General features: G+C 37.9%; 1 protein-coding gene and 2 pseudogenes across 1 annotated transcript; 1 reads left to right on the top strand and 2 right to left on the bottom strand.

Moving 5' to 3' along the window:
• Positions 1 to 27530: 27530 nt before the first annotated feature.
• Positions 27531 to 28457, bottom strand: LOC121441572 (annotated as a pseudogene).
• Positions 28458 to 28647: 190 nt separating this feature from the next.
• Positions 28648 to 30845, bottom strand: LOC121441571 (annotated as a pseudogene).
• Positions 30846 to 31484: 639 nt separating this feature from the next.
• Positions 31485 to 39557, top strand: LOC121441570 (elongation factor 1-gamma-like). The gene is made up of 3 exons (XM_041642793.1): positions 31485 to 31588; positions 36109 to 36247; positions 39086 to 39557. Exons 1-3 carry the CDS (start codon positions 31485 to 31487, stop codon positions 39479 to 39481), a joined length of 639 nt encoding a protein of 212 aa, XP_041498727.1. The 3' UTR covers positions 39482 to 39557.
• Positions 39558 to 72089: the final 32532 nt, after the last annotated feature.

Raw genomic sequence — 72089 nt, 5'->3', positions numbered from 1 at the left:
TAGCCTACATAGACAAACTATAACACATAACAGGTGCCTCTAGGATTCAGTAGGGTGTAAAATCTCACACCCCAGCACAGCCCTCCATCTATTCATGTGCTATAGTTAACATTTAGTATTTCTACAATAGTTGTCCTATCTATGGCCACAGGACTAGATGTTCACTATACCATGGCACTCTATACACAAACTTCCCATCCACTCCCCAGAGTCTAGTTACTGAAACTCCAAACACAACCAAATATTTCTGTTTTCATGTCATGCAAAACATAAATCCCATGCTGCATGCAGTTTGGCACAGATGTCTGGACTCCTAGCCTTGCTGTAATGACCCCTAGAATTCAACAAGGTCCCCATTCCTTGGCCCTAGCCTATGCCAAGCATTTTGTCCTTGGCTGTAGCCTACATCTATGCTCCCATAGGGATGTACCCTAGCCCTGTCTACCCACATCTACTTTCAGAAAGCCTTGTGACACATAAAATACACCAATAAATACACAGACTTCCTGTGGTCTCCTCCTGGGTGAGCCTGGTGTTTACATCCCTATCTGACATTTTATTTTCTGGCGTAACTAGAATGGTCGAACATCCAGTGACCATGACTAGTGTTTCTATGAGTTCCTTGTACTTGATGGCTTTAGGCTTCTGCAGACTCTGGTTCCTCCAACTGACCTTGTCCTAGCCTATTCTTTTGTGCTATATCCAACTTCCATGCTCTCAACTTGAACCATTCTACCTTCATTCAATCACAAGTGACATTTAAATGATTAAGCCACCTATCTTTGTCCCTAGACATCCCACATGCTCGGCCTCCAGGGTTTAGCCTAGTGAGTAATAACCAACACAAACATGAATACTTGTTTTTCCACATGCAGCCTGACCTACTAGAAACACACTTGCCTTCCATTTGTGAGCTTTAGGCATCTACAGGATTGAATGTGTGCAGACAAGCTTAGGCCCTACAACTTCTACTATGCTTTAGTGAACAGCTAGGCTCCCTCTGCACGAAACGTTCTTGCACACATGCCCAGACTGTCCATATCCTCCTATAAATTCGATAGAGGTATGCACCCTTCTGCAAAGATAATTGTTTTCCCAAACTAGTGGAGTCCAGACCATCTAGTGGCATCCCTAGAATAGTGCTTGTTCTCCCTCGCAATGACTTACTTATATCTACCTATCTGTCTATCTATCTATCTATCTATCTATCTATTTTTAATCTGAGGGAAGGCTTCTCTATGTAACTTTGAAGTCTATGTGTGCACTAGCTCTGTAGAGCAGGTTGGCTTCACACTTAGAGAGATCCTCCTGCCTCTGCCTCCCAAGTGCTATGATTAAAGTCATGCACCACCACCACCCATCCTTGTAGTGACTTCTAACTTTTGTCAATGTCCGAAATCCTTTGCTTCAGACTAGTACTACCATGTTCTTCTTTGCTATAGGTAAGATCTTGGTTCCTGCATGAAGTTCCTGTTACAACACTTAGGCACAGAACACTGTGTGCTGCCTATACAACCCAACTCTGTACTCAGATTCCCCATGACCACTCCAGAGTCAGGCCTGTTAATTATCCCTAACATACTCATCATAAATGTTCTTGCACATCCTGCTGAATCTATACCAGTAACCCAGCCTAGACAAACAACTTATACTTCAGAGCAGAGGCCTTCAGGCTTCATCATGGTCCCAAATCTCATACACCCCCAATTTCAGTGCTATAAGGAACAATTAGAGTGCCACTAGTACTTGCCCTATCCACAGGCACAGGACTAGATGTTGACTATACTACCCCTCTCTATACACAAACTTTCTGTGTTCTCTTCCAGGGCCTAGTCTATTGGATATTCCACATACATCCCAATATTTCTGTTTTCATATCCTGTAGCGTGTAAATCATGAGCCTTAGGCAGTGCCACCATAGTAGCCTGAAATCTTTGCCTTGCAGTAATGATCTCTAACTTCAACAAAGTCCTAAATCCTAGTTCCCAGTTTAGTCCCAGTATTTCATCCTTTGCTCTAGCCTACATGGTGTGCTCCTGGGAGGATCATCAGTCATCGTACCAAACTAAGAATATTGCATACTATATTAATGAACAACCTAGAAAGATATGTCCATGAATGCAATAGTGGTACAAACTTTCTGGGAATAATCAGCTCCTTAAGAGTGAATTTAAGGTCTAATCTACAGAAAGCAACACATGCCTGCTGCTGTAAGCTTTGTCGAGAACACATGGTTATGGAGTTCCAAGGCCCCAGTATTGAACCTCATACTATTATTTTGTTAAATGAATGAAGTATCAAGCTTCACTCTACATTCATACCTCGATAACTACAGATTAGTGCAGTTCTCAGACCTCCTCAGAGACCTTGGTGCAGTAGATTATGTTTAAAAAAGTCATTCACAACTGGTCATCCTGGAAAAAAAATGAGAGTATGTGCAATGGGATATTTGTAGCCCTCTCTTCAAGACTCAGGTACCATTGCAGGGAGCATTTAAAAAGATTTTATGAGTCTGAGGCTGCAGATGCCAAGAGTGAAATTGTGATCTCAAGACATGACAGAGTCATTGCTCTCACAAATACAGAGCCATCGTGAGGGCATGCAAAGGCCTGTGTAAGATGAGGCCAGGTCATATTCCAGTATGCTTGGTGACTAAGCACTCAAATATATGCCAGTATGGTTTCCATCCACATTAACTCTCACACTTCTCTAGAAGACACCAACTGTCAGGAGTTTGCCATTTAGACTCTGGAGCCCTCCTACAGTGCACCTTTGACTATGGGGGATGGCTCAGAAGTCTGTACCTCTAACTGACAAACTACTGACAGTTGGTGGCTTCTAGAGAAATGTGACAGTTAATGAAAGGGAATGAAAAACAGGCTCTCATGTACTTGAATACTTACTTAGTTACCAAGAAGTGCAACTGTTTGGGAAATTAGGAGGTGTGACCATGCTGGAATGCATATAGCCTTTGTGGATAATATATGTCACTGAGGGTGGGTTTTGAGGTTTACATTCCCACATCAGGCCTCGTCTCTCTCTCTCTCTCTACCTACTACTGATGAATCAGTTGGTATGGACTCAACAACAGGCCCAGTGCCGTGTTTGGCTGAATCCTGACATGATGATCATGAATTAATTTCCTAAAATTATAGGCAAGCATCCAATTAACTAGTGATAAAGAGATCCAGAGACCCTTTCAAGTCTCTTGCATCTTGAAGTCCTGAACTGAGATTAGAGTTTAGCTAGAGGGACAGGGTATTGACATATAAGCAGTTGTGGTCAGGAGGTGGCATCTACCCTCCCTTATCTCACGCATCATTGTCTAATTGTTAGTCTTATCTGGCAAGGTGGTTTGATAGTAGGAATTGTGTGAAATCTCTTTAAGGAGACAAGATTTTCCTTTGGGTAGAGAACATTGCTTTACCTGGCATGAGATTTCTGTAGAAATACTCATTACGTTGAAGTCAATGATTGGACTGTTCTGATAGATCAAGCTACACAATTGTCTCATTAGTATATCCTCATTTCTGCTAGGCCTGTTATGTAAGCAGCCCATTCTAAAAGCCCTATTAAAACACAAATTTTTTATAAAGGATAACCATGGGTAAACCTGTCACTTCAAATTACCATTCCTTTCACTGAGATGTGATCAATAGATTTGAGTTTGCTGGGTGATTATTGCTCCTGGGGAGATTTCCTTACTTACATTGGATGGTGAGGTATAAAACCAACATTCAAAAAAAGTTGCCAAACAGGAAACATAACAGCTATTTGTGGGGATAACTGTCACTCACACACTTCACCTCAGATAGGTTGAGACATTCATACTGTGAAGTTTTGCCCGGATCTTGCAAAATACATGGATGGTGGAGCACAGTCTTCTTCATCCGTATCTATGAGATTAGATAAATGTAGCAATTTGGATTCAATGCTCCATAATTACCTCTATGAGTCTTACAGTGCATGTGTGGTATGACCCTCAAATCTGTGGGAACCAAAGTCCCTTCTTTGTCATATGCTAACCCAAATTTTCTTCTTTTTATATATCAAACCATATTCCTTTTCTGGCCTCTATCCCTATAGTATACAAAATGTCAGATTTTCCATCTTCAACACCAAAGAGTCTTCTGTGTCATATACCCACCTAAATCAATTTTCTAGGCCTCAACTTGAAATTTGAGTTCAAGGTGTGGTTCATACAATACACGCAATCAAATCCATCTTTATCGTAAATTCATGAAAATTGTTTATCTGCCATCAAACTTTGTAAAACCATAATCTCTCTCATATCATATACCAACCCAATCTCTCTCTCTCTCTCTCTCTCTCTCTCTCTCTCTCTCTCTCTCCCCACTGTTGCTGCCTTCATCCTTATGAGACCACATCCCTCCTTTGTCATCTGCCTATCCACACTACCTCTCTTGCCATATAGCCAATATTTCTTCCCTAAAACCTTATCAGACACAAATCTCTCCCTTTCATTCAACCAAGTGAACTCCCTCTCTCGCCATGTACCCACTATTTCTGGACCCATCCTTCCAAGACACTCATTCCTCCTTAGCCATACACCAAACCTAATACTCTCTCTTATAATGTTTCCACCATTTCTTCCCCCAAACGTTGTGATGGCCCAATCTGCCCCATGTCATGTACTCACCCAAACTCCCTCGCTAGCCATATATCCACCATGTCTGCCCCCATCCTGCTGTGACCCAAATCCTTCTCTTGCCATATGCCCACTGAAAATTCTTCTATTTTCATGTAACCACACAATTTCCTGTCTTGTGATGTAACCACCATTTCTTCCCCCAAACATGTCAGACCCAAATATATCCATGTTTATAAGCCCAACAAAACCCCCTCTCTTGACATATACCCACCCAAACTCTGTTTCATGAAATATACCAATTATTTCTGCCCCAAACCTTAAGAGACCCAAACACCCCCTGGTCATACAGCTACTCAAACTCCTCTCTGGGCATATACCCATCATTTTGCCACCGGCTTTGTGAGACCCTAATCTCTCCATTGTCGTATGCCCATCCAAAGTATTTCTCTTGCTACATACTCACCATTGCTGCCCCTAAAGTGTATAAGACCCAAATCCCTCCCTTGTCATTTACCCAGCATACTCCCTCTGTTCCTATATATCCACCATTTCTGACCCCATCTTTCTGAGACCCTAATCCCACCCTTCATATAATAACCCAAACTCCTCTCTTAACAGATACTCATGATTTCTGCCACCTGAGTATTAGAGAATCAAATCCTTCCCTTGTCATGTACCCACCCAAATGTCTCTTATCATTTACCCATCATTACACTCTCCAAAGTATATGAGATCCAACTCCCTTCCCTGGCATTACCCACCCATATTCCCACGCTTTCCAAGCTCTCACCATTACTGCCCCAAAATTTTGGAGACACAAATCCCTCCCTTGTCTTCTACGCACACAAAATCCCCCTCTTCAAGGCACCCACCATTGATGCCCAAACTTTTGGAGACACAAATCCCTCCCTTTTTTCCTACCCACCCAAACTCCCTCTCTTCCATGCACCCACAATTGATGCCCAAACCTTTGGAGACCCAAATCCCTCCCGTGTCTTCTACCCACCCAAACTCCCTCTCTTTCCATGCACTCACCATTACTGCTCCAAACATATGGAAACCCAAATCCCTCCCTTGTCTTCTTCCCACCCAAACTCCCCCTCTTCCATGCACCCACCATTGTTTCCCAAACCTTTGGAGACCCAAATCCCAACCTTGTCTTCTTCCCACCCGAACTCCCCCTCTTCCATGCACCCACCATTGTTTCCCAAACCTTTGGAGACCCAAATCCCACCCTTGTCTTCTTCCAACCCAAACATCCCCACTTTCATGCACCCACCATTGATGCCCAAACCTTTGGAGACCCAAATCCCTCCCTTGTCTTCTACCCACCCATGCTCCCTTTCTTTTCATGCACTCACCATTACTGCCCCAAAATCCCCCTCATCCAGGCACCCACCAATGATGCCCAAACGTTTGGAGACAAAAATCCCTCCCTTGTCTCCTACACACCCAAACTCCCTTTCTTCCATGCACCCACAAGTGATGCCCAAACCTTTGGAGACACAAATCCCTCCCTTGTCTTCTACCAACCCAAGTTCCCTTTCTTTTCATGCACTCACCATTACTGCCCAAATCCTTTGGAGACACAAATCCCTTCCTTGTCTTCTATCCACCCTAACTCCCCCTCTTCCATGCACCCACCATTGATGACCAATTCTTTGGAGACCCAAATCCCTCCCTTGTCATCTTCCCACCCAAACTCCCTTTCTTTTCATGCCCTCACCATTACTGCCCCAAAATTTTGGAGACCCAAATCCCTCCCTTGTCTTCTTCCCACCCAAACTCCCCGTCTTCCATGCACCCACCATTGATGCCCAAACCTTTGGAGACACAAATCCCTCCCTTGTCTCCTACCCACCAAAACTCCCTCTCTTTCCATGCTCTCACCGTTAAAGCCACAAAACTTTGGAGACCCTAATCCCTCCCTTGTCTTCTTCCCACACAAACTCGCCTCTTTTATGCACCCACAATTAATGCCCAAACCTTTGTAGACCCAAATCCCTCCCTTGTCTTCTACCAACCCAATTTGTGTTTTTAAAGGTTTGGGCATCAATGATGGGTGCATGGAAGAGGGGGAGTTTGGGTGGGAAGAAGACAAGGGAGGGATTTTTGTCTCCAAACGTTTGGGCATCATTGGTGGGTGCCTGGACGAGGGGGATTTTGGGGCAGTAATGGTGAGTGCATGAAAAGAAAGGGAGCATGTACATGCAGTAGGCTTAAAAACCCATTGCCATTGTTCTTGAGTTCTCAGTAGTCCTCATTGTCCACTATGTTCAGCGAGTCTGGTTTTATCCCAGGCTTTTCCAGACCCAGGCCAGCTGGCCTTGGTGAGTTGCCGATAGAACATCCCCATTGTTCCCACACGGTCCTGAGTTCCTGGCCCATGCTCTCTCTCCTTCTGCTCCTGATTTGGACCTAATATACAATATTTTTGTATAATATTATTGTATATAGTATTGACATATTATATTTGTCTTTTTGAGTCTGGATTAGCTCAATCAATATTGTTTTTTCTAGATCTATTGGCCTGGAAATTTCAAGATGTCATTATTTTTTACTGCTAGGTTTACTCCATGGTGTAAATGTACCAAATTTTCTTTGCCCATTCATTTAGATATATTGTTATCAAAATCTTGCTATAACAAATAATGTCATTATGAACATAGTTGAGCACATGCCTTTGTGTTATGATTGAACACCCTTTGGGTATATACACAACAGCGGTGTTGCTGGGTCTTAATGTAGAATGTTTCCTAATTTTCAGAGAAATCATCATACTGATTTCTAAAGCAACTGTACCAGTTTGTGCTCCCACCACCAATGGAGGAGATTTGTCCTTATCCCATATCTTTTCCAGCATAAGCTGTCATCAGTGTTTTTGATCTTGGCCATTCCTAGAGTTGTAAGATTGAATCTCAGAGTTGTTCTGATTTGCATTTCTCTGATGGCTAAGGATGTTGAGCATTTTCTTAAGTGTCTTTCGGCCATTTAGAGATTTGTCTGCTAAGAGTTCTCTGTCTAGGTCTTTACCGCATTTTTTATTATATTATTTGTTCTTTTGATATCAAGTTTCTTGAGTTATTTGTATATTTTGGAGACCAGTTCTCTGTCTGATATGGGGTTGGTGAAGATCTTTTGCCAATCTGTAGGCTGGCATTTTGTCTTGTTGACCACGTCCTTTGTTTTAAAGAAATAAACAAACTGAAAGAATAAAAAACGTGATCATTTCAACAGATTTTGAAAAAGGCTTCAACAAAATACAACACTCTTTCATGATAAAAGTCATGGAGAGAGCAGGGATACAATGAACATACCTAACATAATAAAAGCAATAATATATAATAACTGCAAGCCAACAGCTAACACCGACATCAAACTAAATGGAGGAAAACTCAAAGCAATTCCACTGAAATCAGGGGAAAAACAAGGTTGTCCACTCTCTCCATATCTATTCAATATTGTACTTAAGGTTCTAGCTATAGCAATAAGACAACAAAGGAGTTCAATGGGGATACAAATCAGAAAAGAAGTCTAACTCTCACTATTTGCTGATAATATGTTATCTACATAAGTGACCTGAAAAATTCTACCAGAGAACTCCTACAACTCATAAACACCTTCAATAATGTAGCGCAATACAAGATTAACTCAAGAAAATCAGTAGACCTCCTTTATACAGATGATAAACAGGCAAAGAAAGATATCAGAGAAATATCACCCTACCACTATCCACAAATAACAAAAAATAATTTGGAGTAACTCTAACCAAACAAATGAAAGACCTGTATGAAAATAACTTTCAAACTTTGAAGAAAGTAACTGAAGAAGACACAAGAAAATGCAAAGATCTCCCATGTTCTTTAGTAGGTAGAATTAAGATAGTAAAAAATGGCAATTTTATCAAAATCAATCTACAGATACAAAATCCAGCAAAATTCTTCACAGACCTTGAAAGAATGATACTCAACTTCATATGGCAAAAGAAGAAAACCAGGGTAGCCAAAACAATCCTGTACAGCAAAGGAACTTCTGGATGCATCACAGTACCTGACTTCAAACTTTACTATAGAACTACTGTAATGAAAACAACCTGGTATTGGCAGAAAAACAGACAGAAGGACCAATGGAATTTTATCAAAGACCCAGATAAAAATTCACACACCATGAGCACCTGATTTTTGACAAAGAAACTAAAAATATAAAATGGAAAACAGAAAGAATATTTAACGAATATTATTGGCATAACTGATTATCATAATTTAGAAGAATGAAAATAGATCCACATTAATCACCATATACAAAACTCAAGTTCAAATGGATAAAAGACCTTGATGTAAAACCAACCACATTGAATTTCATAGATGAGAAAGTGGGGTGTACACTTGAATGCATTGTCACAGGAGACCACTTACTAAATATAACCCCAGTTAGCACAGATACTGAGAGTCACAATTAATAAATGTGACCTCCTGAAACTGAGAAGCTTCTTTAAAGTAAAGGATGATTTTTAAATAAGGACCAACTCCCTAAAAAGTTTTTGTGTTATCTGTAATTTTCTACTTAATATAGAAAGTGGTCAAAAGCAGATACAATCCAATATCCTAACATTTGTATATAAGAAGTGTATGATTATCTCAACTAGTATGAAAAGTACAAATAATATAACTTATTTTTTAAAATAAATGCACTGAAAATAATCACAGCAGCAGTTTTGAAAGTACTCAGATTTCATGATTACCTGCTTACTATATGATCCTTTTAAACTATAATTATAGAGCTATACATGATAATTTAAAATGAATATTCCTTTAGCATAATGGTTACACTGTTCTTTAATAATCAAAGATAATTACATTCATGTACCTGGATTTATTTTTTCTTCTTTGATAAATGAATAGTGGACCAAATATTTCTTAAGGTGGTAAATCTCAGATTAGAGTAGTTTTGCTTTCTATCCCAGGCCCAGAACATATTTGATAATATTTGTAGACATTTTATGTTGTCAACACTGGAGGGGTACATGTGGTCCTTTTAGTAGTATAGGCAGGGATGCTACTAAAGATTCTATAGCACTCAGGATAATAATGAAAATGAAAACATTGTCTTAGCCATTGGTTCTTAACCTGTGAATTAAGACTGCTCATGAGTCACATATCTGATATACAGCATATTTTTTACATTTATATCATGTTTCATAGCAGTAGAAAAATTAGAAATTATAAGGTAGCTACAAAATAATCATATGATTAGAGGGATCATCACAATATGTGGAACTGTATTAAAAGTATTAAAGCATTAGGAAGGTTGAGAATCATAGGATAGACTCAAGTCAAAACATCAGATAGTGCTGATGTTAAATAATCTTTGTCCAAGTTCTTTTCTGGTCCTAAAAAGCCAGTGAGCTGTTAAGTGCACCTTACTCTACAGTTATTTCATTCCTTATATTGACATAGAATAAATAAATCATAGTCCTCAGAGAAATTATCTCAGATAATAGATTGTTATATGCCTGTTAAACCCCAATGTACTGATAAGCAGGTGATGGTCAGTTAAGACATATTATCTCTGCATGGACACACAATCATTGCAAATTAAATTGCTACAACCTGTCTTCTGATGCACAAAAATGAAACTGTGAGTAGATATTATGAAATGAACATGGTTTCAGTATTAATTGCTTCAACATAATGTGTCATGGTCAAATTATATACTTTGTGTCTTGTTGATGTGGGTGGGTCTTCTGTCTATGTGTTACTTTCATTGGTTAATAAATAAACTGCATTGGCCCTTTAATAGGACAGCAACTTAGATAGGTGGAGTAGACAGAACAGAATGCTGGAAGAAAGAAGCAGATTCATGCAGACACAATGGAGCCAGCTGCCAGGTCAGGCATGCTGAATCTTTTCCAGCAAGCCACAACCTCGTGGTGCTACACAATTATTAGAAATGGGTTAATCAAGATGTGAGAATTAGCCAAAAAGAGGCTGGAACTAATGGGTCATGCAGTGTTTAAATGAATACAGTTTGTGTGTTGTTAATCCGGGGCTAAACTAGCTGTGTGGGAGCCCGGCGGGATGAAAAGCAGGCCTGCCTGCAGCTCATCACTATATAGTGTGATGTTTTATAAGATGAAATAATCACCATCAATTTATTTCAAAAGTCAAATGGAAAATAAGCCCTCTGATTTTTCTTGTCAGTAACTGAAAATTGCTTTAATACTCGAATTTACTCTTCTTCATAGAGGAAGTTTCCAATGATAACTGTTATGTTACAGTTTCAGGGAAAGTTGAATTTATTAGAAGGAGCAGTGATTAGAAGCTATATTTACTTCTAATAACTCTGTTTTAATTTTAACTTGCCATATATCACAGTCATTCTGAATTGCATATGTTAAATGTACCATTGAAGATCCTAAGTTAAATGATTTAAAGCTATGCTTTCTTGTTGTAATATAGGGCGGCAGGGCCTCTTCCCCAGCACCCCAGCACCCAGCCGCCCGCTCGGCTAGCTTATGCCTGAAATAATTACACGGAAACTGTATTCATTTAATCACTGCTTGGCCCATTCTCTTCTAATTCTCACATATTAATTTAACCCATTTCTAATCATCAGTGTGTGGCACCCCAAGGTGCGCTTACCGGGGAGATTCTAGCCTAGTCCATCCTGGGTCGGAGCTTCATCCCGGGAGCGGAGCTGGGCATGGCGTCTCTCTCTGAGGCGTCTGCTCCCGAAAGGAGAGCTGTGAGTCTCTGAGCTCACTTCCTCTTCCTCCCAGCATTTTGTTCTGTTTACTCCTCCCACCTATCCTCTAACCAATAAAATGGGCCAGGACAGTGCCTTTATTAGCCAATGACCTTCCTCCATCATTTCCCCTTTTTCGGTTTAAACAAAAAAAAAAAAAGGCTTTAACATAGCAAAATTACATATAACAAAACAGTTATCAAGTAAAAGTTACAATAATCTTTATCATAACTAAGGAAAACTATAACTATAACTAACTATTCTTAACTCCATCAAAGACTCCAGAAAGATATAATATTACCTAAGTAAACAAGAACCAAGAAACTTCAAACTCTAGAAATGACAAAGACATCTCGCTGCCTAGACAGTCACCCAAAGTTCTTCTGTACCATTGGGGCATCCATCTTCAGCCTTCAGGCCCATGGTATCCAGCAGACATCTCCATAAAGCAGGAAAATTCAAAGTCAGTTCAGTCACTATCTGTTGTGTCCTGCAGAATGTCTCGCAGACTCTTTCAAAATGAATCAGGAACCCCGAAAGATCATCTCACCTTAGGCAAGTTCAGTAGTCCTCTCTCTGCGGGTTCTCTGTGTCCAGTTTATGCAATAGTCCAGGCAAGAGCAGTTTCTTGCCCAAATGGCTATCAAAACTCCATAACGAGCCTCTTCGATGCCCATCTTCCTCTTGAAGTAGATTGGTGCTGCCAGGAGCAGAGTGTCTCATTGTCATGAAAAGTCCTCAGTTATTAAAACATTAAATGTCCTATTCTGTAATCTTTGAAAGACATGAAGAATGTCTATCTAAAATATATCTCTATATATCTAGAAAATCTAACTAACATGACTACAGGCTTTACTATTATCGATGATTATCCATTAACAACCTATATTTCTTAATTATACAGTACATATTTAAATGAATTACACAATCACAATACCTCAATCAAAATCAGAAACACTTATACATATAACAAAATTGACCGTAAATCTCTATCAATAAAGCAAAATCCATACCAATGCAAATCATTCATACCTATATCATATCCCCCTTTAAATGTAAAAGAACGTTTATAAACCATATTTGGGAACATGGGCGCAGTTTTTTCTCTCTAAACTGCTTCCTGCTGAATGGGGGCATCGTTAATTAGGTCTTTCACGGTATAACCTGTGTGTTAGCTTCATCTCAGTTGGCAGTTGAGCGAAGCAATTTTTTGAAGGTGTTCACACCAACCCTTCAGGAGGGCGTGGTCCATCATACCAAATCGGAATAGAAAAAATGAACAGCGTCTCATCCTCTGTGAAAACAAAATAAGAAACTCCTTTCCAAAGCATCATGTCCTTAGGTCCAAATTTCAAATTCAAGGCAACAAAATATCTATGTTGGATTAGCTCAGCAGCATTTATAAATAAATATCTTTTAGTAGCTTTTGCTCTTTCCTCAGCATTCAAACAATTCAAAGAGAGCATAATAGCATACAGTATCAAAATTCTCTGTGTATTTTCCATCTTTGTGCAGCTTTGTTTTAACCTCTATTTAGTTTATTTTTACTTTTAACTTTTTGCTTTTTGAGATAGGTTCTCTGTATCTTTGACCTGAAGTAACTCTGTAGACCAGGCTGTCTTTGAACTCTCAGAGATCCGCCTGTCTCTGCCTCCCAGGCATTCAGGATTAAAGGTGTACACTACTACACCTTGAACTCACAGAGATCTGTTTGCCTCTGCCTTCTAGGCACTGGGATTAAAGGCGTGTGCTACCACACACAACAACTCTCTTCCTTTTTTTTATGTTTTTTACTTTAAGAACTTCAAATTTTAGTCTGCATATATTTTTAACACACTGTAAACCATTTAAAAATTTTCTTTGTCTTTGAATCTCTCTTTACTTATATCTCTCTTTTTCTGACCACACGAGTCTTTAATTTGCCAAGCAATATCAGTAGGATTAAAGGCGTGGCTTTGCCAGCTAGATCCAGTCCATTCCTTAGCTTTCCAGCCTCATGGCGGATGTACAGGCTGTAGCCATGTTTACTGCAACAACTGTATGGCATTTCAAGGTCCCTGCCAGCAAGTGAGCTACAACAGACAACACTCAATTCCTCTCTCTCGGTAGCCGGCCCTCCTGCCTCAAACAGTCAGAGTTTGCCCTGGCAGGATGGCCCAGAAAGCCGGCATTTTTAAACGGTGCAGCTTTTTTCCTGCTACGGCTGAAAACCGAAAAGCATGCGTTCAGCTTTTCGTCAACACCATTTAAATGTTTTGTGGCAGGACCTCTTAATGAGCTGCAGGCTTTGCAGCTAAAGCTGAGTCAGGAAGCCTCTCTTAGATGAGGCGCTTGCTTGCCTCTAGCAAGCAGAGTAGATCCGAGAAACTGTCAGTATCAAGAAAACATGCTTTACTCTTTCCCAAGCTTTTCAGGCTTTCAGTGGATACAGTTGTCCGCACGTCTGGGCGCCAATCTGTTGTAATATAGGGCGGCAGGGCCTCTTCCCCAGCACCCCAGCACCCAGCCGCCCGCTCGGCTAGCTTATGCCTGAAATAATTACACGGAAACTGTATTCATTTAATCACTGCTTGGCCCATTCTCTTCTAATTCTCACATATTAATTTAACCCATTTCTAATCATCAGTGTGTGGCACCCCAAGGTGCGCTTACCAGGGAGATTCTAGCCTAGTCCATCCTGGGTCGGAGCTTCATCCCGGGAGCGGAGCTGGGCATGGCGTCTCTCTCAGGCGTCTGCTCCCAAGAGGAGAGCTGTGAGTCTCTGAGCTCACTTCCTCTTCCTCCCAGCATTTTGTTCTGTTTACTCCTCCCACCTATCTTCTAACCAATAAAATGGGCCAGGACAGTGCCTTTATTAGCCAATGACCTTCCTCCATCACTTTCTAGTTCTATATTCCATTCATCTTGAAGCTTAAGTGTTTAATAATTCCGAATGTAGAGCTAAATACTAATGTAAATGAAGAAAGTATTATTATATGGTTGAATGTATTGTATACATGGTATAAAGCATCATTTTATTCAAAACTGTTATAATAAAATCAAGAAACACATGGTTGAATGAACTATTTGGGGTTAATCACAAAGCACATGAAAGTGAGCAAAGAAAATGAAATAAGTTGAATTTAGAGGAAGAAGCTTTGCTCTGCATGCTGTTTTTACTTTAAAAAACATTATCTATTTGTATTTTTAAACTATTTTACATAGCTTTAGGGTTTTTTCAGGTTTTCAAACAAAATTTATTTTTATTGATTCTCCTATCCCCTCATCTTGCTCCTGTTCCTGATCTTTTCTAGTCTGAAACTTGATATTTTATTATCATATTTCTTTGTAATCAGCAGGGCTTTGCAAATTTAACCATGTAGATGCTTAAAGAATGTCTCAACATAGTGAGCTTATGTTGATTTTTATACTATGTCTTTATACTATGTCTGTGGCTCATATGCTTTATAAAAGAAAAAATGCATTACTTGACTATACCACCTGCAAAAAAAAAAAAAACTGTTTATACACAGACTACATTACAGCTAAAAAGTGATCAACAGTTCCTTTCACCGAGTGAAAATCTTCAAGCAAACTTTGGTTCCCTACATCATAAACAGAGATTAATGACCCTCTAATTTTCAAACTGCTCCTTTCCTACAAGTACCAGGCCAAGTTATGATTACGTATTTCTCTTCATACTGTTAAGATCAAGACCCAATGCATAAGCATCGTTTCTCAAACATTCCATTGCTATGATGTCCCAATATTCCATCATAATTATAGTCTCATTGGCCTCAGTATTCTAAGTAAAACTAATATTGACTACATAAGTGTTTGTTTTAGATTTTGTTGGACACCCAGACTTGAATTCTTCTTTTTGATTACCAAAAATATTATTTATGTGACACAATGGAAATGCTTCTAGTCATAAAACAGTGTACTTTAAAATATTCTCAAAATTGAGAAAAACAATGTCAGAAGATGATCATCTGAATTTCTTGAAGACCACCTTGTTTATATTCCTTAATTTTCTTTTCCCTTTCCATATTCATATCAATTCATTATCTATTTAGTCTAAAAGTTTTCATAGCTAATATTAGAGAAATACACAAATTCTGACTTATTATATTTAGTTATTGCACAAACAACCCCCCAATGTAATAAATTTACATATATGTTTTTAGGTAAAATATTACTTCAAAATTTGGTGAACTCTAATGGCAATTTTTTTAATTTTTTTATTAAATTTTATTTATTTTTCCATTCAAAAATTTACACTTCCTCCCCTCCTCCCATTCCTCTCCCGCTCCCCCTCTCCCCCCTTAAAAAAGGGCAGGGAACCCTGCCCTGTGGGAAGTCCAAGGCCCTCCCCCCTATATCCAGGCCTAGGAAGCTTTGCATCCAAATAGACTAGGGTCCCCCAAAGCCAGTACATTCAGCAGAAACAAGTCCCAGTGCCTTTATCAATGGCTTCTCAGTTAGCCCTCATTTTCAGCTACATTCAGAGAGTCCAGTTTGATTTCATGCTCATGCAGTCCAGTCCAGCTGGATTTGGTGAGCTCTCATTAAAATAGGCACACTGTCTCAGTGGGTGGACCAACCCCTCATGGTCCAGACTTCCTTGCTCATATTCTCTCTCCTTCTGCTCTTCAACTAGACCTTGGGGGCTCAGTCCATTTCTCTGATGAGGGTCTCTGTCTCTATCTCCATCTGTCACCAGACGAAGATTCTATGGTGAGATTCGAGATAATCATCAGTGTGATGGTAGGGCAAGGCCAGTTCAGTCACCCTCTACTTTGCTGTCCAAGGACCTAGCTGGGGACATCCCTGTGGACACCTGGGATCCCCTCTAGAGCCAATCTCTTGCCAACCCTAAAATGGCTCCCTTAATGTGGATATCTTCTTCCATGCCCCTATATTCCCTTCTACCATCTCTACCCTACCACTCCCGCAAGCTCTCTCCAGTCTTTTCCTTCTCCCTTCTCTCTCCCCCTCTCCCCTTCCCCCAACCCTACCCTCATCCCTATTCCCACCCCTATGCTCCCAACTTTTGCCTGGCAGTCTTGTTTGCTTCCATTCCAGGTGGATCCATATATGTTTTTATTTGTGTTCCCCTTGTTATTTGGCTTCTCTAGGCTTGTGAACTATAGGCTCAATGTCCTTTGTTTATGGCTAGAGTCCAATAATGAGTGAGTACATACCATACTCATCTTTTTGGGTCTGGGTTATCTCACTCAGGACAGTGTTTTGTATTTCCATCCATTTGGATGCAAAAGTCAAATTGTCACTATTTCTTAGAGCTGAGTAGTACTCTAATGTGTATATATTCCACAATTTCTTTATCCATTCTTCCATTAAGGGGTATCTAGGTTGCTTTCAGGATCTGGCAATTACAAATAATGCTGCTATGAACATAGTTGAACAATTGCTTTTGTAGTATGATAGGGCATCTCTTGGGTATATTCCCAAGAGTGGTATTGCTGGATCGTGAGGTAGATTGATTCCCAATTTCCTGAGAAACCACCACACTGATTTCTAAAATGGTTGCACAAGTTTACATTCCCACCAGCAATGGATGAGTGTTCCCGTTAGTTCACATCCTCTCCAGCAAAGGCTATCATTGGTGTTTTTTTTATTTTAGCAATTCTGACAGGTATAAGATGGTATCTCAAAGTTGGATTACTTGTGCCCTTGTTAGAGAAAATGTATCACTGGGGTTGGGCTTTGAAGTTTCAGAACGTCAAACAAGCCTCAGTGTGCCATTTTCTTCCTGGTGCTTGTGGATCCAGATGCAGAACTATCACATACCTCTCCAGAAACATGTCTATCTGAGTCCTCTTTCACTTTTTATCATGATGATAATGGACTAAATCTCTGAATTGTCAGTCAGCCCCAATTAAATAGTTTCCATTACAAAAGTGGCCATGGTCATGTTGTGTCTTCAAAGCAGAAGAAACCTTAACTAAAATACTTTCTATGTAATTTCTTCCTAAATACTTTATTTTCTCGTCATTTTAGAGCAGACACGACAGGAATTTATGCTTTTCCATAAAACCACAGTATTTTTATGAAAACCTTTCAGTCATAATTATTAATTTCTCCACAACTTAGCATTACAAGGCATTTATTTGTAATGGCAAAAATCCAGAGAGCAAGGAAAGGACTAAGAAAAAGTTTTATTATGTACACTTACACATCTACTTTGCAAAAGATAAACTACAGCTAATTTGTCAGTATTTCCTTTGGCACTGAAATATATTCCAAACAAACAAGAAACAATGGAAACAGTACAGCTAATTTGATACTGTATTAAACAGACTTCCTTATGACTTCCACACATCTTAGAATGCATGTCAATTGAATTTTTGTACATCTTCTGTGATCATATCATTAAGCTGACAAAGTAGTTGAAATTTGCAAGATATAGAGTCAGACAAAAGTGATTTTGCATTTTTCTATTAGTATCACTGTGTGACATTGGACAAAACTTTTAAGCCTGTAACTATGTAGCTATAAAATATAGTAATTGTATAGTTCAGGTGTCCGGGTTGGAAAATAGGAAAACTTATGTAACTTACCTAATAAAGTCTAATACCTTGGGAAATTGGTTGTGGTGTACATTTGTTTTTTTTTTTTACTAATAAAAGACTAATAGGAGACTGAAAGAAATAAATATACCTCTATCCCTTCTTAGTTGCTCAGCTCTTGAATCCCACCATTTGCCCCCAATTAGTACATAAGTCAATTTACTTGAACTTAGTAGGTGCTGAAAACTGAACCTGTTTGGAGTAACATGTTTGGCATTTACAAAGGATAGCTTCCTCTGTGTGACATGTTCAGATAAGCAGGATTATATTGGTTACATTTCTGGTTACCCAACACAAAAAGTTTGTTTGCCATCTGATAGCCATACTTTTACAATGAGCTCCCATTTAAAACTCCCTAAATCACTATTTAAAACTGACTCAATAAAAAATGTCTAGGGCTGGGGTCCCATGGTATTCTTCACTTCCATTTTAGCTTGTCTATTGGTATTATACTTATTTAGGTATTAGTTAGGCAGTCATATAGTTGAAGTATTTTGAAAAATGTTTTCCTCTCATTTTTATGGGACACAATCTCACAGCAGACTTTCTGAACATCTGGTTCTAACAATTTCTCTGTCTCCTCTTCTGTCATATTCTCTGACCCTTAGATGAATAAACTGTGTTGTTTATATGTATCCAATAGCGCTGGGTACCATGATCAGTTGTTCTTTTCATTTTGACCAGTTGGGGTTTTCTATAATGGTCTCTAGCTTTTGCAAAGAGAAGCTTATTTGTTGAAGAGTAGGTGTTAATGTCAAGTGTGAGTATAAGGATACTTATTTAGAATGAAGTTACAAAGTATCCTGGCCTAGTAATGTGGGGGTAGTAGAGTCTCCTCTAAGATCAACCAATTTACTAGTCCTGTGTGGTTGTCTTGGTTTCTAGTACTAGCCATGAATTCCCTCTTGTCAAGCGGACCTTAAGTCTAGAGAGCTTTTTCTTATCATCAAGATCTAAGTATCACTTTTGTACCTTTAGGAATATATTGTTATTCTGGTCATTGCTGTGTTCCATTGTTAGGACCCTGGAGGAGGGGGCAAGAGTCGGGTATCAATAACTCAGACACCGGAGATCGGGTTAAAAAGCAAAAATCTCTGTTTATCTTGGAAAGGAGGAAAGCCTTATATACCCTCCACCCACCAAGGGAGGGGAACAAGTAGTGCTGTATCGAGGCCAGCATCATGGCAGCCTCTGATTGGTCTGAGTCATCTTCTCTTATTACTCAGCTGGATGTGTTGGAACTTCTGGGCAGACCTAGACTGGCACTTGGGGAGGTTAATCCTGTACATGCCCAATTATTCATGCCTGGGCATGTCCAGACTCCTTTGGTCTGATCATATTTGCCCGAAAGTTCCCTAACTGTCATAGCAGAGTATGATTGTCTTCTCATTTAGCAAATTGTAAAGCACTTTCTGGAACCATCAAAGCTAGTCTTTAGGGAGGAGGTTGAGTTTTCATTTATTTATTTTGATTTTTTAGTAATTACAGTTTTGTTTATCCTAAGTGTTTGATAGGATTGTCAGACTATACAAACTTAAAGACTTAACCCAAGTAACACACAAATGCCATCATGATGGCTAGAAAATTAGAAAGACTGACTTCACATGAAATTCCTCTTTTTGAAAATTATTTTTCAAAAAGAAATAAAGTTGATAGAAATCTAAGGACATGTTTCATTGGTGCTTCTTTCAAAGAATAAAGGCTAAGAGTCTTACTAAAAGCAAGCATGCAAGGGGAAACAAAAATTGCCTCAAACTTATTGTTGAATGAATTAAATACAAATGACCAGGATATATATGAGAGAGAGAGAAAGAGAAAGACAGACAGAGAGAGAGAGAGAGAGAGAGAGAGAGAGAGAGAGAGAGCACATAGGACAATTTATTATTGAGGAAATATACTGAATTTAACCTTGACTCTGGGGACTCTTGACATATAGTATAAAAAGCAAAGTGTGGCCTTGCAAACACACTCAGATGCAGGTCCTCAACCACATGAGCTACCTTCTCAGGTTAAGTGAAATGTAGGGATAAATATTCCTAATATGTACTCTTTTTTTTGGAGGTTATTTAATTTCTTTTTATTGTTTTTGGTTTTTTTTTTTTTGAATTTTTATTTTATTTTTTTTCCATTGAGAAAAGGAGAAAAAAAAAACAAGTTTCCACCTCCTCCCAGCCTCCCATTTCCCTCGCCCTCCTCCCCCCCTACGCCCCCTACTCCCAACCTTCCCCCCCTCCCCCCACTCCTTTCCCCCTCCCTCTCCAGTCCAAAGAGCAGTCAGGGTTTTCTGCCCTGTGGTAAGACCTAGGACCTCCCACCTCCGTCCATATCTAGGAAGGTGAACATCCAAACTGGCTGGGCTCCCACAAAGCCATCACATTATGTAGGATCAAACCCCCGTGCCATAAATAAGGGTCACGGAGTCTACAATAGGTGAATCTAAAGAAGCTAAGTAAGAAGGGGAACCCAAGGAAAAACATATAGTTATCCTCTTGGCTAAGGGAAGTAGACAAAATTGCCGGGGAGAAAATTGGGATCTTGGGGTGGGGTGGGTTGGGGGTAAGGGGAGATGGGGAGAGAAAAGTTAGAAGGGAAGGAGGTCGGGCCTTGGGAAAGCAGGAGGATTGGGATAAAGGAAGGTTGGACAGGGGAGCACGGAACCACAATTCTTAGTTAAGGGAACCACTTTAGGGTTGGCAAGAGAGCTAATATGTACTCTTACTACTTACACACAATGCTGTCTGGATGATGGGGAAGGAATGTAGCCTCAGCTGCTCAGCAGCAATTGACTCATCTCACAATAATTTCCAAAGGACTGGAAAGGTAACTAATGCAAATTGCTGCATTATTTTTAAGAAAGAAATTGTGTGGATTCATTTTGACCACAAATAACGCTTGGTTAAATTAAGCACAAGGGAAGGATAAAAATGGAAGGAAAACTACTCTGGATATTAAGAAGAGTACAAATGGTGTTGTCTTTTTTATTTATTCTTTGAGGAGTTCACAGATGTATACAACAAAAAGATTTTATCTTTTCTCCTATCTCTCCCACCAATTCCTCCTAGGACTTTTAGTCCAATATATCCCACTCCCAACTTCGTGTTCTGTTTGAAAACAAAACAAAACAAAAACCGTTGAATCCAATTACATTTATAGTATATACATCAGTATATCCATAAGATACTAATTTTTAAAAAAATCTCAATTAAAGTACTGGGTAGAGTGAAAAAGATTAAAACCTCAAAGAATGACAATGAAAGAATTTTATCAGGAAACTCAATGATCTTCATGGCTGTTCAGCACTGTATTTGAGTACATAATTCCCAATATAAGCAGTATTAGCATATTCAGAGTGTACCAGGATTGTATGCTATGAAATAAAATTGTAAAGAATAATTTCATTGCTTTCAAAAGTGATTTATAATTGTACTAATTGTAGACACAAAGGAGGTAGAAAGTGACCATGTGAGGTGTGTGGAGGAGGATCTCTAGAAAGGGAGATAATAAGACACAGGTTCTACAAGTAGAAAAGTTAAGAGGAATTTAAAATAGTAGCATAGAGGCAGGGTAAAGCAGACACATAGAGAAGATTGTAAGAGCCAGAACACAAGTAAATCTGTTATGAGATTATATATATATATATATATATATATATATATATATATGTGTGTGTGTGTGTGTGTGTGTGTGTGTGTGTGTGTGTGTGTGTGTATGTATGTATATAGGCGCCAAGGCTGCTCTCTGCTCCTTAAACCTGACTAATATGGATTTCTAAACAAGACATGTAGAATGACAGCTCCATTTGACATAACAATAAACACATGAGAAATTTTACTATGGCTAGTGACAGAGAATCAGCCTTCATTAAAGACAAGACCCTTAATATGTTATGCAATGCCACAGCCCTAAGAATATACATATGAGTAACACTAAATTGACTAAATAGGTTGTAATTATAAATTTACAAGTAGATATGTAAAACTAATAATATATAACAATAATAAAATTATAATTAATAATAATAGCTATAAAAGGTAATGAACTTGAAAGGGAATATGGGCACATAGAAGGAGTTTATAAGGGGAATAAATAAGAAAGGGATGGAAAGGAATGATTAAAATGAATAATTCATTTATGAAATTATGAAAAAAAATCTAAAATAAATTGAAATTCAGTAAAATGGAAGTGATAGCCTGACTCATCATCCATTCCCAATATTGTCTTATAAGCCTTAGTTTGTGTAATATGTAAAGACAAAGGGAAAAAAAATATATAGCTTGGTAAGGAATCTATAGTATCATGGTGTGAAATTTATTTTCTTTACAGAAATTGCAATAGTTTTAAAAATAAAACAACAGAACCCTTATAACAATGAGCAAATTTAATAAGCCCACAGAAATTATTAGTCAGCAACTTTCTTATATCACATCAAATCATTTTTCAATTTTAAATTAAGTAATTTTATACTTATGATACCTCTAAAACACTGATGTATCTAAACATATAGAATATGACATATATATATATATATATATATATATATATATATATATATATATCCAACATTTGCTGACAGTGAATTCTAGGCCAGCCTGAGATGCATGAAAGCCTTTTTAAAATAATAAAAATATCAAATAAAGAAATCTTCTAGATTGGTAATTTGAAAGTCTTCTTTTAACAAAACAAAACAAAACAAAACAAAACAACAAAAAAACGTTAAGTTTCCAAATCAAACCCTCAGGAGAATGGTGCCATTGCTGGCTTTATTAAAGTGTAGCAACTTTTACTATGCAAGAAAATCATTCAGATTTTAGGATAGTTTTCCTAACTATACCAGAAGCATATTGCCGCAAAGATAATCCAGCTAGGCACTCAAGCTACTCCCATATATCTGCTACTTTCACCAACATGCCATTAATTCATTAAGTTGCATTTGATTTTAAAACTAAAATATGAAAATTATAAGTAATGATATGGTCTAAATTATCAAAGTCGTCACAATTCTCTTTCTCATATAAATGAGGAAAATACATTCTGCCACAACATGAAATAACAAAACTCACTGTTTTGAAAAACTGGAATGTCTGCTGGTCTCTGCTTTACTTTCATTTGCACTTATTGCTGGGGACCAACTTGCTCGTGCCAGGAGAGCAGGGCATAACTAATAAACGGCCTTGAGCTGAGAAGACTAAAAGAATTTCAACATACATCTTTCCTAGTAACTGCGTCTGGAGAATAAGCAGGGTTTCTGTGAGGGAAAATCTGTGTGTCTTCTATTTAATGAACTAGGTATGGTAGTTGCATACCTTTGAGTAAAGTACCCTGAAAACTCTAATGTGTTACCCAGAGGATGTCTAACCTTTAAGATTATTCTCTTCAATGTATAGAATGTTACCTCCTTCAGTTTCCACCAAGCATATGTTGAGAAAGAGAGAGAGAGAGAGAGAGAGAGAGAGAGACAGACAGAGAGAGAGAGACAGAGAGAGAGAGAGAGAGAGACAGAGAGAGAGAGAGAGAGGGGGAGAGAGTTAAGAGGAAGACCCAGGAAATTTAGAAATGGTAACAGAACCCTAGAGGAAGCTGATTGAAGACTAAAGCATAATTATAGGCCGCAGCTACTGTTTCTCACTCAGTTTTGTGTTATAGTTTTGCTCTATTTGTGTTGCTCAAATAATGACATCCTTGTAGAAGTCAATTCAGTACTGCTCTGTGATATTGAAGAACTGCTGTATACAACATGCAAGGTGAAGAATGTCAATATTATTCCACAGTAAATGAAAAGAGCTCACTGAATTCAGAATAAAAGCTATTATAAATAAGTGTGCCACCTTCTGAAGTGCTGCCTAAGCATAAATTGAGAAACCTCTCAGGCATCTCAGGAATTCCAGGACAGTTTCTGTTTAGAATTGGAGAAAATCCAGCCATTCTCACTGTCTGTTTGCTATACCTGTTTTAGTCATATTCCTCTATATTACCTGCAGACTCAAATGCTACAAAAATTTTCTTTAGACTGCTTTGACTGTCAGGAAGACTAACAGGACTTTTACAAGTGTTTCTCTACTACCACCCAACCTGAGTTCTTTCATCTACTGTTCTCCCCTTCTTCTTCAAAAGAATAAGTCCAGGACAAAAAGAGACCCACGTTTACTGATCCTAGTCGAATACCTCTTTTTTCAGCCTTGTGGAGACACTGAAAGGGATTTACTAAGAACATAATACAATGGGAAGTGGCACCAAAATGGCCACAGTTCCTGCTTTGGGCTAAAGGCAGAGACTTCCTTTCAGCCCCAGGTACTAGATATCCCAGACCAAGCTGCGGCTGATGACCTCCAAAAGCCCTGCAGGGATCAGGTGCGTAGATGAGAGGTGCCATGTCACTGCCAAGCCCGTGCCCCTTCCTGTACTTGCCATCTGCCCTATAGCAGTGGAAGAAGAGTCGCTAGGGACAAGCTGGAACACTGCCCTACTGCATGAGTCTGCAGAGCTCACTGTACCTCCAGAACATTTTTTTTTAAAAAGAGGCAGTTTCAATGGGAAGATGCTTATAAATTGTGGTTTCAGAATATCGGAAGAAAAAATGGCAGGGTACACCCACATCCACACACCCCATGCACACACACACATGCACAGGGGAATGTGATGAAACTGGAGGCGCAGGTGGCAAAGGAGAGGAAGCCAACTGAACACCCAACATCTCTGCTACTGCTAGAGAGAGGTCTTGTTGATGTCCATAGTCCGTGCTGCTGGGAGTTTGAGGAGGTGGTATGCTAATGTCTGAGAAACCTCCAGTGGAGTATATAAATAATTCATTTTTAAGTAAATGAGAATTGGCCATTTTATTGTTAGACATGGGGAGATTACTTTTTCCTTTATCAGAAAACTTATCATAATAGATAAAATCCAATCAACTGATCAAGTACTCTTTCAGGGTATTTATTTATTTATTTATTTATTTATTTATTTATTTATGAAAGAATTCTGTCTCTTCCCCGCCACCGCCTCCCATTTCCCTCCCCCTCCCTCAGCCAAGTCCTCCTTCCTCATCAGCCCAAAGAGCAATCAGGGTTCCCTGCCCTGTGGGAAGTCCAAGGATCACCCACCTCCATCCAGGTCTAGTAAGGTGAGCATCCAAACTGCCTAGGCTCCCACAAAGCCAGTACTTGCAGTAGGCTTAAAAAACATTGCCATTGTTCTTGAGTTCTCAGTAGTCCTCACTGTCCACTATGTTCAGCAAGTCTGGTTTTATCCCAGGCTTTTTCAGACCCAAGCCAGCAGGCCTTGGTGAGTTCCCAGTAGAACATCCCCATTGTCTCAGTGTGTGGGTGCACCCCTCACGGTCCTGAGTTCCTGGCTCGTGCTCTCTCTCCTTCTGCTCCTGATTTGGACGTTGAGATTTCTGTCCGGTGCTCCAATGTGGGTATATACCCAAGAGATGCCCTATCATACAACAAAAGTATATGCTCAACTATGTTCATAGCAGCATTGTTTGTAATAGCCAGAACCTGGAAACAACCTAGATGCCCTTCAATGGAAGAATGGATGAAGAAAGTATGAAATATATACATATTAGTGTACTACTCAGCACTAAAAAAAAAAAACAAGGACTTCTTGAATTTTGCTTGCAAATGGATGGAGATAGAAATCACTAACCTGTGTGAGGTAAGCCAGATCCAAAAAGAGGAACATGGGATGTACTCACTCATATTTGGTTTCTAGCCATAAATAAAGGACATTGAGCCTATAATTAGTGATCCTAAAGAAGCTAAATAAGAAGGAGAACCCAAAGAAAAACATATAGGCATCCTCCTGAATATTAATCTTTCAGGGTTTTGAAACAGCATATTTCTAATACACTTTCCAATTTTAGTCTTCTGTAAATTCTTAGTACAAATGTTTTATTGTTGGTAGAAAATCATGAACACTCTGCTCCAGAGTGTGCAGTATTTCACCAAGTGTATTTAGAATATATAGCAGTGTTCTTTAATTTTCATCCCTTCCAAATCACAATTCAGCCTTCTCTACCATTATTTTGAATTTTAAAAAAGAAATATTTCCTGAGCTAATGGGGTCTACCAACTCTGGCCTGACAGTGAGGGAAGCAGCATAGGACCAAATTAGGCCCTGTGAATGTGGGGAAGACTGTTCTGGCATTTTGGAACCCATTCTCTCTGGATAGATACCTTTTTCTATCCAGAGAGAATGGGTTCCAAAATGGGAGGGACTTGGTGCTGCCTCAAAGCAATGTGCTAGATGTTTTGGCTCCCTATGGGAAGCCTTACCTCCTCTAAGGAGTGAATGAGGGGAAGGATGGGGGTAAAATGGAGGGAAGGTGGAAGGAGAAGAAGGAGGGGAGGTAGTGGGAACTGGATTCAACATAAAAAATGAGAAAAGATAGTTTTTTAAATAGCTCTTAAAATTATTTCTGTATCAGTGCTTTAATTTATTGCAAGAGAGATTTTCTTTTAGGATATAAATAAAAGGTATTTTTTTCTGAGAATTATTAAGCTCTTGAATTCTTCCCCAGACTTCCAAATAAATAAGCATAAAACTTCTCAGAAATGAATAAGAGTACAGGCATGCATTAATACTATACTATATGATTGTAACACCTTTCTAATATAAACAATGTCAAGAAAAGAAAGTTTTGATTATATAGTTGGTTATTCTCCTTTAGCTTTCAAAAGAGATAAAACCAACAATTTATGTTTGAGTCAGAAAAAGATACTGAGAAAAAGACAGACATCAAAATAAGAACAACAGGGAGATGAAGGAGAAATTAAGACAGGCTGTCTTGGCAAAGAGACATCTAGAAGGACTTTGTAATTAGACTTCCTTGTTCGGCCTGTAGATTAGCTACCAGTGATGGGAGGCAAATCCTCCAAGACAGATTTGTGCTGAAATGATGCAGAAAAAGTTTCTGAGGTGTTAGCACTACTTCTGTCTAGTCAACATCATACAGGTCTATTATAATATTGATCACAGTAGCCAGCTAACATCAAGCTACTACAACCTGATAATGATGACTATTTTATGAATTTGATGATTTTTACTTAAGCCTTTGTGCTGTTTGACATATTCTAGAATCTAGAAATATTTTATATATGAAATATGTGCATTTTAAATATTTTATTAATTCTTTGAGAATTCTACACAATGCGTTTTGATATTTATCCCTCCAGTAACTCCTCTCAGATCCACCATTACATTCTTTTTTTTTTGATGGGGGAAATCAATTTTAATTATGTATAGACTAATAGGAGTTCTATAGGGAAAAAACGTTAAGGATGCAAGCATTGTGGGCGATGTACCATCCTGAGCTACAGAAAGGAATAGCATCACGAGGCTTCCTGGAGTGAGAGACAAAGTAAAGGCGGCAGATACACGGAACAACACGGAGATTAAGTAGATTATTTTTATGTAGATAAAAGTCTCAGGAGTAGGGCTCAGTGAGAGACTGCTGACCTTGCCGAGGACATCTCTCACTGCAGAAACGGAAGCAAGAATGTACGGACCAATAGAGTCATGGTCAAGAGGAACTTGCTGAAGGTGCCTTCCTTGATCCCATCTCCTCCTCTGGTTTCTTGGGTCTGTGATGTCGCTGTAGGGGCTCAGCAGTCACTGTCCTCGCTGTCCCCATATGCACTCAGCTGGCTCAGGGAGGAGGCCCCGGGTGTCTGGGGTGCAAGGTTGGCTGTCTTCTTGCTCTCGGGGGCACCCACGGTAGGCATCTGGAGCTGCTCTGAGCCCCTGTTGGCTTCCGCCTTCACCTTCTTTGGCACCACCAATCCGGCCAGCTGTGCCCTGCTGCGCACTGCCTCTGCCTTCCTCTTGGCCTTGGGTGACTCGACCAGGATGGCTGTGGGGTTGGGTTTTGCTGCTGAGCTTGGTTGGGAAGGCGGAGCTTCATCTTCGGAGTCAGAATCCTCCAGAAGCCTGCGGTGGCGAGCCTCCTCCAGCAAGGCTGCAATCTCACGCTCATCTTCCTCCTCCTGCTGCTGTCGCTGCTGTTCCTGCGACAGGCGGTGCTGCAGCAACATGGCCTCAAATTCCACGTGTGCCTGCTGCTGGTTCAGGCCCTTCAGCTCCTGCAGATTTTCCAGCACCTCCATCTCCAGCTTCCAGTCTTTTGTGTGGTTCTCTAGGACCTTCATGGGGTTGTTCAGCTCCTTTTGCACACGCTTTTCCTCCTCCTCCAGGAGCTTCTTGGGCTGGAAGTTGCATGTGGCTCCATGCTCCACGGTGTAGTTCGTGTTCTCAGGGTCTGTCTTGAAGGTGATCTAGGCCAAGCAGCGCGTGCACTTGATATAGAAGCGGAAGATAGGCAGGTCCAGGTAGGCCTCGTTCTGGACAATTTCCTTGCGTGCATTGAACTTCTTCCCCTTGTAGATGTATTCTCCACATGTCTTACACCTCATGTTGAAGGGGACCATCAGTCGAACCACGTACTGCCGGTCCTTGGGTAGCTTGAGTTTCGGGATTTTTGATGGGTCGAAGTCAGGTGGGTAGTATTTGTTTAGAATTTTCCGTTCCGACATATTGGCTTCCTGTTCGTGGAGCAAGCAAAGGAGCAGTGTTCTTTTTTCTTTTTTATTTTTTCTTTTTGGACAGGAACAAAGCAGCACTGAAGTTTTTTAATTCATGTGAATGTTAAAAATGGACATCTATATCAGTGTCAAATGAGGGTGGGAGAGGAAGGCACAGTAGGCAAGGAGAAGGAATTCCCGTCTACAGGTAATAAAGCTCCAGGTTCATCCCATCATGGATTTCATAATCTCCCAGAGACACGTGGTCCTTAAAAATCATGTACCACTTTTTCAGGACGATCTTTGTTCAACGGGTGCCAGTTTGGGCCACTATCAGTTTCTTCAAGTCCCCGATGGTGTCATCGGTGTTGCACTTGAAGCGGACTTTCTTCCCTAGACAGTCGTTGCAAACGACCTCAATTGTTGTGGCTGGACCTCTAACCCGTCGAACTTATAGACGACACAATACCTAGCTCGAACGCAGAGCCCTGAGGAGCAGTGTTCCTCGGTCCCCTCGGAAATTATTCGGACCCACCATTACATTCTTTTTTTTTCTTGTAACCAACCAGTGATTTATGTTATTGGTTTAAATATATAAATCTCTTTTCTTTTTTTATAAATTTAATTATTTATTTTTATTTTTTTGTTTTGTTTCCTTTTTTTAATTTTTTTAAATTTATTTATTTATTTATTAAAGATTTCTGTCTCTTCCCCGCCACCGCCTCCCATTTCCCTCCCCCTCCACCAATCAAGTCCCACCCACTCAGCCCGAAAATCAATCAGGGTTCTCTGTCCTGTGGGAAGTCCAAGGAACCCCCACCTCCATCCAGGTCTAGTAAGTTGAGCATCCAAAATGCCTAGGCTCCCACAAAGCCAGTGCGTGCAGTAGGATCAAAAACCCATTGCCATTGTTCTTGAGTTCTCAGTAGTTCACATTGTCGGCTATGTTCAGAGAGTCCGGTTTTATCCCAGGCTTTTCCAGACCCAGGCCAGCTGGTCTTGGTGAGTTCCCAGAAGAACATCCCCATTGTCTCAGTGTGTGGGTGCACCCCTCGCGGTCCTGAGTTCCTTGCTCGTGCTCTCTCTCCTTCTGCTCCTGATTTGGACCTTGAGATTTCAGTCCTGTGCTCCAATGTGGGTCTCTGTCTCAATTAATTATTTAAGATTTCTGTCTCTTCCCCACCACCGCCTCCCATTTCCCTCCCCCTCCCCCAATCAAGTCCCCCTCCCTCGTCAGCCCAAAGAACAATCAGGGTTCCCTGCCCTTTGGGAAGTCCAAGGAAACCCCACCTCCATCCAGGTCCAGTAAGGTGAGCATCCAAACTGCCTAGGCTCCCACAAAGCCAGTACGTGCAGTAGGATCAGAAACCCATTGCCATTGTTGTTGAGTTCTCAGTAGTCCTCATTGTCCGCTATGTTCAGAGAGTCCGGTTTTATCCCAGGCTTTTTCAGACCCAGGCCAGCTGGCCTTGGTGAGTTCCCAATAGAACATCCCCACTGTCTCAGTGTGTGGGTGCACCCCTTGCGGTCCTGAGTTCCTTGCTTGTGCTCTCTCTCCATCTGCATTCTTTACTGTGGTGGTTTAAATAAAAATACCCTCAAGAGGCATTTTGTTCCCTAGTTGGTGAAACACCTTGGGAAGGATTCTGGGGTGTGGTCTTGTTGGATGAAATATGCTATTAGGGTCAGTCTTTGAGCTTTCAAAAGAGTCATGCAATTCTCAGTGCTCTTTTTCTATCTAATGGTGGTGGATTAAGGTGTGAGTTCTCACAGAAAGGTGAAGGACACCACAAAAAAAACCCCACAGAATTAACTAACCTGTGCTAACGGAGACTCTACTGATGATGAGAGAGCCTGCATGGGACTGACTTAGGCCCTCTGCATATATGTTACAACTGTGTACCATTATCTTCTTTGGGCTGCCTAACAGTGGTGGCAGGGACTGTCTCTGACTCTTCTCTTGACTTTAGGAACCCTATTCCTTACACTGTGTTGCTTTTTCTAGCCTTAATATAAGTGTAGATGCCTAGTCTTACTGAAACTTGAGATGACATGTTTGGTTACCATTCATAGGAGGTTTGACCTTTTCTGAATAGAAATGTAGGATTAGTAGATAGGGGAGGAAAAGGAAAATGTGGGGAGAAAGACTGGGAGGAGAGAATGAAAGGTGAGTTGCTGTCATGGTGGAAATAATAATGAGAATGATAATGAGACAACTACTACAATTAATAACTTTTAAAGAATTAATTGCTAATTTACAGGTTAGCCAATGTTGCTGATCACTGACCATAAAAAAAAAAGTGAGTTCTCAGCTATTCCTTTGCTTGGCTATCATGGACCCTTACAGTCTAAACAATAAGCTAAGCTAAACACATTTTCTTTGTAATTTGCCTTGGCCATGCTGTTTTTTCACAGGAAATAGAAAAGTAACTAATATAAAAGTCAGTTCCAGAAGTAAATTGTTGTTGCTGTGAAGTGCCTGACCATGGGAAAGGGAGAGAGCAGTGCATGCCTGCTATGTGGTGAAGGAAAGTTGCTCCACTTAGCCCCTTACCACGTGTAGCAAGTGGGCGACCTGACTCAACCCATCATTAGCTTCAACACCCAAAAGAAGAGGCCTTCAGCCTCTTTGGAGTCTCATACTAAAGTAGACCCTATGGACAGGGGTGTAGGTGAGCCATTTCTCAGTGCATGAGAGGGGAATAGCTGATACTGCCTCTTTCAGCCAAGGAGTGCTTGTAAGAATGAGGGGAAGATGTTCTCCTCCCTTGTCCCTCCTACCTCTTCTAAATAGTGAGGAAGCCAAGCACTTTGCCAGCTGTAGCACTCAGGGTAGCAGACCCTATGCCTCATCAGGGAAGAACAGTTTAGTTGACCCTGTTGACAGGGCATGAGTGAACCAGATTGTGAATGTGAATGTGAATGTGGGAGACCTAACCAGGCCCCTCATCTGCCATATGACAGCCTGCGTTGGGGAGAGATTACCTTCCCTAATCAATGACATAGGCAGGTGGAAGAGCTGACTCTAAGGTTATAAGTATGGAAGAACTGTCCTTGCCCACTACCAGCTGCAACACTTGGGAGAGCAGGCCCTATAACTCTCCTGGGCAGCAGAATAGAGCCAGACCAAGGCAGAAGTGTGGGTGAGCCAGCCTGGAAGATGTGAGTATGGAATAGTTACCTTTCTGGCATTTTGAGGAATGAGTGGGGGAAATATGCCTTCCCCCCATGCCCATCAGGACATGAGGCAGGTGGGAAAGCTGGTCCTGTGGTCATAAGAACTGGAGGACTGTCCCTGCCCCTCATAAGCTACAGTACTCAGGAGAGTGGCCACAACACCATTCCTGGGCAGCAGAGTAGAGCAGGCCCCTACGATGTAGACATGGGAGATCTGACCGTTAAACCATGAAAGCAGAACTGGTCCTGCTCCTCATTGAATTACTGTGTCACACTACAGTTTCCAAGATGAGACTGATTTTTTTTTACTTTTTTGTTCTCTTAAATTTTATTTCATTTTATTTGAGGTAGGAGGGTTGCAATAGCACAGGGTGTATATGAAAGTAAAGGGAAATGAATGAAATTGAAAAACATGATCTGGAATACACACAAAGAATAAATAAAAAGAAGGAAAATACTCAGAGAAATAAAGCTAGAACTGAACTGGGAACCCCATCCCTGAAGAGTGGTCTCATACAATTAGGAGATTCATGCAAGCTACTGAGGAAAACAAGTATTCAGCAGTTGAACTTATCTATAAAGCCTATAAAGCAAAATCATGACTTGACTGACAATACATTAAAAATGGTGCAATTGTGGCACATTTTTTCTTGGAGGTAATTAACAGTTACCTAATTGGATTTCTGGCTCACTCAGCAGGAGGTAATTTGTGACTGATACAATATACCTAAACAGCTACCCATGGCTGTAGAGATCATAGACCTAAAAAGAAATCAATATTTTTTTTTCCTGAACATCAGTCCTTATATTCACAAGAGGGTCTAGCTCTTATCCCTTCAAAGAAGCTTCTATTTTAAGGTTATGGAAATTATTAAAGATCCAAATGTAGATAATAAGTGACTATGATACATCTGTAATGCAACCTCCAAACCTAAGCTTCAGGAAAAATTTGCAGAAATTACAGAGGGGTCAAAAATATTCTAAGAAACAGAGGTCTGAGGCACCAATTGATAAATTATACCCTCGAGAAATGACAGAGAAATGTATCCATGAAATCACAGCATATGCTTACCTGAACAACTTGCATAATAACGTCATTTGACTTCAAAATGTACACAAGGAATTTCCACAATATCCCACCACTATGTAAAGTGCTAGACATAGTCAATAGTTGATAAGTGGGAAAATCAGATGTCTCAAGGAACCCCAAATTTTGCATACTCTCAAGTGGTCAACACTGAACATATATAAATGTGAGCAAAACTAAATGGGCTTTTTCTTGTGTGTGTATGTGTTTAATGTGTGTATTTATACTTATGTATATACCCTTTACAACAACAATTAAAGAAGAGATAGTTTGGAAGAGGACTATGGTGAGATTACAAGGGAACAGGTATGTGGAATGATGTAGATGCAGTTCCCTTGTATGAAATTCTCCAAAATAAAATTTACTTTTTAAAAAAAAATTATAACCAATATTTCCTAAGTGTTCAAACAGAAAAGATGCAGCACATCCAAACTTTTCCTCTGAAGCCAATATTACTCTAATATCATAACCAAGTAAAGACAAGAGTAAAATAATACTATAGGCCAATATCATTGATGAATGTAGATATAAAAATTATAAATAAAATAATTTCAAAACAAATATCAGCAGGTATCAAGATCATCTCTAGCCATAAATTTGACTTTACCTGGTGATTCAGAGTTGGTTCAATGTATGCAGGTCAATAAATGTGTACTACACATACACACACAGACACACATAAATGATTTTTAAGCAAAAGTAGCTTGCCGATACTTGCTGTGACAGGATTTATTTGCAATACTATTTGCCAATACCTTAAGCATATTTTTAGCTTGCTCTTATATCCTAAGATAACCCAACTCCATTAATCTGTGCATCACCCCAACGTTGGGGCCAACCACCAAAATTTCAACAAGCCTGTCTCCTGTGGCAGCTACTTGGTTTCTCCCTGAATCTGCCTTCTTTCTCTCAGCATTCAGTTTAGTTTTTCCCACCTAGATCTACTCTGCCCTAACAGGCAAAATCATCTTCCTTATTCATTATCCGGTAAAATCAACACATATACAAAAGGACTTCCAACATCATTTCCCCTTTTCTGTTTAAATAAAAAGGAAGGTTTTAAATTTAACATAGTAAAATTACATATAACAAAAAAGGTATCAAACAAGAATTCCAGTTATAATATTTATATCTACTTTATATTTTATCATAACTAAGGAAAAATATAATTATAACTATTTATTCATCAACTCTATCAAAGACTCCAGAAGGATATAATATTACCTAAGTAAACAGAAAGAACATTGTAAGCAACTTACAAAATTCTAAAATTGACAGAAACATCTTGATACCTGGGCAATCACTCAAAGTTCTTCTGTACCTTTGGGACATCCATCTTCAACCTACAGGTCCATAGCCCACAAAGCAGAAAATTTGAAGACTTGTTTTGCCTTTTAATGGCAAAGTCCATCAAGCAGTCCAGGCATAAACGGTTTCTTGCCCGAATGGCTAACAAACTCCATGAGGAGCCTCTTTGATGCCTATTATTTTCTTGAAATAGATTGGAGTTGACAGGAACAGATGTATCTCATCTTAAAACATTTTAAATGACATATTCTGAAGGTCTCTGAAATATTTGAAGAATACATATCTAGAAAACTTAACTAACATGAATAAAAGTTAGACTATTATAGATGATTATCTATTAACATATATTTCTTAATTATACATTACATTTTAAATGAGCTGCAAAAACACAACAAACACCTTAAGCAAGAACATAAAAATACATATAATAAAATTGACATTAAATTTGTATCAACAAAGCAAGATCCATACCAATGAAAATCCCTATAGTACCATATTACAAATACAGGATTACACAGGGGAAATTCTTGTCCTAACTCTGACAAACCTGGGCACAGGAAAATAAGTGCTCAGCTGAATTTAGAAAAATAAGGCTTTGTCTCTATCTAAACCGAAATGCTACCTACTGTGAAACTTCTGAAAGCAAAGCACTTATGTGCAGATGCTACAATGTGCTAAAGATCAAATCAACCTAAATCCAGGTATAGATCTGGTAGATTATCTTAAGGCATGGATATCTCCCTATGGTGTCTACTTATTGTTAAGCCATTGGCGGTAGATTGTTGTTGAGAGAAGGAAAAATCATTTCTCTTTGAAGAGATGATCACTGGTAAGATTCCCTGTTTCTAGTGTATGTACCCACACCCATACACTTATTGGCATCACTGAGTGGAATTAATGAGCTTTTAAAAAGGTGTAAATTTGGGAGGGAGATGTGCTGGGGTAATTGATATATAAGGAATTAAAGGAAGAAAATGGCATGAAGGCAAAAGTCTATGATTATATTACATTATATATGTGAATGAAATTCCAAAGAATAGAGGAAAAGTTAAAAAGATAAAACAAGGAAGTTTATGTCTTGTTTTCTTAATAAAATAAGCATTTTTATAAATTATAGTTATCTAACTTTATGTTGTAGTTTACTTCATTATTTTTAATTTGACAATGTTTGTGTAATATATACTCAATGATTACAAATTGACAGTATTTTTCTTGTAATTAATTCCATTGGATTTTGGATTCTTTCTTAAGCATTTTCTTCAGTATTTTGCCACATGGCTCAATATATAATGGATAACTATCAATAGGATTGATTTTGTTTTCAGTCCAAAAGATCTTAAATCTTGTAGTAAGCTACAGAGGATGGCTTAATTAGGATAATCATGGTCATAACTTTCCTGGCATTACCATGTTACTCTTTATTCAAACCTAATATCTTTAGTATCCTTGTATGATTGGTGACTCTAGGATTTAGTAATTTTAAACTAAACTTACTGTAATACAGGAATTCTACCCTATTCCACTTAAAGGAAATCCAGACCTTCTTCTCCATAGTGGAGAGTTATATAGATCTTTGTAGGTAGGAATTATATTCTTCATCTGCATGGAAAAATTAGGGAAGATATCATCCTCCAACTGCCCTCCCAAAGATTTATGGGAACCCCAGCTATCATAGGAGAGTTGTAACACTAGATTAAACTGGGAAGTGAGATCAAAGTTAGTATATACAATAAACTAGAATAAGAAAGGAAGATCTGAAACGCTGTTCCTTCAGCATAGGCCAAAAAGAATGAGAAAATTAATTTAAAAAATGATGCATACTATGCAAATGACCCAATAGCCCATGATCCCAAAATATGCACTTTCTAATTCTTTGGGTAGCACTTGTTATTGAACTACTAGCAATTTTGCAAGCTCTGGTCTTACCTATCTTTGTAAGAGTGCTTTCTATATTTTTATTAGGAAATTTTGTTCTTTCACACATTCATATATATATACATCTCCTCCTACACTAGCCTATTTTTCTGCGGACTCTTCCAGCCACACCTTCTCTCTACAAATGTTTTTTTTCCTTATATTGGTTTTTTTTAGTATCCCAGAGTTTAATCAGAGAATTCTGTGTGATCCTAAGTTTGCAACTATCCATCACAGCCTTGTGGGCTTACTAGCAGGTGCACAACTAGATATCACGCCTTTCTCTTCCCTAGAACTTTTTGTTAACACATTATTGGTATGTGGTGGGGCCCTATGGTTCCTTTCTGCCTCCATAGCTGAGCATTATTTATGGCCAACTTCTGTATGACTCAGTAGCAGTATGCAAAGATGTTACTAGTTTGTGCTTCCCAAGTCTATGTCATGCTTAGAAGATAGTATTTCATAGGCACTGTCCTTATCCTGTGATTCTTATATTCTTTCTAACTTCTCTTCCACGATGTCTCTTGAGCCTTAAACTGGAAGTATAAATGTCTTATCAATGGCTGAGTCCTCAATCATCTTTTATGCTCAGTTTCTGATGCAGCTGTAGGTCATTTCCTCTATCTCCATTCATTCCAAGGAGAGACTGCCCTGTTTAAAGCTGAGAAAAGCCTTTACCTGTAAATGTAGATATTACCCATATGGATATTCAATGTGTGATTTGGTGCTATATCAATTAAACCAAAAAGTCATTAAGTCCTTCAACCCTTAGGTATGAGAGCTCTTATTATGTGATTTAAGTCACATAGCAAATAGAATAGCAATTACTCTAAAAAAAATGACTCTCCCTAGTAACATTTGATGTTTTCATTTATATAAATATTATTCATGGTTTTAGCTTTAACAGCTTGAAATATCTATTCTTCATATTGTATACACACTGACAATTCTAAACAATTCATTTTAAGATTTAAAGAAATCAACGTGAATCATAAACTTCTTTTATCTTCAAATATACTCTAACTCCAGACTTGATATGTAGTTATTTAATAAGAATTTATTGAAACTGAAGTTGTACATACTAAAATGAAAGAGAGAAATCTCAGTGTCCCCTTTACTAGACCAAAAAACAAAAACAAAAATAAAACATATAGATACCTGATGTTTGCTGAGAGGGGAAGAAGCAGGATTTTCCATGAATGAGCCCACTAAAGTCTTATCCAACACCAAATGGTCATCTCTGAAATGGTATACATACAAGGACCACTAAATGTTCTCAGGAAGTTGCATTTATTGTTTTTTATATATGTTACAAAATAATAAAAAATTCCCCATGAACTACAGTGGGTGTAGGATAATGGATATGGAAGGGTTTGGAAGAAGGTAACATTGGAATGGATAGAGGATGAAAAGGGAAGGAGAATTTATATGATTTTATTCAATTAAAATTAAAGCAAATTAAAAAAATTGAAGTAATGTTATAACATATTCTGATTGACTATTGTGTACTTGACATTTTTATTCTCTAACTTATACAAGGTTGCAATGACTCTATTATTGTGTGTAAAGTAATGGAAATGAGAGCTTTATTTTTCTTAAAAAAAAATACCAAGAGAGATTCATAACCACTGGTAAGTAGCTAACAGTGTATGGAGTATAAGGTAGGGACGACCACATCATTTCTACTAAATTTTAAAGTAACTCTTTGTCTATTTGCTTTTAGATTAACTTCATATGTGTTATTCCACTTAAAAAAATAAGTAATTGTATCTCATTATTTTCATCCATCTTCTGTATGAACTCCACATCTTGAAATAAATATCAGAAAAGGAAAATAGTGGAGCATACTGACAATGAGGTGTTACAGGGTGAACTGAGGTTTTTCTGTCATTCTGAAATAGATTGGATTTAGAAATTGGAGTAAATCAATCTGTGCATGTTGCCCTTCATTAAGAATTAATACAGGAAAAGTTATAACATCAGTAGGGCAAGGAAAGAGGAAAATCTCTTAATATAAACCAAGATACTACTTAGTTAGAAACAAGGTCAAAGTCAAGGTACATGAATAAAAGAAAAGCATGGCACAGATACAAATGTTTGAAAGAAAACTGACTCCTTCAAGAGAAGATATTAATAATTTAAGACATATTTAGTCATAACAAAGCAGTAGAATCTATTAACTATTTGAAAACCCCTCACCACTACACTTCTTGACAAAACTAGTACTAATTGGGCAGAATAAAATCATTTACATCCATGGTAAATTATGTAATATAATTTCAAGAATTGAGGAGCCAAGCTGATTTCCTTAGGTAAAAGTGGTGACAAGATGCATTGATACAACAGAAAGCACAGAGGGGCTCATTGAATGATAGAAGATAAGGGCAAATTGACGGAGCAAATTAAGAGAATCTAGAAGCAGCCTTAGATACTTGAGGAGGTCAAGGCGCATCCCTCAGTGACATTATTCTTCTATTCACATTTCTTACCATGGCTCTCAAGGACCCATGAATAAGATATTTTCTTCTGTATGAGAAATCAGGATATTAGGGAGAGTGCTGCTATCACTTTCCTATACATGCCCATTCTTATTTGCTTTGGGGACAATCATATGATTGGGTCAACTTCTTTACTGTGGTCTAATGAGTATTCAAAATGTTAATTCTAGGAAGCAATCTTTCTGAAGCTGAGAATTTTATATTGTACCAATTTATTGATATAGTTTTAATTTATTTGCATTATATTCAAGTCACATAGTGGTGAGTTTCATATGGCTATTTTCATAAACGTATATCACTAACTTTGACAACATTTGCTCCTCACTTCCCCCCTGATCTCTACCAATATTTCATTTCACATTCAAAATCTCTTTTCTACTTTCATGTCTCATATATTTATGGGATACTAAATGGATTTAGCAGGTAGTATTTTATATATTTATGTTTTCTTATATATGTTATAATAATAATAATAATAAAAGAAAAACACCATTATTTGATATATTTATATACATATGTGTTTAAATGTGTACATATAAATGTGTGCACATATATATGTGAAATAATCTTGGTTGAACTTGACAATCAATTTTAAATTTAATATCTATTGATAGTTTTAAAAATGGCTGTGTTGGAAAATGTTTTTTGAATAAAAGTTGCCATATTTTGGGGAGCACTTTGATAAGGACGGCTGGTCCCTGTGGTATGCTGAATATCGCTTCCCTGAGGAGCTCACCCAGACCTTTATGAGTTGCAACCTCATCAATGGCATGTTCCAGCGATTGGACAAACTGAGGAAGAATGCCTTTGCTAGTGGCATCCTCTTTGGAACCAACAACAGCAGCTCCATTTCTGGCGTTTGGGTCTTCCGAGGCCAAGAACTTGCCTTTTCACTAAGTCCAGATTGGCAGGTGGACTACGTGTCATATACATGGCAGAAACTGGATCCTGGTAGCGAGGAGACCCAGACCCTGGTTCGAGAGTACTTTTCCTGGGAGGGGGCCTTCCAGCATGTGGGCAAAGCCGTCAATCAAGGCAAGATCTTCAAGTGAACATGTCTTGCTGTCGCCTAGCTGCCTGCACCTACCCTTCAGGGGAGATGGGGGTCATTAAAGGAAACTGAACATTGAAAAAAAAATGTCCTGTTTAGGGAGGCGGCCGGAACCCAGATGGCGGAGGCGGCTGGCTGGGACCGGCTGGGACCGGCTGGGACTGGCCACAGCAGCAGCAGAGGACACAGGCCGCAGGCCGCAGGAACCGTCGTGGCAGCAGACGCAGGCTACAGGGACCACGTGCAAAACCGAGAGCAGATCACCCCACTACAATTAAATCAAAGAGGTAGGCCTTTGGTTGGTGAGGTCCCTGGCAAAGGAGGAGCTGGGTCCTATTCCTGAAGACCCTTCTGAGGGGTGAGAGGGATCTTGGACCCCACCAGGAACCAGGAAACAGAGCGAGGGCATTTTGTAAGAGGAGCCCCTGGACAAAAGGGAAACCTGAACCAGTTTAAAAGACCCCTTAGATAGCATCAATATAAGGAGATGGGCAGGTGCCAATGCAAGAATTCACCCAACAATCTGAAAAACAGAATGAAAACACCAGAACTCAATGATCTTACAACAGAAGGTCTTCAACACACTAACACAGAAGAAGTTGAAAAAATTGACTTTATAAAAGCAATAGAGTCCCTTAAACAACATGTGAAAAATGCCCTTATAGAAATGGATGAGAAGTATAACCAAAAATTTGAAGAAATGAGTAAATACGTACATAATAACCTGGGAAAACAAGAAAGAACGATCAAACAGGTAATGGAAACAGTTCTAGAATTGAAAACTGAAATGGAAACAAGGAAGAAAACACAAAATGAGGACCAGCTGGATATGGAAAATGTAGGTCAACGAGCAGAGCCAACAGTGATGGAGGAAGGTCATTGGCTAATAAAGGAACTGCCTTGGCCCATTTTATTGGTTAGAGGATAGGTGGGAGGAGTAGACAGAACAGAACGCTGGGAGGAAGAGGAAGTGAGGTCAGACTCCACAGCTCTCCTCTCGGGAGCAGACGCCTGAGAGAGACGCCATGCCCTGCTCCCAGGATGAAGCTCCGACCCAGGATGGACATAGGCTAGAATCTTCCCTGTAAGCGCACCTTGGGGTGCTACACACGGATGATTGGAAATGGGCTAAATTAATATGTGAGAATTAGCCTGGAAGAGAATGGGCCAAGCAGTGTTTAAATGAATACAGTTTGTGTGTTGTTATTTTGGAGCATAAGCTAGCCGACAGGCGGCCGGGGTGCTGGGAATGCAGCCCCTCCGCTCATATTACTACAAATGGCGCCCACGTGGACAACTGCTTCCACATAAAGCCTGAGACAGCTTGGGAAGTACTTCTAGAACAAAATGAAAGCATTGTTCCTGGTTTCTTGGTAGCAGCAATTTCTTGGTTCTACTCTGCAAGCTAGAGGCAAGCAAGTGCCTCATCTAAGAGAGGCTTCCTGACTCAGCTTTAGCTGCAATGCCTGCAGCTCATTAAGAGGTCCTGCCACGAAACACATAAATGGTGTAGACAAAAAGCTGAATGCATGCTTTTCGGTTTTCAGCCATAGCAGGAAAAAAAACTGCGCCGTTTAAAAATGCCGGCTTTCTGGGCTGTGCTGCCAGGACAAACTCTGACTCTTTTACGCAGGCGGTGTGTGCGGTTTGCAAGCACAGGCTGCTGAAGCTTGCTTGCTGGCTACAGCCAGTACCTCAGCCATGAGGCTGGAAAGCTAAGGAAAGGGCTGGATCCAGCCGGCAAAGCCACGCCTTTAATCCTACTGATATTGCTTGGTAAATTAAAGACTCGTGTGGTCAGAAATAGAGAGATATACAGTAAAGAGAGATTCAAAGACAAAAAAAATTCTAAATGGTTTGAAGTGTGTTAAAAATATATGCAGACTAAAATTTAAAGTTCTTAAAGTAACAAAAAAAAAGGAAGAGAGTTGTTGTGTGTGGTACACACCTTTAATCCCAACACTTGGTAGGCAGAGGGAGATAGACCTCTGTGACTTCAAGTTGTGGGAGCACATGCCTTTAATCCCAATGCCTGGGAGGCAGAGACAGGCGGATCTCTGTGAGTTCAAAGAAAGCCTGGTCGACAGAGTTACTTCAGGTCAAAGATACAGAGAACCTGTCTCAAAAAGCAAAAAGTTAAAAGTAAAAATAAACGAAATAGAGGTTAAAACAAAGCTGTACAAAGATGGAAAATACACAGAGAATCTTGATACTGTATCCTATTATGCTCTCTTTGAATTATTTGAATGCTGAGGAAGGAGCAACAGCTGCTAAAAGATATTTATTTATAAATACTGCTGAGCTAATCCTACATAGATATTTTGAATTTGGATCTAAGGATATGATACTTTGGAAAGGAGTTTCTTATTTTGTTTTCACAGAGGATGACACGCTGTTCATTTCTTCTATTCCGATTTGGTATGATGGACCACGTCCTCTTGAATGGTTCCTGTGCCCGCCTTCAAAAAAATTGCTTTGCTCAACTGCCAACTGAGATGAAACTAGCACACAGGTTATACCATGAAAGACCTAATTAACGACGCCCCCATTCAGCAGGAAGCAGTTTGGAGAGAAAAAACTGTGCCTATATTCCCAAATATGGTTTATAAACATTCTTTTACATTTTAAGGGGGATATGATATAGATATGAATAATTTACATTAGTATAGATTTTGCTTTATTGATAGAGATTTACGGTCAATTTTGTTGTATGTATAAGTGTTTCTGATTTTGATTAAGGTATTGTGATTGTGTAGTTCATTTAAATATGTACTGAATAATTAAGAAATATAGGTTGTTAATGCATAATCATCGATAATAGTAAAGCTTGTAGTCATGATAATTAGATTTTCTAGATATATAGAGATATATTTTAGATAGACATCCTTCATGTCTTTCAAAGATTACAGAATAGGACATTTCATGACAATGAGACACTCTGCTCCTGGCAGCACAAATCTACTTCAAGAGGAAGATGGGCATCAAAGAGACTCGTTATGGAGTTTGATAGCCATTTGGGCAAGAAACTGCTCTTGCCTGGACTATTGCATAAACTGGACACAGAGAACCCACAGAGAGAGGACTACTGAACTTGCCTAAGTTGAGATGATCTTTCGGGGTTCCTGATTCATGAAAGATTCTGCGAGACATTCTGCAGGACACAACAGATAGTGAATGAACTGACTTTGAATTTTCCTGCTTTATGAAAATGTCTGCTGGAAACCATGGGCCTGAAAGCTGAATATGGATGCCCCAATGGTACAGAGGAACCTTGGGTGACTGTCCAGGCAGCAAGATGTCTCTGTCATTTCTAGAGTTTTAAAAGTTGCTTTTTTTCTTGTTTGCTTAGGTAGTATTGCATCTTTCTGTAGACTTTGGTGGAGTTAAGACTAGTTATTTATAGTTTTCCTTAGTTATGATAAAGATTATTGTAACTTTTACTTGATAACTGTTTTGTTACATGTTATTTTGCTATGTTAAAGTTAAAGCCTTTTCTTGTTGTTGTTGTTTAAACCAAAAAAGGGGAAATGATGGAGGACGGTCATTGGCTAATAAAGGAACTGCCTTGGCCCATTTCATTGGTTAGAGGATAGGTGGGAGGAGTAGACAGAACAGAATGCTGGGAGGAAGAGGAAGTGAGGTCAGACTCCACAGCTCTCCTCTCGGGAGCAGACGCCTGAGAGAGACGCCATGCCCCGCTCCCGGGATGAAGCTCTGACCCAGGATGGACATAGGCTAGAATCTTCCCTGTAAGCGCACCTTGGGGTGCTACACACGGATGATTGGAAATGGGCTAAATTAATATGTGAGAATTAGTCTGGAAGAGAATGGGCCAAGCAGTGTTTAAATAAATACAGTATGTGTGTTGTTATTTCGGAGCATAAGCTAGCCGAGCAGGCGGCCAGGGTGCTGGAAACGCAGCCCAGCCGCTCATATTACTACACTACAGAAACAAGCATAATCAATAGAATACAAGAAATAGAAGAAAGAATCTCAGATTCTGAGGACACCATAGAGAAAATTAACGCACTGATCAAAGAAAACTGCAAAGCCAACAAATTCTCATCACAAAACATTCAGGAATTATGGGACAAAATAAAAAGTCTAAACCTAAGAATAATAGGAATAGAAGAAGGAGAAGAGTCACAGCTCAAAAGCCCAGAAAATATTTTTAACAAAATTAAGGAAGAAAACTTTCCCAACATAAAGAAAGATATTGCTTTGAATATTAAAGAAGCATACAGAACACCAAACAGACTGGATCAAAGAAAAACATCCCCTCGCCATATAATAACCAAAACACAAAATATACAGGTTAAAGAAAGAATATTAAGAGCTGCAAAGGAAAAAGGCCAAGTAACTTATAAAGGTAACCCAATCAGACTTACACCTGACTTCTCTATGGAAACAATGAAAGCCAGAAGGTCCTGGATAGATGTACTGCGGAAGCTAAGAGACCATGGATGCAAGCCTAGACTACTATACCCAGCCAAGCTTTCGTTCACTATAAATGGAGAAAACAAGACATTCCAGGATAAGAACAAATTTAAAAAATACGTAGCCATGAATCCAGCCCTACAGAAAATAATAGAAGGAAAATCACAACCCAAGGAATCCAACATTGCCAACACTGCCTACAATAACTGAGGCATCTAGCGACCCTTCACTAGCACAACTCAAAGAAGGGAGACACAAAAATTCTACTTGCAAAAACAATAAGAATATCCGGAGTAAACAACCACTGGTCATTAATATCACTTAATATTAATGGTCTCATTTCACCTATTAAAATGCACAGGCTAAGAGATTGGATATGAAAACAGGATCCAACATTCTGCTGTTTGCAAGAACCACATCTCAACCACAAAGACAGACATCTACTCAGAGTAAAGTGTTGGGAAAAGGTCTTTCAAGCAAATGGTCCTAAGAAAAAAGCAGGTGTGGCCATATTAATTTCTAACAAAACTGACTTCAAACTAAAATCAATCAGAAGAGATCGAGATGGACACTTTATACTCATAACAGGAAGAATTCATCAGGATGACGTCTCAATCCTGAATATCTACGCCCCTAATATAAAAGCACCCACTTATGTAAAAAAATATTAATAAAACTCAAGGCAGACATCAAACCACACACACTAGTAGTAGGAGACTTCAATACAACTCTCTCAGCAATGTACAGGTCGATCAGACAGAAACCTAATAGAGAAGAAAGAGAAATACTGGAGGTAATGAAGCAAATGGACTTAACAGACATCTATAGAACATTCCACCCAAATAGGAAAGAATATACCTTCTTCTCTGCAGCTCATGGAACCTTCTCGAAAATTGACCACATGCTTGGAAACAAAGGTAACCTCCACAGATACAAAAACAATATCAGTGTCCACCTGCCTCTTATCAGATCACCACAGATTAAAGTCAGAATTAAACAACAATCCTACCTCCAGAAAGCCTACAAACTCATGGAAACAGTTAACTACTGAACCACACCTGGGTCAAGGAAGAAATATAGAAAGAAATTAAAGTCATCCTTGAATTTAATGAAAATAAAGGGACAACATACTCATACCAATGGGACACAATGAAAGCAGTGCTAAGAGGAAAGTTCATAGCACTAAGTGCCCACTTAAAGAAAACAGAGACGTAACAGCACACCTGAAAGCTTTAGAATAATAAGAAGCAGATGCGCCCAGGAGGACTGGAAATAATCAAACTGAGGGCAGAAATCAAGAAAATAGAAACACAGAAAACAGTCCAAAGAATCAATGAAACAAAAAGTTGGTTCTTGGAGAAAATCAACAAGATTGACAAACCCCTATCCAAACTAATTAAACGACAGAGGGAGAACACACAAATAAATAAGATCAGAAATGAAAAGGGGGACATAACCACAGACACAGAGGTAATTCAGAGACTAATTAGATCTTACTACAAAAGCCTGTATGCCACAAAACTAGAAAATGCAAAAGAAATGGACATTTTTTTTAGATAAGTATCATATACCAAAGCTAAACCAAGACCAGGTAAACGATCTAAATAGACCTGTTAGTCGTGAAGAACTAGAAACTGTTATCAAAAATCTCCCTTCCAAAAAATGCCAAGGACCAGATGGTTTCAATGCAGAATTCTACCAGAACTTCCAAGAAGAGCTAATACCTATACTCCTTAATGTATTTCACAATATAGAAACAGAAGAGTCATTGCCAAATTCCTTTAATGAAGCTACAGTTACCCTGATACCAAAACCACACAAAGACCCAACCAAGAAAGAGAATTACAGGCCTATCTCACTCATGAATATCGACACAAGCTACAGTATTGAAAACAGCTTGGTATTGGCATAAAAGCAGAGAAGTCAACCAATGGAATTGAATAGAAGACCCTGACATTAACCCACAAACATATGAACACCTGATTTTCGATAAAGAAGCTAAAAGTATACAATGGAAAAAAGAGAGCATCTTCAACAAATTGTGCTGGCAAAACTGGATGTCAACCTGTAGAAGAATGAAAATAGATCCATATCTATCACCATTCACAAAACTCAAATCCAAACAGATTAAAGAACTCAATATCAGTCTGAACACACTGAACCTGATAGAAGAGAAAGTGGGAAGTACTCTACAACACATGGGCACAGGAGACCACTTCCTACGTATAACCCCAGCAGCACAGACATTAAGGACCTCATTGAAGAAATGGGACCTCCTAAGACTGAAAAGCTTCTGTAAAGCAAAGGACAGTGTCGCTAAGACACAAAGGCAACCTACTGATTGGGAGAAGATCTTCACCAACCCCGCAACTGACAAAGGTCTGATCTCCAAAATATATAAAGATCTCAAGAAACTATACCGTAGAAGGCTAGTCAACCCCATTATAAAATGGGGCACTGAGCTGAACAAAGAATTCTCAACAGAAGAAGTTCAAATGGCCAAAAGACACTTAAGGTCATGCTCAACCTCCTTAGCGATCAGTGAAATGCAAATCAAGACAACTTTAAGATACCACCTTACACCTGTCAGAATGGCTAAAATAAAAAACACCAATGATAGCCTTTGCTGGAGATGTTGGAAAGGGGTACACTCATCCATTGTGGGAATGCAAACTTGTGCAACCACTCTGGAAAGCAGTGTGGCAGTTTCTCAGGAAATTCGGGATCAACTTACCCCTGGACCCAGCAATACCACTCTTGGGAATATACCCAAGAGAGGCCTTATCATACAACAAAAGTATACGCTCTACGATGTTCATAGCATCATTGTTTGTAATAGCCAGAACCTGGAAGCAACCTAGATGCCCTTCAATGGAAGAATGGATGAAGAAAGTATGGAATATATCCATATTAGAGTACTACTCAGCAATAAAAAACAAGGGCTTCTTGAATTTTGCATACAAATGGGTGGAAATAGAAAACACATTCCTGAGTGAAGTAAGCCAGACCCAAAAAGAGGAACATTGGATGTACTCACTCATATTTGGTTTTTAGCCATAAACAAAGGTCATTGAGCCTATAATTAGTGATCCTAGAGAAAAACTAAATAAGGAGAACCCAAAGAAAAACATATAGACATCCTCCTGAATATTAACCTTCATCAGGCGATGAAAGGAGACAGAGACAGAGACCCACATTGGAGCACCGGATATAATTCTCAAGGTCCAAATCAGGAGCAGAAGGAGAGAGAGCACGAGCAAGGAACTCAGGACCACAAGGGGTGCACCCACACTCTGAGACATGGGGATGTTCTATTGGTTACTCACCAAGACCAGCTGGCCTGGTTCTGAAAAAGCCTGGGATAAAACCGGACTTGCTGAACATAGTGGTTAATGAGGACTACTGAGAACTCAAGAACAATGGCAATGGGTTTCTTATCCTACTGCACGTACTGGCTTTGTAGGAGCCTTAGCAGTTTGGATGCTCAACTTATTAGACCTGGATGGAGGTTGGGGGTTCCTTTGACTTCCCACAGTGCAGGGAACCCTGATTGATCTTCAGGCTGACGAGGGAGGGGGACTTTATTGGGGGTGGGGGAGTGAAATGGGAGGCGGTGGCGTGGAAGAGACAGAAATCTTTAATAAATAATTAAATGATAATAAAAAAAATGTCCTGTTCACCACAAAAAAAAAAACCAAAAACAACAACAACAACAAAAAAAAAACAACAGCAACGTAAGTATGAAAGGAACAAAATACTTAAATTGAATAGCTTCCTCCTAAATTCTGGTCATATACCCAGCCTCCAGAAAATATATATGCACATATATGGAAACATTGAATCAAATACTCACTGCTAGAATCATCCACTGTAAGTGGATGTTAAACACATGATTAGAGTGTTTGGATAATTAAGCATATGTAAACCTTGTCCCATTTAGAGACTTGTAATAACATCTCTGACCTTAAAATGTAGTCCATCTTCTTTGAATAGCAATATGCTTTCCTATGGTTTTCCACACTTACAATCATATTTGTATGTGGGAAACCATTATTCAGCAATATACCTTCCATTGCTTTCCTATGGTTTTCCACACTTACAATCATATTTGTATGTGGGAAACCATTATTCAGCAATATACCTTCCATAGCCTTTCTTTTTAATTTAATTTTTTATTAATATTTATTGAGCTCTACATTTTTCTCTACTCCCCTCCCTACATCTCCCCTCCCCCTTCAACCCTCCTCCCACATCCCCATGCTTCCAATTTACTCAGGAGAGCTTGTCTTTTTTTTTTTTTACTTTCTACTTCCTATGTAGATTAGATCTATCTAAGTCTCTCTTGGTGTTTTCATTGTTGTCTAAATTCTCTGGGATTGTGGTTTGTTGGCTGGCTTTCTTTGCTTTATGTTTAAAAACCACCTGTGATTGAGTGCATGTGATAATTGTCTTCCTGTGTCTGGGTTACCTCACTCAAAATAATGTTTTATTGCTCCATCCATTTTCCTGCAAATTTCAAGATGTCATCGCCACACTGACATCCAAAGGGATTGTACCAGCTTGCATTTCTGCCAGCATTGCAGAAGTGTTCCCTTTTTCCCACAACCTCTCTAACATAAGATGTCATCAGTGTTTTTGATCTTGGCGATCCTTACAGGTATAAGATGGAATCTCGGCGTTGTTTTGATTTTCATTTCTCTGATGACTAAGTATATTGAGCATTTCCTTAAGTATCTTTCAGCCATTTGAGATTCCTCTGTTTAGAGTTCTCTGTTTATCCTTTCATCTAGGTGGTTTATGTTCTTATAATGGGCATCATCAGAAATTGAGTATTCTTTCAAGCTCTTTAAAAATAGACTCAGAATTTTAACAGAGGACTGTGTTGAATCTGTAGATTGTTTTATTGTATGACATTTTTACTGTTTTTCCCACTGATCCTTGACTATGGAAGATCTTTTCATATTCTTATACATCATTTACTTTCTTTCTTCAAAGATATGAAATTATTATTATACAGGTCTTTAACTTGTTTAGTTAGAGTTATCTCTAGATATTTGATATTATTTGTGGCTATTATAAAGGGTGTTTTTCCCCAATTTATTTCTCAGCTCATTTATCTCTGAATATATGAGAGCTACTGATTTTTTAAGTTAATCTTGTATCGAGCCTCTTTGATAAAGGTATTTATCTGCTATAAGAGTTTCCTCATAAATATTTTAGGTGTCTCATATTTACTATCATATAATTTGCAAATAGCAATACTTTGACTTTCCCCTTTTCAATTTGATGTGCTTTCGTGTTCTTCTAACTCTAGATAGAAATTAAAATACTATGTAGACTAGATGTGGATACTGTAGACAGCTTTTTCATGTTCCTGATTTTAGTGCAATTGGTTTGAGTTTCATTCCATATAATTTGATGTTAAAGATTCCTCTATAGTACCTTGATTATGTTTAGGCATGTCCCTTCTATACCTGATCTCCCCAAGACTATTTTTTTCCCCAAGACTTTTATTATGAGGGCGTGTTCAATTTTGCAAAAAATGTTTTTCAGGATCTAATTAAGATGGTCATCTGGCTTTATTTCTTCTAGTTTGTTTATATGGTGGGTTACACTGACAGATTTTCATATATTGAAGAATCGCTTCATTTTAGGGATGAAGCCTACTTCATTATGTTGGATTGTAGTTGGAAGTTGCTTGCTTTTTCCCAACAATCCAGTCCCTAAATAACCACACAGAAATTGTATTGATTAAAACACTGCTTGTCCGATCACTTAAGTTTATTGCTAGCTAGTTCTTATATCTTAAATTAACCCATTTCTATTCATCTGTATATCACCATATAGTTGTGGCCTACTTGTAAGTTTTCATCCAGCATCCTGCATCTGTCTCCTGTGGTGGCTGCATGGCTTCTTTATGACTCTGCCTACTCTCTCCTCCTCTATCTGCTTGGAATTCCTGCTTTGCCCCATTCTGCACTAAAATGGGCCTATAGTAGATTCTTTATTGCTCAATGATATTCACAGCAAACATAGGGGGAATCCCACATCATTTCTACTTTTATGTCAAAATAAAAAGGAAGGTTTTAATTTTAACATAGCAAGATTACATAAAACTAAATTGTTAACAAGCAAGAGTTACAGTTACACGATTTATCTCTTTTTTTTGTTTGTTTGTTTGTTTTTGTTTGTTTGTTTTTCGAGACAGGGTTTCTCTGTGGTTTTGGAGCCTGCCTGGAACTAGCTCTTGTAGACTAGGCTGGTATCCAACTCACAGAGATCTTCCTGCCTCTGCTTCCCAAGTGCTGGGATTAAAGGCGTGTGCCACCACCGCCCAGCTATATCTACTTTATCTTGTATCTTAACTAAGGATAACTATAATTATAATTATATATCCCTCAACTCCATCAAAGACCCCAGAAGGATATAATATTACCTATATAAATAGGAAGAACATTGTGAGCAACTTCCAAAATTCTAGAATTGACAGAGACATCTCGCTACCTGCACAGTCACCCAAAGTTCTTCTGTACCTTTGGAACATCCATCTTCAGCCTACAAGCTGAGGCAGGAAATTTGAAGATCCGTTTTGCCTTTTAATGGCAAAGTCCATCAAGCAGTCCAGGCAAAAACTATTTCTTGCCCAAATGGCTAACAAAATCCATGGGGAGCCACTTTGATGACCATCATTTTTCATAAGTAGATTGGAGCTGCCGGGAGCAGATGTATCTCATCTTAAAACATTTTAAATGACATATTCTGAGGGTCTCTGAAAGATATGAGGAATACATGTCTAACTGAAATATATCTCTATGTATCTAGAAAACCTAACTAACATGAATACAAGATAGACTATTATAGACAAATATCTATTAACCTTTATTTCTTAATTGTAGATTATAGTTTAAATGAGTTGCACAACACCTTAAATAAGAGTATAAATATACATATATAATAAAATTGACCTTAAACTTGTATTAATAAAGTAAGTATAATTATCCATTCTTCAATTCCATCAAAAACTCCAAAAGGATATAATATTACCTAAATTGACAGAAAGTACATTGTAAGCAACTTCCAAAATTCTAGAACTGACAGAGACATCTAACTTACTAACTCCTCCCCTAAGTGCTTGGAATATTTACTTGCCCTATTCTGTGCTGCAATAGGCCCAAAGAAGATTCTTTATTTACTGTAACATGAAGGAGTCCTATTTGTTTTCTTGGGGTTTCTGTCCCATGCGGTACCCCACAACTGTTTACCCCAAATAAAATCACACATAGGTCTCCATAAATTATAAGCTGATTGGCCCATTAGCTCTAGCCTCTCACTGGCTCTCACATATTGATTAACCCATTTTTCTGATCTGTGTTAGCCATGTGGCTCAGTACCTTTTTCAGTGAAGCAGATCACATCCTGCTGCTTTGGTGGTCTAGGCAGGAATGGGAGGAATCAACTTCCTCCTTCCCAGAATTCTCCTGGTCTTATTACATCATTTCTACTTCCTGTGGGGTTTTCTCGCCTATATTTCCTGCCTGGCAAATCAGCATTTATTTATAACATGATTTACAGAATACAGACAATTCTCCTGAACCAATTTACCAATGGTATTCATAGAATCCAGAAAGGAATTTCGCATGAATGGATGATCTTTTTGGTGAGTTATTAAATTTTATTTGCAAGTATTTTATTAAATACTTTTGCTTCAATGTTCAGGAAGGAAAGAGGTTGGTAATTCTCTTGATCAAATCTTTATGTGGTTTGCATATCAGGATGACTGTGTCCTCATAAAATGAATGTGAACATGTTTCTCCTGTTTGTATTTTGTAAAATAATTTGAGGAGTATTGGCATCAACTCATTTGAAAGTCTTGTTGAATTCTACACTAAAACCATCTGGCACCTGTACTTTTTGGTTGGGAGAATTTTAATGAATACTTCTACTTCCCTGAGGATTATAAGTCTATTTATATTTTTACCTAATCTTGATTTAAATTTGGTAAGTAGTATCCTTTAAGAAAATAACCATTTTTTTTAACATTTCCCAATTTTATGGAGTAAAGGCTTTAGAAGTATGACCTAATGGTTTCTTGGATTTCTTCAGTGTCTGCTGTTATGATCCCTCTTTTTGTTTCTTATTTTGTTAATTTGTTTATTCTCTCTCTGCCTTTTGGTTAGTTTGGATAAGGGCTTATCTATCTTGATGATTTTCTAAAAGAACCAACTCTTTGTTTCATTGATTCTTTTTATTCTTCTTTCTTGATGTTCTTTCTTAAATATACTATACCCACCCTGATTGTTACCTTAAGTAACATTTTCCATGTGTCTTAAACTTGTCTTCTGAAACTCATATTTCTTTAGGTATGCTACATGTCCACCACTACTTCTCAGATGCCATAGATTCATGAACAGATACCAGGGGAAAATACCTTTAAGATTGTAGGCCATACATTCAGACAGGTAAAACAGAAAGATAAAAATATCCCAGGACTGATAATTCTACAGAACTTTTATATGTTCTTGAAGTATAGAAACCAGAATTCTAATACATATATGGTGACCAAATATTCATATTTATTTATCCCAGATTAGCATCATTTAATTGATGACATTATCTAATAATGAACTTTTACTAGCCACTCCACATCTCTAGTTTACACCCATTAATCTCTATTGACTACCAAACTCCAAAAAGATGGCATAACTGTAAATATTGTCACTTGTAACTTTCCAGGACTTAACTGTCAGACTTTTCTCTTTAGTTTGACAAAATTTTACATGAAGAAAACCTTTGTGAAAAACAGAAGAAAATTTTGATAAATTCAAAAAAAAAAGCAGAAAACTCTCTACCTGGAGAGTTTGAAATTTACATAATGTTACAAGGGTAAACTAAAGTGACAATTACTTGTTTAACCCTGGCAGTCTCTTTCATAAGTGCCTGACTTCAGTAAATGTGAGCAAAATTTGTACCGATGTGTTCATATAAAGCTTAATATTTCAATTTTTTAAGCACATAATTTTAAACAGCTGGTCAGAACTGTGAGCTGAGAGACGTCTTTGCCTTGTACTCAGGTTATGCTAAAGTAAACCAAAGATAATGTTGAATTTTTTTGTTTTTTTAATTTCTTCTGAGAAATTTTATTTAGTTAGTGTAAAAAAAAGAAAAGTAATGTAATTCTTAATCTTAAGTTTTTGAATAATGTGATGTTGAATTTTTTACAAAGTTTCCAATCAATACAGTTTTACATATTTGTCAGGTTCTCTGCATCTGAAATTTAAAAAAAACAAAAATGTTAAAATATATGTATTAATGGTAGATTTTATTATAATGTGTAAACATAAGTATTAACATTGTTATTAATCTAAACACTGAATTCTATATGGAGTAAAATGTTTCCATTTCTATGTATTTAAAAAAAATAGTTAATTCTGTTAAAGTTCCTTTTTTAAATATTTTGCCACATTTTTTCTTATGAATCATAGAAGATAAAAATCACAGTTCTTTGTTTTGTGATTTGATGTATTGAAAGAGTAACAATAATAACTACATCTTCAGGGGATAATCCAGCATATTTTAGAATTAATGTTTATCACAAATTCTTCTATTTATTAAGAAATATTTCACAGGTTGAAAGTTAAGGTTCAAATGATAATTTAGTATAGTTTTCAAATTTTATAACTTCAAAATAGAAAAATATTGTCAGGGAGACAATGAATAATTAAAATTTAAAATATTTGAATTCCTTCAGAGGAGAGTTTAAATGATAGTCATGACTACTTTCATATTCTGATGTGAAATTTTCATCTGGAAAATCACCCTTTTTTTAAATTTCATTATTTTACTACCTTTGTTTAATTCAGAATATCATGGAAAAATTCTACTTATACCAATGATTACTACCCTTTTGTTACTGTCAGTGTTGTTTTTCTAAACCAGCTATACTGATTTTCTAAACTACATACAGTTCTTTGAGCGAAATACAAAAATGTGCTCATATTGGCCCAACTTGGGACAATTATGAAGTACTATATAAGCTTCTGAGCTTCCCACAGAATATTTTGGACCTTCTATTGAGTCTGTTCTTAAACTTAGATTTCCCATATATTCATTCCTTCTTTTCTCTGTTTATTTAGGCTTTGGTTGTTAGAGAAATCTTCTTTTTTTTGTTGTTGATAATTTTAAATTTTTAATGAAAATATGATTATATCACTTACTCCTTTTTATGTTTTTTTTTTCAATTTATTTATGAAAGATTTCTGCCTCCTCCCCGCCACAGTCTCCCATTTCCCTCCCCCTCCCCCAATCAAGTCCGCCCTCCCTTCGTCAGCCCAAAAAGCAATAAGGGTTCCCTGCACTTTGGAAAGTCCAAGGACCACCCACCTCCATCCAGGTCTAGTAAGGTGAGCATCCAAACTGCCTAGGCTCCCACAAAGCCAGTACATGCAGTAGGATCAAAAACCCACTGCCATTGTTCTTGAGTTCTCAGTAGTCCTCATTGTCTCCTATGTTCAGAGAGTCCGGTTTTATCCCAGGCTTTTTCAGACCAGGCCAGCAGGCCTTGGTGAGTTCCCAATAGAACATCCCCATTGTCTCAGTGTGTGGGTGCACCCCTCGAGGTCCTGAGTTCCTTGCTCGTGCTCTCTCTCCTTCTGCTCCTGATTTGGACCTTGTGATTTCTGTCTGGTGCTCCAATGTGGGCATATACCCAAGAGATGCCCTATCATACAACAAAAGTATATGCTCAACTATGTTCATAGCAGCATTGTTTGTAATAGCCAGAACCTGGAAACAACCTAGATGCCCTTCAATGGAAGAATGGATGAAGAAAGTATGGAATATATACATATTAGAGTACTACTCAGCAGTAAAGAACAAGGGCTTCTTGAATTTTGCATACAAATGGACGGAAATAGAAAACACTATCCTGAGTGAGGTAAGCCAGACCCAAAAAGAAGAACATGGGATGTACTCACGCATATTTGGTTTCTAGCCATAAATAAAAGACATTGAGCCTATAATTTGTGATCCTAGAGAAGCTAAATAAGAAGGTGAACCCAAAGAAAAACATATAGTCATCTTCCTGAATATTAACCTTCATCAGGCAATGAAAGGAGACAGAGACAGAGACGCACATTGGAACACCAGACTGAAATCTCAAGGTCCAAATCAGGAGAAATCTTCTTTAATCTTCACTGCTTTCCATATATGATTATAGATCTTGAAATTTGGAAAACCTAGCCTGTTGTCACTCTTCCAGAATGAGCATGAGTAACACACATAAATATAATTTAAGCTCCAGTTCATTAACTATGATGCCTTTTTGAAAATGTTTATTCCAGATGATGATCTAGTAGTGGTACAGGAGAATTGTCTGTATTCTGTCAATCATGTTTTAAATAAATGGTGATTGGCCAGGCAGGAAATATAGGCGAGAAAACCAGACAGGAAGTAGAAGTGATGTAATGAGAACAGGAGAATTCTGGGAAGAAGGAAGTTGATTAATCCCACTCCTGCCCAGACCACCAAAGCAGCAGGATGTGATCTGCCCCACTAAAAAAAGGTACTGAGCCACATGGCTAACATAGATCAGAAAAATGGGTTAATCAAAATGTGAGAGTCAGCCAATGAGAGGCTAGAGCTAATGGGCCAATCAGCTTATAATTTATGGAGGCCTATGTGTGATTTTCTTTGGGGCTAAACAATTGTGTACTTGTCAGGACAAAATACAACAAGCAGGCCTGGACCCGTTCATGTTACATAGTAGTACTTAAGCGAAAATTATTCAAGGCAACCTTGTGGTTCAGGAAATATAGGAGAGCTCTATTTCTAAGAAAATCTCAAACCAACGTTTATAGTTCATTCCTATTGATCAGTTTTGTTCCTTAAAAGATTGCCATGAAATCAGTTACAGCTTAGTCACTTTACAAACTGATTAAGCTTTTCTTGACCTTGAAAGATGTGATTTAAATCACTTCTGGAACACTAAAATTGATAGCTCTGTCATAATCAGAGTTTTCTTCAGAAGATTAACTCTCGTTTACAGACAGCAGGCCCTGTTATCCATTAATGAGCAGTCATTAACATCCATCGTTCTCTGCCTTCATACATCCTTTTGCCATTTCCCAACACTAATGGGTATTTTATTTTTGTAAACATTTAACAACGTTTGTTATGACTTTACTCATTCATTTTGTCAGTTTTCTTTTATATTCTCAACTATACTGTTACCTCTTCAGGGACATAGATTTTTGCCTGTGTTGTTTTTTTCTGTATCTCCAGAATCTAGAAGATGGTGATTACTAGTGAGCTATTCTTCAGAATGGAGTTTATTCAGCTGATATAACAAAGGAAATGGAGAATGATTAAAATTAACATGGTACTATTTACTCTTCCATTTTGCAGAAAAAGGCTGTTCTTATTACCAATAAAATTTATGTTTTAATTTACCCATATTCATGCTTTCATGCCAAGGAACGAGACTGATAATTAATTTAGTTTTTGATGTACAGGAAAAAAGTGTCTTACTCATTTCAACTGTACATTTTGTAACACATGATTCAGATTGAAAATCATAAAATAATAAAATTCAAAAATAAAATATTTTAAAGAGAACAAAATGGATATTTTGTAAGAAGGAACTCAACATCAACTTTTGACAAAAAGGACTATAAGAAAACCCAAAGATATGTTAAACTTTGGTTATTCTGTCTGAAGAAGAGAAACAAAATAAGTTAAGAAAATGAAAAGATACTCAAAGAGCTTTTGGATGTGATCAATGAAAATTAACATATTAACAATTGTAAAATGGATAAAGGATTCAAACAATACTCTGAACACAAAACATATATGTTCAATAATCACATGTAAATATATTCAATATCATTGACATTAGAAAACTACACATCAAAATGAGGTATTTCATAATCCTTGGAGTATCTATAGTCAAAAGGTTAAGTAACAAATTTGTAATGAGGTAGCAAAATTGCAGCCATTATTCATTTCTGATCTGCATGTAAAATAGTATAGTCACTTATAGAAATATTATTTCAGAGTATTAAACAGTTTTGACATATTATACAGCACCCGTAGTATATAATCAAGACATTTTAAATATATATTTGTACAAATATTTTCACATGAATGTTCATGTAGCATTTTTTATAATTGCCAAAATGGTAGTAAACTATTTTTTTAATAAATGAATATTTAAAATTCTATATTCATACAATGAATTATTTGGCAATTAAAATTTTATCCTAAAATGTGTTTGAGTCCTGAAGACAATTTAGTGAGGAGGTAAGCCAGATACACAATAAAATTGTATGTGATATCACTTATACAAACTAACCAGAATAAGTATACCCATATAAACAGGAAATAAATGGTACTGTTTATAAGGTAGATGTAGCAAATAGTGAATGGTTGTTTACTGATTATAGGGTATATTTTCAGAGTGATTAAATTAGTTAGAAACTAAAGAAAATACATTTATATAACACCATGAATATATTGCATACCATTGAATTACATATGACAAATTACATATTATTAACTTTTCCTTTGTTTTTGCAAAATACTTAACAGAACAATTTAAAGAGAAGATCGTTTAACCTGGATTATAATTTCAGACATTACTGCCGAATAATTAGCTATGCTGATTTCTGAACCTTTGGTGAGGCAGAAGAATATCATGATGACAGACACTGTTGACTTTATAGTAAGAAATAAAGAAGGAAGGAGTAAAAGAGAGGGAAAGAGTCTAAAAGACTCATGATAAGGCATGTTTCTTAAGTATAGGTGTAGAAAGAAGGAGACGGTTGTTTATCCCAGTCACTCAGAACCAAAATAACAACACAGAAACTGTATTACTTAAATCACTGCTTGGCCCAGAAGCTCTAGCTTCTAATTGGCTAACTCTTATATTAATTTAACCCATTTCTATTCATCTGTATATCACAATGTGACAGTGACTTACTGACAAAGTTTAGGCATGTCTGACTCTGGTGGTGGTTCCATAGTGTCTCTCCGACTCTGCCTTCCTCCTTCCATGCTATAGGCCAAGCCAGTTCTTTATTCATTAACCAATAAAAGCAACACAGACAGAAGGACCTCCCACTCCATATAGGTCCCTAGTAACTTTATTCTTCTAGTCTGGTACCACTTCCTAAATTTCTAGAACTAGAAAAATGTTACACAGATGAGTCTGTGGAAGATATTTAATAACATAACTATGACAACTGATAATCTGTGTTATATAAAAAGTATATCTAAATAATACTACTAAAAGGACAGAATGACAGTACATTTGATATGAGTTAAGTTAACTCTGAAATTATGTCTTATAATTGATCTTGTTTCATTTTTCATAAGGTAACAATATATCATTCAGGGCTTCTGATATTTCTGATTTTCAAAGTACTATGGATAGAGACAGCATATACCAGTAGTAAAAGTAATGTGTAAAGGAATGGCTGTGGTATAGTCTAATGGTAAGGCATTCATTTGGCATGTGCAAAACCTTGGAATATAATTCTAGTACCACAAAACAAATTTTCAAATAAATTTTTAAATAAACAATACATGAAGTGACTTAAAAATTAAATCTTTATTTCTGTGAGTTATTAAGAAATTCAAGATCAAGTTCTTGCATAATTAAGGTGATTATGTCTAGTTGTTTAATCAATTTGATAATTATATTGTTAATTATACCTTGTAAATGTTTAGAAAGGATAGAGCCATATAAAGGTAAATTATAGATAGTATTTTAGAATTTTATTTTTTTGTTTTTATAATCAGCTGTTACGTGCAATGAGGGAAATATTTCATTAACACAGATGAATTTGTTGAGATTGTTGATTCAGTGACCAAAAGCATTTGTTTTCATCTTTTTTGTATTTTCTGTTTTAAGTTTCTGTTTATTCTATGAAAAGTTCACACACACACACACACACACACACACACACACACACACACACACAGTGTTTCATGATCATATCTATTCTGCACATTATACCCCGAATTTACAATCAGACACTCCAATAGATTTCCCTCGTAATTTCATTTTTTTTAATAGCCAATGTTTCTTTCCTGAAATAATCAAGGAAAACTTTTCATAGGCGAATCAATATAGGTTTACTGCTAACATTGTATAGCAAAATAACTTACTTTTCCCAACCATAGTTTTGAAGACTATGATGTCTAGGGAAATGTATTAAAAGAGAATAAAGAATATTGTAATGTCTACAAGATGAAACTAATCTAAGCTGATGTATATTTTAAATGGTTTTCTAATTCCAGTAACAGTATGGGAAAAACAGAAGCAGTCAGGGGCCACTATCAAATGAGAAGGAGAAATTTAAGAAAGAAGTAAGATTGTTGTAATTGCTCCTAAGGGGATACTGGATTCCAACTAACAAAATCTAGCTGTGACTTTTTCATGGTTAAAGTTTATATGGGAAAAGCTTGCCTTTCAGTCATAAAGAATGAAAAAATACTCCACTCTTCTTTAGGTATGAGGTTATCATTTTTGCCATATGATAGTGCCTAGCAAAAAGGAATTTTATTTACTCTTGAGGGTAGTCTTCTATTATGTCTCATTTTCATTATTACTTTCAATTTTGTAGAAACAAATTTAAATCCGTAAGGTAAGTAAAGCAATAGTAGCCAAATCCTACAGTAAATGTCTGTGAGAAGATTGTTCTAAATTGGTCACCTGCGTTGAAGGCCAAAAATATGAGTTGACACAATAATAGGTATTAAAAACTACTTATGTAGAAGAATAAAACTGAAAAAGAATTGTCCTTATTAATCTAAGGACCTGGCTTGCTGAATCGATTAAGTCTTCACTAGAATGTACTTTAGAGAAAGGAAAGAAATAAGTACAGGGAAATTATTCTTCTTTTAGGTCATACAGATTTTTGTACCTTTATGAGTTTCCATTTAAAATGGAGCATTAGGTGCTTACTAAATGATAGAAAGATTGAAGGAGGCCCAAGACAATAACTCTTAGCACAAGAAACTTATAACCAGGCTATATGGTTCATAAGAAAACATGTGAATTTCTTTACCAAGGTTATATTAAATTATGGGAAATAAAACCATAAAATCAGCAATACAAAATGATTTACAGTTTTTGAAAACAAGAGGAGATTCTAATTGCAGAGACTAGTTTGTAGTATGATCATGAAAAAGAAGTACCTCCAGATTGCTAAGACCTCATCCTTCATGGGTAAATGACTTTCTGATGATTGATGTTAATCAGAATATACTTAACAGCCAGGCAATGGTGGCACACACCTTTAATCCCAGCACTCAAAGGCAGAGGAAGGCATATCTTTGTCAGTTCAAGGCCAGCCTGGTCTACAAGAGCTAATTCCAGGACAGGCACCAAAGTTATAGAGAAGCCCTGTCTCGAAAACCAAAATAAACAAACAAACAAAAACAAAAAATCCAGTTTACTCAGCACAAAATATGGAGAAATCAAAGATTGCACACTTGAAAATGCATTGACATTAACTATCCACCCATTTTATATGTTTTTATTTTTATTTTATTTTTTAAAAAAGAAAGCAAACTATTGTTTTTGCTTTACATACCAATCCCAGTTCCCACATCCTTCCCCCCTCAATTCCCTCTACCTTCCCCCTCACCCAACCCCAATCCACTCCCCAGAGAAGGCATATTGCTCCAAGGAAGGACCAAGGCTCTCTCCACTATATCCAGGCTGAGCAAGGTATCCATCCAAAGAGAATGGGTTCCAAAAAAGCCAGTAAAAGCAGTAGGAACAAATATTGCTGCCACTTCCAGTGGCCCCACAGTCTGCCCCAGCCATACAACAGTCATCCACATTCAGAGGGCCTAGTTTGGCTTATGTTGTTTCCTTCCCTGTTTGACTGGAGTTGGAAGGCTTCAATTAGGTCAGGTAAGTTGTTTAATTTGGTGCCCCATCATGATCTTGACCGCTATACTCATATTATGACTCCTCCCACACTTCTAATGGAATTTGGGAGCCCAGCCAAATGCTCTGCTGTGGGTCTTTGCTCTTGTTTCCATAAGTTTCTGGAGGAAGGTTCTATGGTGACATTTAAGATAGGCATCACTCTGACTACAGGGCAAGGCCAGTTTAGGCACCCCTTCCACTCTTATTTAGGGTCCTAGCTGAAGCTATTCTTGGGGATCCCTGAGATTTTTTCTAGTGTTGAGATTCTTGCTATCCCCATAATGGCTCCAATAATCAAAATATCTCTTTCTTTGCTCTCTGTTGCTGTCCTTTCCCGATCTCAACTATCCCATTCCCTCAAGTTCTCCTTCCTATCCCCCTCTTCCCTCCTCCTCCCTTTCTGCCCTCCCTTCTTTTCCTACACCCATGATCCCAATTTGTCAGGAGATCTTGTTTGTTTTCCCTTCACATGATTATCTCTCTATGTTTCTCTTAGTGTACACCTTTTTACTTAGCTTCTCTAGGGTTGTGAATTATAGGCTTGTTATCTTTTGCTTTATACCTAGTATCCACATTTGAGAGAACACATACCATTTTCATCTTTCAGGGTCTGAGTTACCTCACTCAGGATCTTTTTTTCTAGTTCCATCCTCTTGCATGAAATTTCAAGATGTCATTTTTTTTTACCACTGAGTAGTACTCCATTATGTAAATGTACCACACTTTCATTATCCATTCTTTGGGTAAGGGGCATTTAGTTGTTTCAAGGGTCTGGCTATTACAAATAATGCTGCTATGAACATAGTTGAACAAATGTCCTTAAAGTTTGGAGCATCTTTTGCGTATATGCCCAAGAGTGGTATTGCTGGGTCCTGAGGTAGGTTGAGTCCCAATTTTTTAAGATACTCTCATACTGATTTCTAGATTGGTTGTACAAGTTTGCATTCCTATCAGCAATAGAGGAGTATTCCCCTTATGCCATATACTCTCCAGCCTAAGCTATCAGTGGCCATTTTGATCTTAGCCATTTTGACTGATGTAAGATATTATCTCAGAGTCATTTTGATTTGTTCTTCCCTAATGACTAAGGATGACCAAGAATACTATCCACTTACATTACAAGCAAAAAATATTCTCACCCCTGGATCAAATTCCTGCTTTATTTTTGTGGCAAAAAAAGGATATTTTAAGTAAACAAAATATGATGTTTTAATAAAGTATTTACACTTCCCATAGAAGCTACCATCATCTTTTATGTTCCTGTATACTGAGAAAGAATAAACACAGATGTTTCACATTGAAATGATGTGGAATTCCCCTCTGTATGCGTTGAAAACCATTGGTTAATAAAGAAACTGGGTTGGCCTGATAGGGTAGAACAGATCTTGGCAGGGAAAACTAAACTGACTGCTGGGAGAATGAAGGTGGAGTCAAGAGAGAAGTCATGGAGCTGCCACCAGAGACAGATGCCAAACTTGTTAGTAAGCTGCAATCACATGGCGATACACAGATTAATGGAGATGTGTTAAACTAATACATAAGAGATAGTCAATAAGAAGCTAGAGCTAATGGGCCAAGCAGTGATTTAATTAATAGTTTCTGTTTGGCTATTTCAGGAGTCTGGGTGGCCAGGAAATACAAGTACCCTCTTACAACAGTGACACATCCTCACCTTTGAGAAGATTAACTTTTATTGTGAAAAACGACATTTGCATTCTGACTCCTATATTAGTTTCCACAACTATTGCTTGCTTCATTTTATATTTATAAGAGACTGACATCATAAAATGTTATGTGGGTTCTTTCTCTTTGGCATTTGACATAATTTGATTAATGAGTGATATCAGTAAAAGATAAGACCACAAATGGAGATAGAGAATATGAGCTTGAGTTCATGTTGACAATAGGAACATTTTTCTTCCTGAGGCTACAGTTCTTCCCAAGTATGACTTCATTCTTCATCCACATATGTCTGTGTTTTAGTATTCTTTCTGATGCCTTTTCAGTCCAGTCCTAGTTATGAAAGAAATTTCAATTTGAAAGCCCCCTTAGGTGTATATGTCAGCCCCTGTTACAAACTCACACTTAATTTCTCACACTTTTAGCAAACATTCTTTCAAAATTATTTACAATTGCTTGATTTCAATGTGGCAAGTTTTTCCTACTGAGTCCCATGTTAGTGTATATAGTTAATGTGAGTTGACCTCTTGGATGTTGAATGCATAGTCAGCTTGCATAAATAATAACCCATTTATTCATACAGGATGAGTTGCTAACTCTGGAAAATAGTAAATCTGCCTATATTTTCAAAGTCAGATAGGTTTTCTGACTTTGTAGCCTGATATTTAATATACACCACTGATATTATCACTACTCTTACCCATTTATTTTCATAACTGTATGTGGAATATAAAGAGTCAAATATTTGATTTTCTTAAAAATACACATTCCCCCAAATTCCACAATTAATTTGCACAACCATAGCCTTACCACCTCATGATGATTGGGGTCAATTTTCCTTTGTAGTAGAATATCTCCTCTCTTGTCTAGTGCTTTCATGATACAAAGATTCTGAAAGCATGGCAAAAGCTATGAAGAGCTGTCCTGAGTGTACAATGTACTCATTTGACTGACTGCAATTGATTGAAATTCTTGTGCTACAGTGCCAAGCTGAGATTTTAGTACTGTCTAATGCTGTCATTTTTTTATCCACATGTTAAATGTCTGGTACAAGCAGTGACTAGTTCATCCTGAAGAAATAGATACTAATGTGAGACACCCCTCTGTTTGCTGTGTTTAGCATTAATGAATAAAGAAACTGCTTTGGGCCAATAGCAGGGCAGAACTTAGGTAGGTGGGAAAAAACAAACTGAATGCTGGGAGGAAGGAGACAAAGTCAAGGAGAAGCCACGAAGCTGCCACCAGAGTCAGACATGCTGAAAACTTGCCACTAAGCCACTGTCATGTAGAAATACACAGATTAATGTAGATCAGTTAAATTAATATTTATTAGTTAGCAAATCAGCAGGTAGAACTAATAGGACAAGCAGTGATTTAAATAATATAGTTTCTGTGTAATTATTTTAGGGTTGAACAGCTGGGAATGAAACAAGCAGCCTCCCCCAACAAATTGGCACCAATGTGACTGACTAAAATTCACGTAAAACCTAAGAGGGCTTGAAAAGGAATTCTAGACACAAAAGTACAGAGTTTAACACAGCTGCTTGCTCTCTGATGGCACCATGCCACAGCTCCTTTAAGAGAGGTTTTGCTGACTCAGCTGCAGAAGAAAAATAGCTGTGTTATAAAGACCTTTAATCCCAGCACTCAGGAGGCAGAAGCAGGCAGATCTCTGTGACTTTGAGGCCAACCTGTTCTACAAGAATTAGTTCCAGGACAGGCTCCAAAGCTATAAAGAAATTCTGTCTAGAAAAATAAAAAAAAAATCACTGCCATTTTGAAAATGCCAGCTTTCTGGGCCATGATGTTAGCAGGACCTCTGGCTCGTTCAGAAGACCAAGAGTTTGAATGGGGTTTGTGAGCAACATGCTATGGCTTGCTTGATGTCAACATGGACCATCTGTGTGCCTAGAGATGGGGCATTGTACATGGCTCTTGGAGGCAGTGAGTAGCTCTACCATGATGGGCTGAGCAGGACAAGCAGAAAGTGCTTTATTTCCCCCTAGCAAGTTTTTAGGAAGTGCTTAGCATTTTAAGAAGTACTTCTGGTCAGTAAAGAATTACAGATGCACAATAGGACAGATTTAGTCATAAAAAACCTCTAAATGAGACACAGTGTTTTTAAAAAAAGAGTATAGAGTAAATGGTTTAGAAAAAACACATAAAACAAAGTCTTTAAAGAGACAGAGTACAGACAGTGATAGATTAAGAGGAGTAAGAAAAAATAAGTCACATAAAGTTGGAAAATCCATAGAGAGTCTGAATTATGTATATCATTGAGTTTTGTTTGAATTTTTTCACTGTGAAGGAGCTAAATACAGAGATACATTTCATTGTATGTACTGCTAAGTTAAGCCAACATGAAGGTATCTTGACTTTAGAATTTGAGTCTAAGGATATGTTGTTTGGAAAAGAGGTTCTTCTTTTGTTTCCACAGAGGATGATAACCTGTGGAATCCTTCCAGACTAATGTAGTTTGATAGACCAAGAACCCCTGAAAGTTTGTTGTGAATGCCTCCCAAAAAATCACTTTGCCCAACAAAAAGCAGGAAGCAGTTTGGAGAAGAACTATGCCCATATTACCAAATATTATATATAAATATTTATTTACATTTAAAGGGAGATATGCTATAGAGATTTGCATTGGTATGGGTCTTGGATTATTGATACAGATTTAAAGTCAATTTTTTATATGTTTATTTCTGTTATTGATTAAGGTATTGTGTTTGTGAAAAAAATTTAAAAGTGTAATATATAATTAAGAAATATAGGTTAGTAGAGTCATCGATTATAGTCAAGCTTGTGGTCATGTTAGTTAGATTTTCTAGATGAACAGGTATTTATTTCAGACGGATAGACATTCTTTAAACCTTTCAAAGACTACAGAATATGACTTATAAAATGTTTTAAGAAGTTAGGACTTTTCATGAGAGTGAGACACATCTGCTCCTGACAGCACCAATCTACTTCAAGAGGAATATGGGTATCAAAGAGGCTCCTTATGGAGTTGGTTAGCCATTTGGGCAAGAAACTGCTTTTTCCTGGACTGCTAGATTTACTGGATATGCAGGACTTGTAGAAAAATGCCTGCTGAACATGCCTGAAGGTGAGACAATCCTTCAGTGTTCCTGATTCATGAAAGATTCTGCTAGACATTCTGCAGGACACAGAAGATAATGACTGACAAACTGCTCAAACAGGCAGAATAGTCTTTCAAATTTCCTGCTTCATGGGAAAGTCTGCTGAATATTATCGGCTTGTAGGCTGAAGATGGATGCCCCAATAGTACAGAAGAACTTTGGGTGATTGTACTGGCACCAAAATGTCTCTGTCAATTCTAGAGTTTTGCAAGTTGCTTACAATGCACTTGCTGTTTACTTAGGTAATATTATATCCTTCTGAAATCTTGAATGGAGTTGAAGAATATATAGTTATGATTATAATTTTCCTTAGATATGATAAAAGATAAAGTAGATATAAATATTTTAACTGTAACTATATTAAAGTTAAAAATCTTCCTCTTTTTAAAACAGAAAATGGGAGATGATGAGGGATAAACCTCGGTATGCTGTGATTACCATTAATGAATAAAGAAACTTCTTTGGACCTATAGCAGGGCAGAATTTATGTAGGCAGGGAAAACTAAACTGAAGTCTGGGAGGAAAGACACAGATTCAAGGAGAAGCCTTGGAGCTGCCATCAGAGTCAGACATGCTGAAACTTTGCTGGTATGCCACTGCCATGTGGATATATACAGATTAGTGGAGATGGGTTAAACTATATGTAAGAGTTAGCCAATAAAAAGCTATAGCTAATGGGCCAAGCAGTGATTTAAATAACATTGCATCTTTGTGATTATTTTGGTGCTGATCAGCCAGGAACGAAACAAGTTGCCTTCACCAACAAGATATTATATTTTATATTTTATATTTTATATTTTATTCACAGCCTCTGCACTTCCAGCGTGTGTGATCTATGTGCTAACCAGAACTTTTGAAATCAGTTGCTAGCAGAGGATGGTATATGTTGATTAACCAAATCACTCTCACTACATGCTAATTTAATGTCTCTTCCATGGTATATAATTTTCACAGATATTTATTGATTTCATAATTCTCAGTCTTCTAGGTCTACTTATCTCATAATTTTATCTACTTACTTTTCCCGAAGGCATTTTTGTTATTCATTGTACATTCAGTTTTCGACCAATCATCAAATCATTTTTATTGTATATTTGATGATTTATTGAAAATACAGACTACTTATACTTCCATGGATGACCATCCATATATTTTTAGAAAATATTATATTTATTGTGTATAATAATGTGTGTGATCATGTAAATTAAGATGTACATGGAGGCCAAAACTAAGTAGTTAAATACTATGGAATTGGAGTTAGGAATAGTTGTGAGCCATTAAATGCATATGCTAAGAACTGAAATTGGGTTATCTAAAAGAGCAGCAAATACTCTTAACTCTTGATCCATCTCTAAAGGCTCATCAACTGCATCTTTAATGACTATCCATGGGTAGGTTATCTTCTATCCAATGACTTTTATGAAGAAAATCTACACATGGATAGTTTACTATACTCTTCTAAATCTGTTCTTCTGGTGGGATATTGTAACTGTATTGTCAGTGCTGCTATTAGGATGAAGCAATACAGAAATGCTCATAAAATACAATATGAATGCTTTGCTAGAGTTTACTTGGATAATGTTCTAATAATTCTCAGTAATATAAATACCACTTCATTCTTCCAGAAGTGTTTTAACATGCTAAACTTTATGATCTGCAGAAAAACTGAAGCAATTACCAAAGTACAATCACTTGATGCCTTTAAATACTATAGTTACTTCTAGATTTAATATAGGGGTGAAGTAATAAGGGCGGTGGCGGGGCAGCGTCCCCAACACCCCAGCGGCCTGCCCAGCTAGCTTATGCCCCGAAATAATTACATAGACATTGTATTCTTTTAAACACTGCTTGGCCCATTCTCTTCTAGGCTAATTCTCACATATTAATTTAGCCCATTTCTAATCATCTGTGTGTAGCACCCCAAGGTGCACTTACCGGGGAGATTCTAGCCTAGTCCATCCTGGGTCGGAGCTTCATGGCATGTGTCTGCCCAGGAGCCAGGAGCATGGCGTCTCTCTCTCAGGCGTCTGCTCCCGAGAGGAGAGCTGTCGAGACTGAGCTCACTTCCTGTTCCTCCCAGCGTCCTGTTCTGCCTACTCCTCCCACCTATCTTTCAACCAATAAAATGGGCAAGGGCAGTTCCTTTATTAGCCAATGACCTTCCTCCATCATTTCCCCTTTTTCGGTTTAAACAAAAAAAAAAAAGGCTTTAACTTTAACATAGCAAAATTACATATAACAAAACAGTTATCAAGTAAAAGTTTCAATAATCTTTATCATAACTAAGGAAAACTATAACTATAACTAACTATTCTTAACTACATCAAAGACTCCAGAAAGATACAATACTACCTAAGCAAACAAGAAAAAAGCAACTTTTAAAACTCGAGAAATGACAGAGACATCTCGCTGCCTGGACAGTCACCCAAAGTTCCTCTGTACTGTTGGAGCATCCATCTTCAGCCTTCAGGCCCATGGTATCCAGCAGACATTTCCAAAAACAGGAAAATTCAAAGTCAGTTCAGTCACTATCTGTTGTGTTCTGCAGAATGTCTTGCAGACTCTTTCATGAATCAGGAACCCCAAAAGATCATCTCAACTTAGGCAAGTTCAGTAGTCCTCTCTCTGTGGGTTCTCTGTGTCCAGTTTATGCAATAGTCCAGGCAAGAGCAGTTTCTTGCCCAAATGGCTATCAAAACTCCATAACAAGCCTCTTCAATGCCCATCTTCCTCTTGAAGTAGATTGGTGCTGCCAGGAGCAGAGTGTCTCATTGTCATGAAAAGTCCTAAGTTATTAAAACATTTAAAATGCCATATTTTGTAATCTTTGAAAGACATCAAGAATGTCTATCTAAAATATATCTCTCGATATCTAGAAAATATTAACTAACATGTCTACAAACTTGACTATTATTTATGATTATCCATCAACAACCTATATTTCCTAATTATACATTACATTTTAATAATGAACTACACAATCACAATACCTTAATCAATATCAGAAATACATATACATATAACAAAATTGACCTTAAATCTCTATCAATAAAGCAAAATCGATACATATGCAAATTATTCATATCTATATCATATCCCCCTTTAAATGTAAAAGAACATTTATAAACCGTATTTGGGAACATGGGCGCAGTTTTTTTTTCTCTCCATACTGCTTCCTGCTGAATGGGGGTGTCGTTAATTAGGTCTTTCATGGTATAACCTCTGTGCTAGTTTCATCTCAGTTGGCAGTTGAGCGAAGCAATTTTCTGAAGATGTTCACTGCAACCCTTCAGGAGGGCGTGGTCCATCTTACCAAATCGGAATAGAAGAAATGAACAGGGTCTCATCCTCTGTGAAAACAAAATAAGAAACTCCTTTCGAAAGCATCATATCCTTAGAGCCAAATTCAAAATATCTATGTTGGATTAGTTCAGCAGCATTTATAAATAAATATCTTTTAGCAGCTGTTGCTCCTTCCTCAGCATTCAAATAATTCAAAGAGAGCATAATAGCAAACAGTATCAAAATTCTCTGTGTATTTTCCATCTTGGTGCAGCTTTGTTTTAACTTCTATTTTGTTTATTTTTACTTTTAACTCTTTGCTTTTTGAGACAGGTTCTCTGTATCTTTGACCTGAAGTAACTCTATAAACCAGGCTGTCTTTGAACTCTCAGAGATCTGCGTGTCTCTGCCTCCCAGGCATTCGGGATTAAAGGTGTACACTGCTACATCTTGAACTCACAGAGATCTGTTTGTCTCTGCCTTCTAGGCACTGGGATTAAAGGCGTGTGCTACCACACATAACAACTCTCTTCCTTTTTTTTGTTTTTTACTTTAAGAACTTCAACTTTTAGTCTGCATATATTTTTAACACACTTTAAACCATTGAAATTTTCTCTGTCTTTGAATCTCTCTTTATTGTATATCTCTTTTTTTTTGACCACATGAATCTTTAATTTACCAAGCAATATCAATAGGATTATAGGCGTGGCTTTGTCGGCTGGATCCAGCCCAGTCCTTAGCTTTCCAGCCTCATGGCTGAGGTACTGGCTGTAGCCAGCAAGCGAGCTTCAGCAGCCTGTGCTTGCAAACTGGACAAACCGCGTGTGTAAAACAGTCAAGAGTTTGCCCTGGCAGGACAGCCCAGAATGCTGGCATTTTTAAACGGCGCAGCTTTTTTCCTGCTACGGCTGAAAACCGAAAAGCATGCGTTCAGCTTTTTGTCAACACCATTTAAGTGTTTCGTGGCAGGACCTCTTAATGAGCGGTAGGATTTTGCAGCTGAAGCTGAGTCAGGAAGCCTCTCTTAGATGAGGCGCTTGCTTGCCTCTAGCAAGCAGAGTAGAACTGAGAAATTGCTGCTACCAAGAAACCAGGCACAATGCTTTCCTTTTGTTCTAAAATTACTTCCCAAGCTGTCTCAGGCTTTATGTGGAAGCAGTTGTCCACGTGGGCGCCATATGAAGTAATAAGGGCGGCGGCGGGGCAGCGTCCCTAACACCCCAGCTTATGCCCCGAAATAATTACATGGACACTGTATTCTTTTAAACACTGCTTGGCCCATTCTCTTCTAGGCTAATTCTCACATATTAATTTAGCCCATTTCTAATCATCTGTGTGTAGCACCCCAAGGTGCACTTACCGGGGAGATTCTAGCCTAGTCCATCCTGGGTTGGAGCTTCATCGCATGTGTCTGCCCAGGAGCCAGGAGCATGGCATTTCTCTCAGGCGTCTGCTCCCGAGAGGAGAGCTTTCGAGACTGAGCTCACTTCCTGTTCCTCCCAGCGTCCTGTTCTGCCTACTCCTCCCACCTATCTTTCAACCAATAAAATGGGCCAGGGCAGTTCCTTTATTAGCCAATGACCTTCCTCCATCATAGGGGTATAATTCAATGTTGACACTTTCAATTTCATGAGAAGTGTGTGTGTGTGTGCATATGTGTGTGTGTGTCCTTGTTTATCAACAGGCTCCAAATGCTTTCTGAAAATTTTAAAGTTTCTTTGTGTGTGTGTGTGTGTGTGTGTGTGTGTGTGTATGTGTTTAGATTTTGTATCATGTTTTCTCTCTTACTATCCCTAATATTCCTTTTGTTGGGATATGTTTTTTCTAGAACCTAGCTTACTGTCTGAAGTTCAAACCAGGGTAGAAAAAGACCAAGAAAAAGACTTATATACAAAAAAAAAGAAATAACAGACATATGTGTTGTTTTATGAAAACATACTGGCATAAGGTTTTGAAGAAGATTTTTATAAGATTTGTAAATGTATCTACCTAGTTTGGCAATGTTCTAAGTCTTTGCTTCCCATTACTCTATCTTTAGTTTTGTGTTTCAGATTTACAGTGTTAGAGAATAGATCTTTTGTGAGCTTTGTTACATTATAAACTAAACACCAATAGATTTATTACCTTTTTCTGCCCTCTGCTACAGGAATGTGAATACTTTTATAGGTTGTTAAGGAAGTCTTTCTGTACGAGTATCCACCCCAAAATTGGTAAATACTTGTACTAAAATTGTTATTGATTTTCAGAATTGTTCAGTATCTTTCTAATTTATAGTACTTGGATTATAATGCTCGGATAACTTCTCAAAGTCACAAATATTTTTCAGGCCAAGCCCTTTTATCATGATATGGTCAAATCCACTGGTACAGAATTAAAACACTATAGCATTCCTATGTTACAACCTTAAAAAGGGGAGAGTGATGGTGAAACACGAAAGGAATGTAGTCTTAGTTTAAATGCTAGACCAGCAAAAAAGCTATCACAGGAAAGTGGCTTTTCAGTGTTGACAACTGATTTAAGATTTATGTAGAACAGAAGTCTAAGTACTGTTGGTGTAAGAAATTATATCAATTTTGTGTTTGTTGAGGAGTCATGTGATATAGACTATGTAGGTACACAGTGTAACTCTGATTTTGAAGATCTTGCCAGCATCAGAGTTTGGAAGGAAGTCTATTCTTTCAAAACAAAATGAAATTGGGAAAGAAAAAAGAAAATTCAAAGATTATAGTAGAGTTGTTATGCCCAAATCTGTGGGGTCTCCACAAAAGCCAACAAAGGAGACCGAGTCCAATATGTAAAAACATAGAGCCTTTATTTTAATCAAGTTTGCAAACTTGCTCTCTCCACATGTCCAATGTATTGGAATATCCGTAGAGCCCTGAGCTCAATTAGAATAGGGTTTTTATACTAATAGAGGTGGAGGTGAGGGATTTTTTAGGTTTAGAGCCCCTGATTGGATGACCTTTGTCTAAATGTGTCCTGTTGAGGTGTGCTGGCAGGTATCTCTATCTACAGCTCTTGGAATGCCAGGCATTTCCTTTGAATGGTCTGCTTTTGGGTAAGGTTCTTGCAGTCCTGGCCTGTCAGGCATTGTCTCAGAGTAAACTACTGAGATTTCAGATTGCATTTAA

This window comes from Microtus oregoni, unplaced genomic scaffold, assembly GCF_018167655.1.
Source record: "Microtus oregoni isolate MIOR12 unplaced genomic scaffold, Mior012 000079F_008, whole genome shotgun sequence".
Taxonomy (NCBI): Eukaryota; Metazoa; Chordata; class Mammalia; order Rodentia; family Cricetidae; genus Microtus; species Microtus oregoni.
This window is presented reverse-complemented; position numbering and strand designations above follow the sequence as displayed.

Bases quoted from the DNA above. Each gene is read 5' to 3' on its own strand.
- LOC121441570 (XM_041642793.1), top strand. From the start codon at position 31,485: ATGGAAGAACTGTCCTTGCCCACTACCAGCTGCAACACTTGGGAGAGC. The intron at 31,589-36,108 runs GTGAGCCAGCCT...GGTTTTTTTTAG, and splicing joins AGACCAAGGCAGAAGTGTGG to TATCCCAGAGTTTAATCAGA. The intron at 36,248-39,085 runs GTATGTGGTGGG...TTTGAATAAAAG, and splicing joins TTTTTGTTAACACATTATTG to TTGCCATATTTTGGGGAGCA.